The 64,463-nt window shown below is 64.0% G+C and overlaps 10 protein-coding genes across 10 annotated transcripts in view; 8 read left to right on the top strand and 2 right to left on the bottom strand.

The window, feature by feature from the left end:
• The first annotated feature begins 6,215 nt into the window (after positions 1-6,215).
• On the top strand, positions 6,216-8,547 carry LOC141466130 (membrane-spanning 4-domains subfamily A member 15-like). The gene is made up of 7 exons (XM_074149855.1): positions 6,216-6,286; positions 6,419-6,592; positions 6,891-7,010; positions 7,264-7,320; positions 7,791-7,946; positions 8,061-8,180; positions 8,324-8,547. The coding sequence occupies exons 2-7, from the start codon at positions 6,422-6,424 to the stop codon at positions 8,330-8,332; spliced, it is 633 nt and encodes a 210-aa protein (XP_074005956.1). The 5' UTR covers positions 6,216-6,286; positions 6,419-6,421; the 3' UTR covers positions 8,333-8,547.
• A 283-nt stretch (positions 8,548-8,830) lies between these two features.
• On the top strand, positions 8,831-13,442 carry CCDC86 (coiled-coil domain containing 86). The gene is made up of 4 exons (XM_074149816.1): positions 8,831-9,030; positions 9,545-9,674; positions 11,382-11,456; positions 12,702-13,442. The coding sequence occupies exons 1-4, from the start codon at positions 8,855-8,857 to the stop codon at positions 12,819-12,821; spliced, it is 501 nt and encodes a 166-aa protein (XP_074005917.1). The 5' UTR covers positions 8,831-8,854; the 3' UTR covers positions 12,822-13,442.
• Positions 13,443-15,119: 1,677 nt separating this feature from the next.
• Positions 15,120-17,210, top strand: LOC141465937 (acyl-coenzyme A amino acid N-acyltransferase 1-like). The gene is made up of 3 exons (XM_074149631.1): positions 15,120-15,582; positions 15,711-15,913; positions 16,623-17,210. The coding sequence occupies exons 1-3, from the start codon at positions 15,120-15,122 to the stop codon at positions 17,208-17,210; spliced, it is 1,254 nt and encodes a 417-aa protein (XP_074005732.1).
• Positions 17,211-18,928: 1,718 nt separating this feature from the next.
• On the top strand, positions 18,929-24,360 carry ZP1 (zona pellucida glycoprotein 1). The gene is made up of 12 exons (XM_074148698.1): positions 18,929-19,106; positions 19,390-19,511; positions 19,616-19,954; positions 20,030-21,065; positions 22,183-22,326; positions 22,445-22,629; positions 22,723-22,820; positions 23,061-23,188; positions 23,288-23,477; positions 23,584-23,734; positions 24,065-24,149; positions 24,254-24,360. Exons 1-12 carry the CDS (start codon positions 18,929-18,931, stop codon positions 24,358-24,360), a joined length of 2,763 nt encoding a protein of 920 aa, XP_074004799.1.
• Positions 24,361-24,598: 238 nt separating this feature from the next.
• PRPF19 (pre-mRNA processing factor 19) lies at positions 24,599-30,436 on the bottom strand. Its single transcript, XM_074150073.1, has 16 exons — positions 30,239-30,436; positions 29,663-29,812; positions 28,377-28,453; positions 28,151-28,292; positions 27,898-27,971; positions 27,716-27,778; positions 27,591-27,632; positions 27,418-27,492; positions 27,076-27,151; positions 26,720-26,829; positions 26,402-26,557; positions 26,236-26,305; positions 25,977-26,062; positions 25,603-25,773; positions 25,309-25,414; positions 24,599-25,145 (listed from the first exon to the last, which is right to left on the bottom strand). The coding sequence occupies exons 1-16, from the start codon at positions 30,255-30,257 to the stop codon at positions 25,048-25,050; spliced, it is 1,515 nt and encodes a 504-aa protein (XP_074006174.1). The 5' UTR covers positions 30,258-30,436; the 3' UTR covers positions 24,599-25,047.
• A 1,078-nt stretch (positions 30,437-31,514) lies between these two features.
• On the top strand, positions 31,515-33,242 carry TMEM109 (transmembrane protein 109). Its single transcript, XM_074150074.1, has 3 exons — positions 31,515-31,925; positions 32,016-32,118; positions 32,216-33,242. The coding sequence occupies exons 1-3, from the start codon at positions 31,713-31,715 to the stop codon at positions 32,587-32,589; spliced, it is 690 nt and encodes a 229-aa protein (XP_074006175.1). The 5' UTR covers positions 31,515-31,712; the 3' UTR covers positions 32,590-33,242.
• Positions 33,243-34,098: 856 nt separating this feature from the next.
• TMEM132A (transmembrane protein 132A) lies at positions 34,099-43,220 on the top strand. The gene is given in 13 exon segments (XM_074148697.1): positions 34,099-34,154; positions 34,289-34,410; positions 34,413-34,532; positions 36,251-36,465; positions 36,563-36,850; positions 36,937-37,319; positions 37,441-37,590; positions 38,711-38,903; positions 38,999-39,142; positions 39,268-39,470; positions 40,377-40,653; positions 41,776-41,967; positions 42,093-43,220. Coding segments are annotated over 13 exon segments (3,471 nt in total).
• A 1,313-nt stretch (positions 43,221-44,533) lies between these two features.
• SLC15A3 (solute carrier family 15 member 3) lies at positions 44,534-47,829 on the bottom strand. Its single transcript, XM_074148696.1, has 8 exons — positions 47,302-47,829; positions 46,474-46,763; positions 46,244-46,397; positions 46,063-46,158; positions 45,775-45,943; positions 45,107-45,265; positions 44,814-44,972; positions 44,534-44,691 (listed from the first exon to the last, which is right to left on the bottom strand). Exons 1-8 carry the CDS (start codon positions 47,827-47,829, stop codon positions 44,534-44,536), a joined length of 1,713 nt encoding a protein of 570 aa, XP_074004797.1.
• A 2,256-nt stretch (positions 47,830-50,085) lies between these two features.
• On the top strand, positions 50,086-56,107 carry CD6 (CD6 molecule). The gene is made up of 13 exons (XM_074149221.1): positions 50,086-50,143; positions 51,731-51,787; positions 52,431-52,502; positions 52,627-52,935; positions 53,040-53,339; positions 53,465-53,533; positions 53,693-53,833; positions 53,994-54,122; positions 54,218-54,319; positions 54,423-54,503; positions 54,621-54,815; positions 55,481-55,645; positions 55,790-56,107. Exons 1-13 carry the CDS (start codon positions 50,089-50,091, stop codon positions 55,885-55,887), a joined length of 1,773 nt encoding a protein of 590 aa, XP_074005322.1. The 5' UTR covers positions 50,086-50,088; the 3' UTR covers positions 55,888-56,107.
• A 4,434-nt stretch (positions 56,108-60,541) lies between these two features.
• The window catches only part of CD5 (CD5 molecule), a 6,636-nt gene continuing 2,714 nt past the window's right edge, over positions 60,542-64,463 (top strand). Inside the window, exons 1-5 of the mRNA XM_074148695.1 lie at positions 60,542-60,593; positions 61,656-61,694; positions 61,988-62,284; positions 62,390-62,452; positions 62,637-62,945. Of these exons, the coding sequence (XP_074004796.1) occupies positions 60,542-60,593; positions 61,656-61,694; positions 61,988-62,284; positions 62,390-62,452; positions 62,637-62,945 (760 nt within the window). The remainder of the gene's footprint in view (positions 60,594-61,655; positions 61,695-61,987; positions 62,285-62,389; positions 62,453-62,636; positions 62,946-64,463) is intronic.

Raw genomic sequence — 64,463 nt, 5'->3', positions numbered from 1 at the left:
ATCTACCCTACTCTACAAAGTTCTCCCCTACATCATATCCCCCACCACCACATCTAAACGGCTCTTAAACACATCCAGGGATGGTGACTCAACCCCCTCCCTGGGCAGCCCGTTCCAATGCCCGACCACTCTTTCTGTGAAAAATTCTTCCCTGATGTTCAGTCTAAACCTACCCTGCTGGAGCTTGAAGCCGTTCCCTCTCGTTCTGTCATTAATTACCTGTGAGAAGAGACCAGCACCAACCTCTCTACAGTGTCCTTTCAAGTAGCTGTAGAGAGTGAGGAGGTCTCCCCTCAGCCTCCTCTTCCTCATACTAAACTGAAATACATAATACAAAAATTAAACTGAATAATAATCCGAATTATATAATACATAATACGAATCCCTGAAATACAGACCCAAACAGCAAGTGGGAGCTCTCTCGCTCCCTCACTCCCTCGCTAACGAGGACTCTCTTGCTAATGAGGACTCTCTTGCTAATAAGGACTCTCGCTGTGTGGTGCCTGCGTCCCCCGCTTGCCTGCCTCTGCCCGGGTGCTGCTTCAGAGGTTCCCCGATCCATGAGGTATTGAGATTAAATTCGTTCTTTGCTCTTAATCCATGGTTTTGTGGTCGTTCCTGTGTCCTGCCTGCATCGGCTCACACATTTGGTGTAGTCGGCAGCTCCAGGAACACCCATGCCACGGCCGATAAAAAAGTTGGGGACTGGGGAGGCCGCTGTGGTGACTCCCCCTATTCCAGGATAGCCCGGTACGGAGCACTGGACCCCCGTGGCTACTTCCTTGGCTAAATTGGCTCCGCCGGAGGCATGGCCTGAAATAGATGACGAGGCGGTGATTACCCCCCAGAGCGTTGAAACGGCTATGCATGGCTCGCCGTGGAAAGCGGCATCGGATTCTTCTCGCAAATTAGCGGGTAGATCGGGATGGCAGTTAGCTACCGGCCTCAGAGCTCTTGACCGTGAAGTTATTGCCTTGCGTGATAAAGTGAGAGGATTGGAAAAGGAAAACAGGAGTTTGCAAGATGCAAAGGTGATTGCACAAGAAGTAATTACGGCTCAAGCAGAGCGGTGCTCTGAGATGCAAGATAACGATGTAGACCGGTTGGTAGCGTGCATTGTTAATAAACAAAGGGACAAATATGGGAAAAGTAAGCTTTCCATTTCCCAAGTTGGTGCTCTCACTACAAAAGGGTCATGGGATCCCGAGGAATGGGACAAAAATATTTGGAGTGAATCCTCGGACTCCGAGACTGAGTTTGAATTTGATCCGGGCTTAAAAAGCACTGAGGTGCTGGAAGCAAAACCCCTCGTACAAATTGGGGGGGGGGGGGAGCAGGAACGAGCAGATGGAGGGGTGCAGATCACTGGTACTTACACTCTGAAAAGAGTGAAGGGAATTTTCAGAGATCTATCGGCAAAAGAGTGGGGGGATGCCTACTGTCGTGGAGTTTGCAAGCGTGGGATAGTGGAGCTGCTTCTATCCATTTATCGGCGAGTGAAAAAGATTTTTTAAGCCCTAGAGCCATCGATGATCAGACAGAACAAGGACATGCTGAGATGCATGATGTCAGAGGTCCCGACAGGCGAGACGTTATTGCCCCGACGTCGTATCGGCGGTTGCGCGCAGCGGTTTTAGCGGCATATACAGAAGCTGTTGAATTAGCGTCGTCCCTCGGAAACTGGTGTATAACGGAGGAAGGTCTTAATTTGGTGCAGCAGATGAGGACGGCTCTTGCGTTGGTTACAGGATCCAATCCGGACAGCGTAACAGGGACAAAAAGTATCAAAATGCAGTTTTTGAGAGAAGAGCCTGCCTCACTAAACCCCGTGATTATACCAGCAGTGACAAATGCTGCGGGTACATACAATTCTTGTGGAAAAACTGGCTTCGCGCGGCCTGGATGAGCATACGATCCGCTGGGTCAAGCAATGGCTGACTGGAAGGTCCCAAAGAGCGGTGCTCAATGGATTTAAATCCAGCTGGCGGCCGGTCACGAGTGGTGTGCCTCAGGGCTCAGCGTTAGGACCATTTCTGTTTAACGTCTTTATTGATGATCTCGACAAGGACATAGGGTGTACCATCAGCAAGTTCGCAGATGACACCAAGCTAAGCAGGAGTGTTGATTCCCAGGAGGATAGGGAAGCTCTACGGAGAGACCTAGACAGATTGGATCGTTGGGCCAACATCAATGGGATGAGTTTCAACAAGGGCAAGTGCCAGGTTCTGCACTTGGGCCACAACAACCCCGAGCAGCGCTACAGGCTTGGGGAAGTGTGGCTGGAAAGCTGCCTGGAAGAAAGAGACCTGGGGGTTCTAATTGCCAAGCGGCTGAATATGAGCCGGCAGTGTGCCCAGGTGGCCAAGAAAGCCAACGGCATCCTGGCTTGTATCAGGAATAGCGTGACCAGCAGAAGTAGGGAGGTGATTGTCCCCCTGTGCTCAGCACTGGTGAGGCCACACCTGGAGTATCGTGTCCAGTTTTGGGCACCTCAATCCAAGAGAGATATGGAGGTGCTGGAGCGAGTGCAGAGGAGGGCAACGAAGCTGGGGAAGGGCCTGGAAAACAAATCCTATGGAGAGCGGTTGAAGGAGCTGGGACTGTTTAGCATGAGGAAGAGGAGGCTGAGGGGAGACCTCATCACTCTCTACAACTACTTGAAAGGACACTGTAGAGAGGTTGGTGCTGGTCTCTTCGCACAGGTAATTAATGACAGAACGAGAGGGAACGGCTTCAAGCTCCAGCAGGGTAGGTTTAGACTGAACATTAGGAAAGAATTTTTCACAGTAAGAGTGATCAGACACTGGAACAGGCTGCCCAGGGAGGTGGTGGAGTCACCATCCCTGGATGAGTTTAAGAGCCGTTTAGATGTGGTGTTGGGGGACACGGTGTAGGGGAGAACTTTGTAGAGTAGGGTAGATGGTTGGACTCGAGTATCCCAAGGGTCTCTTCCAACCTGGACGATTCTACGATTCTATGATTCTAATGTAGGCGCTCTAGCAAATAACTTTAGGGAAACCGGGGCTGTGATTTCGGGACCCCCAGTGCGGGTGGTGAGTAAAGGAGAGGCAGCAAAATGGAAAGGAGTTACAGCACGGGTGACAAGGAAACGAACGCGGAATGATTTTGTACAAGCCGGTATCGCAAAACCAGGGATAGATGGGATCGCAACATCAGAAATGTTTTCCCGGTGGCAAAAGTTAGCGTTTACGCAAAAAAGCCGACCACCCCCAGCCCCACCGCCAACTCCTCGCCCCCCCTCCGTCCCGCCTGACACCTCAGTGCAAGATGTCGCCCGGCAACAAAAGCAATGCACTTTACAAGTATATCCTCAGGGATACAAACTCAGTCCTTCCATTTGCCACCTGATGAAAGCAGCTGATTTAGCGGCGTGGTCGGGTACCGTTACTGTTTATCATTATATCGACGATCAATTGATTAGGGCAGAGTCCCAACAAGAAAGTGAAGCAGCTGCCGAATCGCTAAAAATTCATTTGCAGGACCGAGGTCGGGCAAATAATCCAAATACAGGATTATCCCAAAATCCCAAAATACAGGGCCCAAGTGCTACTCTACAAATTTTGGGAATAGTTTGGCGTGGACAGATCAGAAAAATACCAAATCAGGTACAGCAAAGGAGGCAGCCATTTCTTGTAGCAATCACAGTAAAACCAGTCACAGACCTTTGGAGGACTTTTAGGGTCTTGGAGAACTTTTGTGCCACATTTGGTCATATTAATATGCCTTTGGCAGAAATCAGCTAGGAAGAAAGTTGTCTGGCAGGGGAGCAAGCAACAACAAGAAGCCTTTGATGCCTGCAAAGATGCTGTGATCGAGCATGCACAATTCTACGCTCCTAAGCAAGGATATTCATTTGAATTTGTAACAATTCCGGATGATAGCGGTCTCCGGATTGTGGCAGACGACTGGGATGAAAAATCACAAAGAATCTGTAGGGTTTTGGTCCAAGGCATTACAAGGTTCTGCTATAAATCATAAAGCAACTTCTCCTCTTATTTTACATCCTTTGTTAATATCAGATTCTGGAGGTTTTGTATTTCAGGTGTCTTCGGTGAATGCCTGTGCCTTATCTAGAGGAGATAGCGTTGGAATTTCACTGAAATTTCACTGAATTTTTAGAGTTGGAAGGGACCATAGAGATCATCTAGTCCAACTCCCCTGCTGAAGCAGGATTGCCCAGAGCATGTCAGAGCACGTTACTCAGGGCTGCATCCAGGCGGGTCTGGAAAATCTCGAGAAGGGGACTCCACACCCTCCCTGGGCAGCCTGTTCCAGGGCTCTGGCACCCTCACCGGAAAGAAGTTTCTTCTCATATTCGAGCGGAACCTCCTATGTTCCAGCTTGTGCCCGTTGCCCCTCGTCCCGTCACTGGGAACCGCTGAAAAGAGTCTGGCTCCCTTCTCCTTCAACCCACCCTTCAGATACTTATAAGCATTGATAAGGTCTCCCCTCAGCCTTCTCTTCTCCAGGCTAAAGAGTCCCAGCTCTTTCAGCCTTTCTTCATAAGGGAGATGCTCCAATCCTTGAATCATCCTCGTTGCCCTTCGCTGGACTCTTTCCAGTAGTTCCCTATCCCTCTTGAATTGGGGAGCCCAGAACTGGATGCAGTATTCCAGTTGTGGCCTCACCAGCGCAGAGCAGAGGGGGAGAATGACTTTATGGGGGGATGCTTTATGGGGGAATGCTGTTATTGGTGTTGCAAACCCAACATGGAATTGAAGTTCAATCTGAAAAAGCACAAGCTGGCCCCAGCTCTGGAAGCCTCTGCTGAGCTCTGGAAGGGATGTGTCTCCAAACCAGGCGTCTCAGCTCCCTCTAGGGCCAAAGGAAAGGTAAAAGCACTTCCAAAAGTTGCTCCAATTGCTCTTAAAATCCTCCGTGGAGGGTCCTGCGCCCCCCCACTCCCGGCTCTGTGGTGAGAAGATCACGCAGAGACGGCTGTTGGGGTCCCTAATGGTGATGTCCGTGGCCACCAAGGTGATGGCAAGCCAGCCCTAGTTGCCTGTAGCCAAGCTCAAGATGCCAGAACCCTGTGCTTCAATATTCCTGCTCCACCAGGGAAGAGCCTCGGGCGGTGGTTGGACATTTGAAGCCCAAGGGAGGAAAAAGCCCAGGGGGGGTCCCAGAGCCACATCTGCCAGCCCCACACCCTCCCGCCCGCTCCCCCAACCAGACCAGCCCGTGTCCTGTTTGTCCCTTGTCCCCTTCTCCTGCTCATCAGCCCCACCCTGGGAACGAGGGACTCCATGCCCAGAGCTGGACCTCCCTGCGGCGCCCAGTGCTGGGGACATTACTGAGCACAGGGACAAGAGGGGACAGGACCAGCACCCATCCAATGTCCAGGAAACCTGGGGGGGTCCTTACAGGACCCCCAGCCCTCCTGGTGAGCAGATGGGGACGGGGGCCATGAAGGAAATAGCTGCTTTCTGGCAGACCTGGAGGCCGGTGGCCAGCAGAGGGAAGGAAGGGGCCTCCGAGGTTGCCCCCTTGGGAGCTCCTCGCCATGTGCGGTGGCTCCGTTCCCAGGCTGAGCTCTCATTTCCTATCGGAAACAACCGCATCTCCTTTCCCTTCGGCTCCATGCAGTGCTGCTGTGTCGTCCGTTCCCCCCCCCCCCCCCCGCCCGCCCCCGGCTGGCTCCTGCGGGTGGCCTGTCCTCAACGGGAACAGACCCCCGGGGTGGAGGCACTTGGGAAGGATGGAGAACCCCAAAGCTAATAAAAAAGGCAATAAAGGAGCTTCCCTTTATAGACTAACGGGGTTTATGTTATTTGTGCCATGTCCTGTTCCACTCCTTTTTTCTCCTGGGCTAACGAGGGCAGCCAAACGAATCGCCGAACACCTCGTTAGGACCCTGCTGTGGCTAATTGCAGAGGTGGGGCCCCAGCAAAGTGTCTGCAACTGGGGATGGAGAGGACTCGCCCAAGCCTGGGCAGAGAAGGGAGTCTCCTCCTCGGAGCATCCCAAGGGACAAGGGGGTGGCCACCTCGGGCTTGGGAAGCCCCTCTCCCTCCGCCCCCCCGCACGCAGGAGGGCGCGTGGGGGGGGGTTTGCCACCCTCTCCCCACTCCATTGGTAAAGCCGCCTCGTTGAGCAAGAGGGGACCGACGAGATTTCCATGAACAAACTTCCTGCAGGGAGCAAAGGGCGGCCGGGACCACGTCCCTGCCCGATCACCACCACCTCCTGGGGACATACGGACAGAGAAGGGACCGCTAACAGTGGCCACGGGGAGGAGGAGGAGGGCAAGCCCAGGCTGAAGGAGGTATGTGGGTGGGGGGAGAGGCATGGGACACCCTTTTAAGAGGCTGTCAGTGCTTCTTGTGTCACCGCTCGCGTGGTCACGTCCCAAGGTGCGAGCTGGCCTGGTCCTTCAGCTTCCCCTCTCTGCCCACAGGCAATGGCGGCCACCACGGTGACCGACTCTGGGGGCGTGAGGATCATCACAGAGGTCATCCCGGCCACAGACCCCCGAGCGGCCCAGCTGGCCTCCAGTTCCAGGCCACCCGCCTCCACCGTGTTGTCGTTTCAAGTCCAAGGCTTCAGAAAAGCTCAGCCCAAGGCGCTGGGGGTGAGACACGGGGTCCCCAGGAGGGTGACGGGGCACCTCAGGGACAAAACAGGGACTGAGTATCCTCAGGGATTATCCTGCTTGAGGTCCTCCTTGGTTGGGGCAGAGGTGACATTTGGGACCAGCTCTCTTGGCCAAAGGACACGGTGTAACAGTGGGATGGGATGGGACACGGCCAGCAGCAACGGTGACATCCATCCTTTGCGGGTGCTGGCAGAGAGGCAGCGCTTTGGGGCCAAGAGTGACCCAGGGCTGCTGGGGTGGGGGGGAATCCCTCTCCTCCATCCTTCCCCCCCAGACCATCCATATCTTCACTGGGATCATCCACATCTGCTTCGGGATCATCCTGACGTTGTCAGAGCACGGGACCCATTCCCTGCCTGTGGCCAGCGGGGTCCTCTTCTGGCTCGGGCTCCTGGTAAGCAGGGACGTGCTTGACCTTCACCTCCTTGTCATCCAACGAGGACAGGGGGATCTCGGTGGATTGGGGACCAGATCCCCTCGTCACCAGGGCCTCCTCTTACCCCCACATCTTCTAGGGTGCCTCTGGGGATGGAGGGGGCTCCACGTGCAGCCCCTCGTAGCCGGAGGGGCGCCAGGACTTGCGGGGACGGGTGACAGGGAGGGGGTACCTTGCTGCTGATGCCCTCCTTCCTCTGTTTTCGGAGCAGCTCCTGCTCTCGGGCTCTCTGCTGGTGGAAAGTGAGAAAAGAGATAACATCTTGCTGGTAAAGTGTCCCCCCCCCCTTTGTTGCTTCTGTGACTTGGGCTGGTGGGTCCCCTCCGCAGCCTGGATTCACCCCGCAGAATCTACGGCGAGGCACCCTCAGTGTCTCACCCTTCTCATCAACCAGAGGGTGGGGAAATCCTTCACGCTTCAGGGCCTCCACGAGACCCTTGGAGCTTGGTGGAGTCACTCTCGGATGATGGGGACAAAAGGGGACACGGAGGGTGGCTGTCCTGGGTGGCTTCTCCAGGAATATATTGTCCTGAGTTGAATAATCCAGGTCGGTGCCCCCCACCCCGGCTCAGGCAGCTCAAACAGAAACCCCGGGCAGCGTCTCCCTCGGTTCTGGGGCACCTCATGGGGGTCTCTGTCAGGGTGGGCATCCTGCTGCCACCCGCACAGCTCCTGGCGGGTGCTCTTGGTGGGCGCAAAAAGGACAGAGCTGCTGATGGGGAGGTGACCCCCACACAGGTGAAAACCTGCTGCGTGGTCAACATGGGGGTCATCCTCAGCACGCTGGTGGCCACCCTCCTCCACACCACGGCCATCACTCGCGATATCCCTGGCTGCGAGCACAACGCGCCGTACCAGCTGAGACCCGAATGGTGCTCTGACATTGAGAACAAGGTAGAGCCTCCCGGTCCTGCTCCGGCGGTGGGTCCGAGCTTCCCTGGGCGGTTGCCATCCAGGGGGGAGGGGGACGAAGGACCCGCTGGGCAACTCCCACTCTCCTCCTCGCAGATGCTGAGCAACGGGCTGGACTCCATGTTCGTCGTCTTCTGCCTCTTGGAGTTCTGCGCGGCGGTGGCGGCCCTGGCCTTCGGCTACAACGCCGTCAAGCAGCACAACTACACACGGATGGTGAGGGGGACGGGGCCCTGGGGACACCAGGGTCACCGGGGGCGCAGCATTACCCACCCCCTTCCTTCCTCTGAGGGGCCGCCCCATGGAGGTCTCTCTGCATGACCCCAAAAGCGGGGTTTCCCCCCTTTTTCCTCTCTCAGGCGCTGTAGCCATGGCCAAGCCCGCAGCCATCCCGTTAAGAACCACCGGACGCCCCTGAGGTGCTGCAGCTGAGGTGCTGCAGCCCAGCGGGGGCTCCTTGGTGCCTGATGGTGGAGCCAGATGGAGCCGAAGACCCCTCCGCTCCCCGGGCCTGGGCCTGGCCCCAGGAAGGAGACCGTTCTCTGAGGGTTTGGCCCCCAATAAAGGCCTCTCCCCCCAGCGCAGGCCACACATCTCTCCGGGACTCCGTCAGGGAGTGGGGGGCCGTCGTACCGGGTGGGATTAGGTGGGGTTGGAGGGCACCGGGAACAGGCCGCCGCGGTGATTGGCACCGGTACGGGCCTGCCCGGCACAAACATGGCGGCCTCCGCTTAGCGCCGTCGGAGAGGCGGGAAGAGCTGCCCGACACTAAAATGGCGATTCGGGGGTCGCTCGGCGGCGTCGCGCTTCCCCTCTGCGCATGCGCGCGGTGGCGCGCCGACTCGCTGACGTCATCTCCCGGCGCCGACGGGGAAGGGGCCGCGTGGAGAATGGAGGGGGAGCGCGGGGCGGGCCTGGGCCCTGAGGAGCCCAAGGGGGAGGCCCCGGCTCCGGCTCCGGTCCGGAGGCGTCGGAAAGCCGCCAAGAAGCGAAAGGAGGCGGTGGCGGCCATCCCGCGGGGCAGGCCCAAGTCGGGGCGGGTGTGGAAGGACCCCGGCAAGAAGAGGTGGGCGCCGTGGAGGGGTGCGTCAGGCCTCTGGGAGGGGTCTCCAGGGTCGGGGGGGGAGGCTCTTTGGAGGGGGCTGTGGGGGAGGTAGGGCTGTTCGGGGGTTCTTGAATTCAGGGGGGAGGCTCTGCCGGTGCTTTAGGGGGAGACAGGGCCGTTTTGGGGGTGGGCGGGCCCAGGAGGGACGTGGGGCGAGCGGGGCTGCTTTGGTGGGGGCCATGGGGGTGGTTTTTAGGGGGACTCCGGGGTTATCCATAGACTTTAGGGAGGACTCGGAGGGGACAGGGGTGTTTTGGGGGAGTCCTGAGGTGGGGGGAAGGTTTGGAGGGGATGTCGAGGGGCCGAGGCTGCTGTGGGAAGCTCTGGGCTGGGGGAGTTTCACAGGGTTATGGCCCGAGGAGTTTCTAGAGGGGGCCCCGGGCGGGGGGGGGAAGGCTGCGTAGGGTTTCTGTGGGCTGTGGGGAGCTCAGCTCTGCCTCTTCCAACTCCTGACACGGCCCGTCTGCCCGCTCAGGTTCTCACACATGATCCAGGACAAGGCCCTTCGCACCTCCTGGGCGCGGAAGATGAAGGAACGGCAGGAGAAGAAGCTCGTCCAGGACCTGGCACGGCAGTTGCAGGAGGGGAAGCAGAGAGAGCGAGAGGTAACGGGACTCGGGAGCTGGACCTTGGGCTCGGGACCCCGCAGGCAGCATCGCGCAGCCCCTCCACGCCTGCTCTCTCCATGGGGCAGCTTCCCCGGGCAGCCGGGGGCTGTGCTGGCCCTCGGTTGGAGCCACCCACTCCCTTTGCCAGGGCGACCTCAGGGCCACATTGCAAAGTCAGGGCTTGACCAGAGACTTTCCACCTCTTTCCATAGACAACTCCCCGTCTTTTGTTTGTTTGTTTTTTTGTGGGTTTTTTTTTTTTTTCTTGGTTGGAAGGGACCTTTAAGATCATTGAGTCCAAACAACAACAACAAAAAAAAAACAAACCAAAACAAAAAGCCAACACCAAAACAAAACCAAAACAAACACCCACCCACAAACAGGCACAACCCAACAGTCTCGGGCACTAGAGCATGTCCTGAAGTGCCACGTCTACATGTTTCTTAAATACCTCCAGGGATGGAGACTCCACCACCTCCCTGGGCAGGCTGTTCCAGTGCCTGACCACCCTCTCAGGAAAGTAATTCTTCCTGATATCTAATCTAATCCTCCCCTGCCCCAACTTCAGACCGTTTCCTCTGGTCCTGCCGTTATTCCCTTGGGAGAAGAGGCCAACACCCACCTCTCTACACCTTCCTTTCAGGGAGTTGTAGAGGGCAATGAGGTCCCCCCTCAGCCTCCTCTTCTCCAAACTAAACATGCCCAGTTCCCTCAGCCTCTCCTCCTATGACTTGTTCTCCAGACCCCTCACCAGCTTGGTGGCTCTCCTCTGGACACGCTCCAGCAGCTCAATGTCCTTCCTGGAGTGAGGGGCCCAGAACTGAACACAGCACTCGAGGGGAGGCCTCACCAGTGCCCAGTCCAGAGGCACCATCACTGCCCTACTCCTGCTGGCCACGCTGTTCCTGACACAGGTCAGGATGCCGTTGGCCTTCTTGGCCACCTGGGCACGCTGCTGGCTCATGTTCAGCCGGCTGGCCACCAACACCCCCAGGTCCTTTTCTGCTGGGCAGCTTTCCAGCCACTCTGCCCCCAGCCTGTAGCGCTGCCTGGGGTTGTTGTGACCGAAATGCAGGACCCGGCACTTGGCCTTATTAAACCTCATCCCATTGGCCTTGGCCCATCGATCCAACCTGTCCGGGTCCCTCTGTAGAGCCTTCCGACCCTCAAGCAGATCAACACTCCCACCTAGTTTGGTGTCATCTGCAAACTTACTGCGTGTACGCTCAATCCCCTCAGCCAGATCATCAATAAAGATATTAAACAAGACCGGCCCCAAAACTGAGTCTCTGCCCCTATCCCCGGCTTCGGGAGGAGGGGAGCTCTGTGGCAGAGCCCTGCGGGGTGCCAGCCTCACAGCGGGCACAAATCCCACCGCCTTGCCCTTCTCCCGGCCAGCGGGGAGGGGTGAATTCCCTGTCTTCCTGCCAAATCCAGGCCGCGACGGTCACTGACTCGGAATAAACTCATTCAGTCGGTTCGAGCCTCGTGTCGGGGGGTGGGAGGGGGAGGTGGGAAATCGCTGCTGCCTTGGCTTTGTGCAGCAGATTTCATGCTTGGGCAAGTGTTGCTGATGCTGCCGTAGCCGTTGCGGCTTCCCGAGCGGTGTGGGCATCAGCCACGGGGCGATACGGGTTTGGGTTTAAGGACCGGAGAGAGGAAGGGGAGGGATCCACAGGGAATGTTTTGGTGCTGCTCCCACAGGAGAAGAAGCGGCGGCGAGAGGAGAACCTGAAACGGCGGCTGGAGAACGAGCGGAAGGCGGAGATTGTCCAAGTGGTGAGTTTTGGTCCCGCTCCTGGCTGGGGGCACCGCGGTGGCCTCCAGACCCCTGGCACTGGGCTCCAGTTTGCTCCAGTTCCTCTCCCTGGCTCCTCCTTTGAAGGATACTGGGAGGACTGGGGACAACTTCTCTTTCAAGCTTGAGAAAAGCAGGGAGGGCGTCACGATGTGGTGATCAAACAAGGGAAACTGGGCATCAATGGGGCTTTCATGGGGGGAAGTCAGGGCTTTTCCATCTGGAGGAGACCTGGGAGGACCTGCACACCCACGCGGTGGTGGCAAGGACGGGGTTGTCACCTGTCCCCTCTGACACAGGAGCTGGGGGAACTTGGAGAGATTCCCAGGGAGGAGTTTTAGGATAAATACGATCAGGAAATGGATGGCTCCATGGACAGACTTTGGTTGTTGAGGAAGGAGATCCCATCCCTGGGATGGTCCTGGTGGACAACAGAGTGCCTGTGAGCCAGCAGTGTGCCCTGGTGGCCATAAAGGCCAATGGCATCCTGGGGTGCATCAGGAAGAGTGTGGCCAGCAGGTGGAGGGAGGTCATCCTCCCCCTCTGCTCTGCCCTGGGGAGGCCCCATCTGGAGCACTGGGACCAGTTCTGGGCTCCCCAGTTCCAGAAGGACAGGGAACTGCTGGAGAGGGTGCAGCAGAGGGCTACAAGGATGATGAGGGGACTAGAACATCTCTCTGATGAGGAAAGGCTGAGGGACTTGGGGCTTTTTAGTCTGGAGAAGAGAAGACTGAGGGGGGATCTGATCAACACCTATAAATACTTAAAGGGTGGGTGTCAGGAGAATGGGGCCAGTCTTTTTCCAGTGGTGCCCAGGGACAGGACAAGAGGGAACGGGCACAAACTTGACCATAAGAAGTTCCATCTCAACATGAGGAGGAACTTCTTTCCTGTGAGGGTGGCAGAGCCCTGGAAGAGGCTGCCCAGAGAGGTGGTGGAGTCTCCGTCTCTGGAGACATTCCAAACCCGCCTGGACACGTTCCTGTGGGACCTGCTCTGGGTGGACCTGCTCTGGCAGGGGGTTGGAGGAGATGATCTCCAGAGGTCCCTTCCAACCCCGTATCATTCTGGGATTCTGTGATCCCACGCCTCCGTGCGGGGGGGGCCTGGCTTCCACTGGGGCTGTGCCGGCCGTGCTCAGGGGTGGGAAACTGGGAGCTCCCCCCCCTCCCCAGCACGGTCCCTACCCCTAAACCCCCCTTTTTTTTCCTTCCCCCCCCCCCCAGATCCGGAACCCGCTGAAGCTCAAACGGGCCAAGAAGAAGCAGCTGCGGCGGGTGGAGAAGCGGGACACGCTGGCCCTGCTCCAGAAGACACCCGTGCGGCGCAAAGCGGCCACCGAGTGAGACGGGGCCACCGGTCCCGGGGTTTCTGCGGGTCCCCCTCCTCTCCAGGGACGTTTCCTCGCCTCGGCGGGCAGGAGTCGCTGCCCGGGGCCATCGGTGTTGGACAGACAGAAGGACAAAAACTGCGCCGTGACCCTCTGGAACCTGCTGCTGGATGCCAACCAACCCCCCTGCCCTGTGAAGTCAAGGGGTCTTGAAGAACAGCTTTACTTGCCCAAATCTGCTTTTTCTTCATAAAAATGAGTAGGAACTGACCCAAACTCACCTCCAACGGCTCCTTGGGGGGGGGAGCGGGGAGGACTGGTGGCTCCGGTTTGGGGCCTTCCCTCTCCCAAAGCAGAGCTCCCGTGGCCTTCCTGGGGTCACAGAGCGTGGTGGCCCCTTGCCCCCTGAGGCTCCCCTTCCTCGGGGGGGGGTCTCGTCCCCCTGGGAACGAGCCCTGGAGCCTGTCACCAAAGGGAGGGGACACGGTGCCTCCTGTCACCCTTCTCCAGGGGTGCTGGGGGCCAGGGTGGGTTTGGGAGGGGGAGGCGGTTGGAAGGAAGGGGCTTGGGATGGGAAACCCACGTGGAATTTTTTCACCTTTCCGGTTTTTCTTGCTCTATAAACGCCCCTTTCTCCATTCCTGTCGAGGGCTGCGTCTTCAGCCTGCTGGGGGCGGCCGGGGGGGGGGACACACAAGGGTGTCACTGGGTGGGCAAACACATGGCTGGGGGGGGATAAGCCCTTGCTTGCTGGGGGGGGGGGGGCACGAGCTTGTGGCTCCAGATGGGGCAGTGGCCATGGGGGGGCGCTGGCCTTGTGCCCCCCCCCCACTCTCCCCGAGCATGGGGGTGGGTTAATCACAGTCTGGGGACATCTCAGGGGTTCCAAATTTGGGGGGGGGGGGGGGTAAAGCTCCCTGTTGCCCCCACTGAGTAGAAAAATGGGAGGGGGTGTTCCTACCCACGCCGAGGGGTGAATGACCCGGCGGGAGTTATGGGGTGCAGTGGAGCCGTGGGGCGACTGCCAGCCTGGCCCGGGGAGGGGGGGTCATGGGGCACGGAGGGCTCTGCCCTGGCAACTAGCCGGGGGTTAATGATTGCCCAGGCGATAGGAGCGGGTGTGAGGCATGTAGAGCCCTGCCTTTCCCACCCACTCCCTCCCCACAACCACGGCACCACTCCCGGCTGGGTAAGAGGGGCCTTGAAGCCCATCCCCGTGGTTTCGGGGGGGGGGGTTTGTAGGGGGGTTACTTTCCTGGTGGGGGGGGTGTGTGGAGGCTGGGGGGTGGGGGGGGCGTCCATGGGTGAACTCCTACGTGAGCGAACGCAGTGTCTCCTCCCAGGGCTGGGCTGGAGCCAGGACTTTGCCGGGCTCCTTGCCCGCTGCTGTGGCCTGTGTGGCTTCCCCGCCGCACGCAGGGCAAACGGGGGCTGTAAGGGACCGGGGAGGGGTGGGGTGGGGGGCTCGTAGCCCCGGCCCCCAACTTGCCCCCAACTCCCTACTTTGGTTCCGCCCTGGGGGTGCAGAGGAGGAGTGCAGGAAGAGGGGATGGTGGGTGCTGGGGACGCCCCGGGGAGAGAAGGAAAAGGGAGTGTTCCTGCTGCTGGGCAGGTTGGGGGGGGCTTCTGGAGGGGTTTGAGGGGCTTCTGGAGGGGTTTGAGGGGCTTCTGGAAGGGTTGGAGGGCTACTGGAGGGATGAGGGGGCTTCTGGAGGGGTTTGAGGAGCTTCTGAAGGGGTTTGAGGGGCTACTGGAGGGATGAGGGGGCTTCTGGAGGGGTTTGAGGGGCTTCTGAAGGGTTTTGGGGGGCTTCTCGAGGGGTTTGAGGGGCTACTGGAGGGATGAGGGGGCTTCTGGAGGGGTTTGAGGGGCTTCTGAAGGGGTTTGGGGGGCTTCTGGAAGGGTTGGAGGGCTACTGGAGGGATGAGGGGACTGCTGGAGGGATTTGGGGGGCTACTGGAGGAGTTTGGGGGTGTGGGGGTGTTGCATGTCCTCAGGGATGGGGGGGGGACCAGGGAAGGAGGGATGCCAGGGGGGCCGGGTGGACCACAAACCCCATGGTGTGGTCACCAAGGGCTGTAGCCCTTCGTTAGGATCCTTGGGGACACCTCAGGGGATGCCCCCAAATGTGTGTGGGGGGGGGAAGAGCTCCCGGTTGCCCCCACTGAGTAGGAACTGGGTGGGGGGTTCCCACCTCAGGGGGGCTGCCAGCCCATGGTGGGCCACCAAACAGCGCACCCCCCCTTCCCTGGTCAGGGTGACCATGGGAAGCTCAAGGATGGGGGTGATGCTCATCTCCATCCCCAGGTGCACCATGGTGGAGGTGAAGGTGACACCCCAGTCCTCGCTGGCCGACCGGCCGGTGCAGGTGCAGGTGCGGGGACTGTCCCCCTCCCAGCTCGTCACCCTGCGGGTGTCACTGACGGACGAACACGGCGAGTGCTTCCAGTCCCGCACCTTCTTCCGTGCCGATGCCGGGGGCGAGGTGGACCCCGGGCGTCACCCCGCCCTGGGGGGCAGCTACGCCGGGGTCTGGCCCATGGGGATCTTCTGGTTCCTGCAGCCTGACACCCTCTTCCGACGGCTGGTCAAGAGGGACGTGGCCGGCAGCCCCTTCCTCGTCCGTCTGGAGGTCTTCGATGGCGTCCGCCTGGTCACCGGGCCACAGGACCAGCCGCTGGCCTCCTGCGAGGCCGAGCGGTGGTACGTGGGTCCCGGCGTCCAGAGGGTGCCCATCCGGGAGGGCAGGGTCCGCGGGGCCCTCTTCTTGCCACCCGGTGAGAAACGGGGTGCGGGAAACCCCCAAGTTGCCCAGTTTTGTCCCATCAAGGACACCCTGGGACGTGGGATGGCACCGGTGGCTCCTCTCCACCATCGGTGTGATGGTCTCTCTGGTTGCCCACAGGACCGGGACCCTTCCCGGGGGTGATTGACCTCTTTGGGGGTGCTGGTGGCCTCATTGAGTTTCGAGCTGGGCTACTGGCCAGCCGGGGCTTCGCGGTGCTGGCACTGGCCTTCTTCGCCTACGATGACTTGCCCCGCACCCTGGCCCAACTCGACCTGGAGTATTTCGAGGAGGCGGCCGAGCTGCTCCTCCGGCACCCCAAGGTGAGTCCTGCAGAGCGATGGGTGGCCTCCCGTGAGCAAGGGTGGTCCTGGTGACAGAGAACGTCCCAGTGACCAGGGATGTCCTAGTGACTGGGGACATCCTGATAAGCAAGATGTCCAGGTGACTGGGGACATCCCAGTGACCAGGGATGTCCTGGTGACCAGGGACGTCCAGTTGAGCAGGACGTCCTGGTGATGTCCCAGTAAGCAGAATGTCCTGGTGACCAGACATGCCCCAGTAAGTGGGTTGTCCTTACCCGGGCAACCCACCAGGTTGTCCACCACATCCTGGTGACCAGGGATGTCCTGGCAAGCAAGGGATGCCCTGGTGACCAGGGATGTCCCAGTGAACTCATGACCATGGACGCCCTGGTGATGTCCCAGTAAGCAGGATGTCCTGGTGACCAGGGATGCCTTGGTGAGCAGGAATGCACTGGTGACTGGGGGACATCCCAGTGAGTAGGATATCCTAGTGACTGGGGACATCCTAATGAGCATGATGTCCTGGTGACCAGGGATGTCCCAGTAAATGGGTTGTCCGGGTGACATCCCAGTGAGTGGGATGTTGTGGTGATCAGGGATGTCCCCATGAGCTGGATGTCCTGGTGACCAGGGATGTCCTGGTGATCTGGGGTTGTCCCGGTGACTGAGGACATCCCGGTGACATCCCAGCAGTGCTGCCAGCTGGCTCCGTTTCCCCCCACTGCAGGTACGAGGCCCTGGCCTGGGTGTCGTCGGCGTCTCCAAAGGAGCAGAGGTGGCCCTGGCCATGGCCACCTTCCTCCCACAGGTGGTGGCCACGGTGTGGATCAACGGCACGGCCTTCCTTCACGGCAACCCTCTGGTCTACAAGGACCTCCGCATCCCCCCCATCCCTTACTACACCGAGCGCGTCATCTTCACGGAGGTGGGGGCCATGGACAACTCGGCCATCTTCGCCGACCCCCGGGACCCCACCTACAGCTCCTCGGCCATCCCGGTGGAGAAGATCCGAGGGAAGGTCCTCTTCGTGGTGGGGGAGGCCGACCGTAGCTTCAACAGCAAGCTCTTCGCCGAGTTGGCCATGGCACGGATGCCACCGGAGAGCGGTCGCCTCCTCTCCTACCCCGGGGCCGGGCACTTGATCGAACCCCCCGGTTCTCCGCTTTGTAGCATCTCCAGCATCCGAGGAACCCCCCGGCCCGTGGTGTGGGGGGGTGAAGCCCAAGCCCACGCCAAAGCCCAGGACCACTCGTGGCAGGAGATCGTCCAGTTCTTGGAGTTTCACTTGGGTCCCGCCGCCATCATGAAGCTGTGATGGCTGCGGGAAGGTCGGGGTGGGAGGGGGGGGGGCGGGAGAAAGGGGTCGGGGGGTACCCCCCGGGTTTGTCACCCCACTCAATAAAGTCAACTCTGCACTGGCGCTGCCTGAACTTATGGGGTGGGGACACCAGGTCCTGGCGATGACACACGGGAGGACCCCTATATATATATATATATATATAAAAGTAGATGTAGAGGCACAGCCAGGGTTTGGGGGGGGGGGGGGGAACGGGACTGTGGGGGTGTCGCTGTAGCTGATACCATTCCTTTAATGAGCTCATTAAGGTTTTGCGGGGGGGAGGGGGTCCACACACCCTGTCACCATGAGCCCAGGTTGGGTGCTGGGAGCTGGGGGTGGGTTTTCTCCTGGGAACTCGGAGGTCAGCGGTTCCCACGGGGGAGGAGGGTTTTAAACCACCACCCCCACCCCCCCCGCCCCCCCAAAAAAAAAAAAAGCACCGAGGTTGGTGCCTGGGCTGGGGCAGAGGGTGGCAACCGGGCACGTTCACACCCGGTACAGGGTGCAAGAACTGGCCGTGACCGTCACATCGGCCACGTGGGAGGGGGCAGGGGGTGACTCAGATTAGTCTACAATAAAGATAAGACCCAGAAAGGAAATTTCGGGGGGAGGGGGAAGGGGGGGGGGGGCAGAGGGAACCCACAGAAACGCTGCGCTCAGCAGCCTCCCGAGGAGGACCAAGGTCCTTCCTCCCCATCCTGGGGGGGGACGGGGGCGGGGAGGAGGGGGGGGGGGGTGGTGAAACTCGGCTTTGGCTTTTTGTTGCCCACCCGGGCATTGCTTGGCCACGCCGAGTCCCCGGTCACCTTCCTGCGGGGACACCCGGGGGGGGGGGGGGGAAGAGCCCCCTCCACGGCACGGCTGGTGGGACCTTCACCCAGCAGCACCCACCAGGCAGGAGAGCGGGGTGCCGGGGAGCACCCCAGGGTAGAGGAAGGTGATGGATGGGACGAGGGGGTGGCCTGGGGACACCCCCCTCACACCCCCCCGGCCCCATGCAATCTCGATTCCCCGTTCACAGGAAGGGTTTCTCCTCGTCTCCGTGGGACAAAGTGCTCTCGGAAGGGCTTTCGGGTCCCCTGGTGGCACTGCCGGGGGGGGCATGCGGCCACCAAGGGGACAATTCCCCAATTCCCAACCCCCAGACCTCACTGGGATCGTGCCACCGTGCTCCCCCAGTCCTTCCACAGGCTCCCAGTCCCTCCCCAGGCTCCCAGTCCCATGGCTGCCCTGGCAGCGTGGTGGCCCATCGGGGAGCCAGATGCCACCGTTGTCGTCCCGTCCTCCCCCCCCAACTCCGGTTTGTGGCTGTGTGGCAAGGGGGTGGGGAAGGTGGGCATCCTCCCGCCCGGATGACGTGGTCCAGTGGGGCATCCCGGCCAGTGCCACCTCCAGGGACTGTCTCTCCCACCGTGGGACAAAGTGTTTCTTCAAAGAGCTTTCGGTTCCTGCCCGGTCACCCCGGCACGGCCACGGGAGGTGACCACCACGGGGGCAAGCGAGGTCGCCGGTGGCAGGGGAGCGAGGAGCCCTGGACAGAAATTGTCCCCTCGTCCCCGGCACGGCCCCCCCACGGGTCATCTGTTTCCACCCCCCCCGCCCACCTGCCCCCCCGGTGACCGGGTATAAATCGGTGGCCCCGGCGCCGACCCCACGGAGAGCCCCGTGCCGCGGCATCGCTCGCCACCACGGCCATGGGAGGGAGTTTCTCCTTCCTCCTCCTCCTCTTCCTCCTCCTCCTCCTCCTTCTCTTGCACCCGGGGCCGGGAGCCGCCGTCTCGCTCCTGCGGTACCGTTACGACTGTGGGGACTATGGCATGCAGCTGCTGGCGTACCCCTCCCGCGGCCGCACCGTCCGCTTCAAAGTCATGGGTGAGTGTAAGGGCGGGGGGGGGGGGGGGGGGGGGAGGTGAGTATGAGGACACCCCCCCCACACCACCCCTCCCCCCCCCCTTGGTGTCTCCTTGGGGGTGACACGTACCAAATCTCCCCGGGGTTACCCCCCCCCAAATCCATCCATCCATCCCTGATGGGATGGGCATGAGCTTTGGGTGGTGGGGTTCTGAGCATCACGGCACCCGGTTGTGTCACCTCACCCCCACCCCCACCCTCCCTCCTCCCCGTGCCCACGGCGGGGGGGTGTGTGTGTCCCCAGATGAATTTGGCACCCGCTTTGAGGTGGCCAACTGCTCCATCTGCCTCCACTGGCTCAACACCGGGACGGACGGCGCCATCATCTTCTCCTCTGGCTACGAAGGCTGCCATGTTCTGGTGAAGGTGAGGGTCCCGTCCCACCCATGGTGACCCCCGGCACCGGTGGGGCTGGGGTGAGGGGGGGGGGGAGGTTGTGTGTGTGACCGTCCCTCCCTGCCACCTCACAGGAGGACCGCTACGTCCTGAGGGTGCAGCTGGAGGAGATGCTTCTCAGCGGGGTCCCGGTTGCCTCCTACGAAGTCAACATGACCTGCCCGCAGCCTGGGGACTACGAGATCCTCACGGATGGCAACCTGGGCACCAAGCACCAAGCTGGCCAAGGCAACAGCGTCCACCAGAGCCAAGCTGATGTCCTTGTCCCCCTGGCCCAGCCTGGCCTCCTGCAGCACGTGTCCCAGTCCACCCTCACCATCTCGGGACCCCAACTCTCTCCCCAAGCCCACTCGGAGCAGGTTCACCCTGTGGCCCAGACCCAGCCCGTCCTGGTGCACCCCCAACCCAGCCTGGTTCGCCCAGGTCTTCAGTCCCAGCATGGCCAGGGTCTCCAGGTGCTTCAGTCCCAGCATGGCCAGGGTCTCCAGGGTCTTCAGCCCCAGCCAGGGATGGTTCGTCCCCTCACCCAACCCCAACAGGGTTTAATACGTCCAGGGATGCAACCACCAGCCCAGCCTGGGCTCCGTCACCCAGGGGGTCAGACCCAAAATCAACCTGGTATGGTGCATCCTGGAGCTCAAAACCAACCAGGTCTTCGTCTACCAGGGGTTCAAACCCCAAACCAACCAGGGTTGGTGCATCCCGGAGCTCAAAACCAACCAGGTCGTCTTCGTCCAGGGCTCCAGACCCAAAACCAGCCTGGAATGGTGCACTCTGGGGGTCAAAACCAACCAGGTCGTCTTCTTCCAGGGGTTCAGACCCAAAACCAACCAGGGCTCCATCACCCAGGACTTCAGACCCAAAACCAGCCCGGGACGGTGCACTCCGGGGGTCAAAACCAACTAGGACATATTCGTCCAGGGATTCAGACCCCAAACCAGCCTGGAATGGTGCATCCTGGAGCTCAAAACCGACCAGGGCATCTTCGTCCAGGGCTCCAGACCCAAAACCAGCCTGGAATGGTGCATCCTGGTGGTCAAAACCAACCAGGACATATTCGTCCAGGGTTCCAGATCCCAAACCAGCCTGGGCTGGTGCACCCCGGTGTCCACGCTGGTGCCCAGACTCAAGCAGGCTTCATCCGCGCAGAAGCTCAATCCCAAAACCAGGCGGGCTCAGCCGGCTCCAGCCTCCAGCCCCATTCCCAAGCTGGGCTACTCCGCCCTGGGCTCCAGAGCCAAACTGGGCTGGCTCACTCCGGCTCCCAGTCCAGCTCGGTGCGCCCAGCTTTCCAAAGCCAAGCCGGGTTGGTACATGCCACCCATTCCCGACCGGGTTTGGGACATCCAGGACTCCAGTCCCGACCGGGTTTGGTCCGTCCTGGACTTCAGGCTCAGCTCCAGTCGGGGCTGGTGCGTCCGGGGCTGCAGCCCCAAGCTCAGCCCGGCTTGTTGCATCCCGGTCTTCAATCCCAAGCCAGTTTGCTGCAATCCACGGCTCTCTTCTACCCCTCGGCAGGGGCAGGTAAGTCACCGGGGGGGGTGGGGGGGACACGGAGGGGTGAAAGCAGGGGTGGGTCCTCCCTGTCCCTGGAAAAGCGGGTGAGAGACATGAGGGGATGCTCGGGGTGGGCAGGAGGATGCTTTGGCAGGGGGATGCTCGGGTGGGCAGGACAGGGGGATGGTGAGGGGCAGGAGGATGCTCAGGTGGGATGCTGAGGGACAGGGGGATGCTTGGGTGGGCAGGGCAGGGGGATTCTGAGGGGCAGGAGGATGCTGAGGGGCCAGGGATGCTCGGGGGGATGCTTGGGGGGATGCTCGGGGGGACAGGGGGATGCTTGGGTGGGCAGGGCAGGGGGATGCTGAGGGGCAGAGGGATGCTCGGGTGGGCAGGTCAGGAGGATGCTGAAGGGCAAGAGGATGCTGAGGGGCCAGGGATGCTGAGGGGCAGGGGGATGCTCGGGGGGGATGCTCAGGAAGATGCTGAAGGGCAGGGGGATGCTTGGGGGGACGCTGAGGGGCAGGAGGATGCTCAAGCAAGCAGGGCAGGAGGATGCTTTGGCGGGTGGGATGCTTGGGCGGATGCTCAGGGGTGGGGGAATGCTGAGGGGCAGGGGGATGCTCGGGTGGGCAGGAGAAAGCTCAGGTGGGATGCTGAGGGGGATGCTGAGGGGCAAGGGGATGCTGAGGGGCAGCAGGATCCTTTGGCGGGTGGGCAGGTCAGGGGGATGCTCTGGGGGATGCTGAGGGGCAGGAGGATGCTCAGGTGGGATGCTGAGGGACAGGGGGATGCTGAGGGACAGGGGGATGCTGAGGGGCCAGGGATGCTCGGGGGGGGGATGCTCAGGGGGATGCTGAAGGGCAGGGGGATGCTGAGGGGCCAGGGATGCTGAGGGGCCAGGGATGCTCGGGGGGGATGCTCGGGGGGGATGCTGAGGGGCAGGGGGATGCTTGGGGGGACGCTGAGGGGCAGGAGGATGCTCAAGTAAGCAGGGCAGGGGGATGCTGAAGGGCAGGAGGATGCTTTGGGGGGTGGGATGCTCAGGGGGGTGCTCGGGGGGACGCCGAGGGGCAGGGTGAGGCAGGTCAGGGGGATGCCAAGGGGGATGGCTGAGGGCAGCGTCCCCTCTCTGTCACCCCAGGCACCCAGCTGACGCGGGAGCAGTGCCAGGTGGCGGTGGGGAGGATGCCCTGCGTGGCCCCCCCGGGCCGGGAGGCATGCCTGCAGGCGGGCTGCTGCTACGATGACATGGACCGCACGGCGCCCTGCTATTACGGCAACACGGGTAGGACGCTGGGAGGGGTCCCCCGGGAACACCCCGCGCCCTCGGCCGGCACTCGTCTTGGGGGCTGGAGGTCCCCCCCCGCCTTGGCTGATGGGGACGGGTCCCCTCCTTGCCACAGCCACCGTGCAGTGCCTGTTGGAGGGGCACTTCGTCCTGGTGGTGCCACGGGGACTGGCCACCCAACCCTACAACCTGGACAGCGTGCGCTTGGCCAGTAGCCAGCCGGGCTGCGAGCCGGTCAGGGTGACCGAGACCTTCGTCATGTTCCGTTTCCCCGTCACGGAATGCGGCACCACCGTCCAGGTAAGGATGGGACCCACCCCCACCCCCCCCCCCCGCCTCCCGAGCCGCTCAGAGTGATGATGGGGGACCCTGATGTGTCCCCACCCCCCCCAGGTGATCGAGGACCGGCTGATCTATGAGAACCAGCTGATCTCCACCATCGACGTCCAGGGGTCCCACCGCGGCTCCATCACACGTGACAGCACCTACATGTAAGGTGTAGGTGGCCAAGGAAGGGGGGGGGGGGGGCAAAACCGGGACACCCCCTCAACAAAGCCCATCCTGCTCCCCCCTCTGCCTGCAGCACCCCCTTGACCAGCTCCCCCCCCACTTCCTTGGCCACCAGTGCTTGGTGGTGGGACTGGGGAACTCCACAGCAGGTCCCCCTCCTTGAGCTGGGGGGAGGGCTGAAGGATATGGGGGGGCCTCCAGCTCTGCTCTGCTCCCCCCAGCCTCCAAGCTCGCTGCATCTACAACGCCAGCGACCTCCTGCCGCTCCGCATGGAGGTGGCTGCACCCCCTTCTTCCACCCCCATGGCCATGTTTGGGCCACTCGGGCTCCAACTGCGCATCGCCACCGGTGAGGAGCCCCATCCATTGTCCCCCCCCCGCCTCCAACCCCGTCCTCTCCGTCACCCCCCCCCCCCCCACCCCGCTGAGCCTCTCGCCCTTCCCGCAGATGAGACCTACAGTTCCTATCACCCCGACGGCGACTATCCCTTGGTGAGGGTCCTGAGGGACCCCATCTACGTGGAGGTTCGTCTCCTGCAGAAGACGGACCCCAACTTGGTGCTGGTCCTGCACCACTGCTGGGCCTCCCCCAGCACCGACGCCGCAGCCGAGCCCCAGTGGCCCATCCTGGTGGACGGGTGAGCAGAATTGAGGGGGGGGGGGGACAGAAAGATGGAGAGGAGGAAGAGGAGGAGGAGGAGAGGGGTCACCAGCACCAACCGAGGGTCCTTCTCGCACGTCCAGGTGCCCCTTCGCAGGGGACAACTACAGGACCCAGCTTGTCCCCATGGGACCGGCCTCGCCACAGTTGCCCTTCCCGAGTCACTACCAGCGTTTCGTCATCTCCACCTTCACCTTCGTGGAGCCCCCCACCATGGCGGTGCTGGAGGGAGAGGTGAGGCGGGGGGGGGGGGGAAGTACAGCCACCCTGGTGGTCCCCCCTGAGCCCCCCAACGTTGGCAACCCCCCATCCCAACCCCCCCAAACCCACCCCAGCACCTTTCCTGAGCAACCCCCCAGCTGACTATGGTCACTGCCCCCCATGTTGCTCCACACCCTGGACCCACAACCACAGTGGGGAGCCCACACTGCTTTGGGGGGGGGTGGGGTGGGTGGGTGTTCCTTGGGGCTTGAAGGACCTTCCTCGGGGGTCCCCAGCACCTTTGGGGACCCCAGCATCAGCCACTGATGCTGGCCCCCCCCACCTCCACCCCGTGGCTTCCAGGTGTACATCTCATGCAGCGCCTCGGTGTGTCACCTCTCGCAGCCCGAGCCCTGCCGTCCCTCGTGCCAGCTGGGAGTGCCATCACGTAAGTCTGGGTGCCACCAGCCCCCTCGGGCAGGTGGCCACGGCAAGGGGAGACCTCTGTCACCCCCGAGGCTTTCCAAGCCAACCCCCCTGCCCCTCCGGCAGGAGCCCGTCGGTCTCTGGGGGACGGGAGGAGGGCAGAAGCCCTAGGCATGGTGACATCCCGGGGACTCATTGTCTTGCCGAAGGTCCCCAAGCTGCAGAGAGGCTGAGCCCGAAGGCGGTGGGTGAGTGTGTGTGTCCCCCCCAAGTTTCAAAATTTCACCTTCAGCCCAGCTCTAATTAACTCTCCTCCTCCTCATCTTCCTCCCACGCAGCTCCTGCCACCACCCAGGCGCTGCCTGACATTTTGGGGCAAACTGGAAAAATAAAGCCATGCTCAAGGCGGGGGCTGTGGGGGTGCTTTGTCTTGGGGGGGGGGGAACGATGGGGACAGGAAAGAGGAGGGGTCCCTGAATAGTTCTTTATTTCCATAATGAAACTAGATTAATTGCTTACAAAACCTTCACGGCCCTTCCCTCCCTTCCACGCCTTCCCGGCCGCAATCCCGGCCCCAAACATCCCACGGGGGGGTGGGAGCCTTTTGTTGCATTCAAGTTACAAGCAAAAAACAGAATCTAAAGCAACCCCCCCCCCGCCCCCCTCAAAAAAAATAAAAATAAAAAAAGAGAGACACACACGAAAACCAGAAAAGAAGAAAACTAAACCAACAAATCCACAAAGAGAGGGGAAGGCGACATCCAATTTCCCCCCGCCCCTGTTCTGCAGGGGAACCCGGAGAATTAACGAACCACTGGTTTCCCTCCCTCCCCACCCCGATACCCTCCCCCCTTCCCCCCGCCTCCCCCAAAAAAGCCCCAGCGCGGCGGCGACCCCACCTCTTGGCGGGGCAGGGGGGGCTACAGGCTGTAAAATTTGAGGCTCCGGTCCATGCCCGTTGAGGCAATGAACTTGGCGTGGTGGCCAAAGGCCACTCCGGTGGTGAGACCGCTGTGCTCTGGGGGAGGGAAAAACAACCGGGGGGTTAACGGCATCGAGCGGAATTAAACCCCGGAGACCCAGGAGAGCGTTTCCTCTCCGCGGGAAGGGACCTAAAGGCCTTCTCCACCCCCCTAAATGTGCCCCCGCCCCCCCCCCCCCCCAACACCCCAGTTCCTCACCTGTGAAGTGGAGGATTTCCGTCCACTGCTTGCAGATGTAGATCTGGACGTCAGTCCCCCCCAGGGCCAAGTAGGTGCCGCTCTGGTCAAAGATGAGAGACTTCACCTGCGGAGGAAAAGGAGAAAGAAGCCTCAAAACAAGCTCAGGAAGCTCTAGGCGGGGGCAGCAATTTCCCATCAGCCCCCCCCCCCCCAAAGAGGAAGAGCACAGCGGGGATGGTGGGCACAGGGAGAGAAGACCGCCCAGCCATCGAGGAGGGGGGTGGGGGGGTGGAAAAAGGGACAGTGACACACCTCGAAGTTATTATCCAGCTGCAGCGTCTTGAAATTCTTGAGTTTACGCAAATCCCAGAGCTTGACGGAGGAGTCGTCGGCCGCCGTGGCCAGGTAGTAGCCGTTCTCGGAGAAGGCGATGCTGGTGATGGGGCCGGAGTGTCCCGGGAAGTTGGCCACGTTGGTGCGTTCCTGGGAAACGAGGAGGTTAGAAACAGGCTGTATTTTTGGAGGGAAAAAAAAAAAAAAAAAACAAACCCTCCAAAAGAGATTCCCCAAAACCCCACTCCAGGAGAAACGGGCACGGCGCCTCGGATGGAACACTGCTGGGCGCTAAACCAAACTCATTCCCACCGTAACGTCCCCTCCCTCAACACCCCTAGGGTCATCCCTACCTTCAGATCCCAGATCTTGATCTGAGAATCCATCGTTCCTGTTCCAAAAATGAGCCCGTCCGGGTGGAACTGGGCGCAGGTGAGAGCTGAGGAGACACAGTAGGAGATTCAGAGGGTTGGAGAGACTTTCCGATGCCCACTACCCCCCCCCCCCCGCCCCAAAACAAGTTCTTGTGATCTCCAGGGGGAAAAAATCCCTTCTCCACAGGCTCACAACAACCCCCCCCCGGGGTTGGGAATACTCAGATATAAACCTTACCGCAGCCAGAGCTCTCATCTGTCACCTTGGTGAGGACACGGCCTGTCTGGATATCGGAGAAAGCCCAGTACTGGAAGAGAGGAACAGGGTGTTGAGTAGAGAGAGATGAGAAGCTGGGGGTTAAGGGGGGTGGTGGTGGCGTCTGTGGGGCAGGAAAGGGTCTCACCTGGTCATCAGAAGAGCTGAGGAGGTAATCGCCTGTGGCGTGGAGGCTCAGCCCCGTCACGGAGCCCTCGTGGGCACGCACGACCTGCACGCACGAGGCGTTGGGCACAGACCAGATGCGGATAGTAGCATCGGGAGAAGCTGAGAACACCAAATCCTACACGAGGAGGAAAGTTAACGATTAAAAATAAGTCACCTCTCCATCTCAGAGAGCTCCCAACGGGCAAGAACTGGTCCCATCACCAGAAGAGGGCCCAGGAAACCCGATCTGGGGCAACCTGGCTGGGAGGGAAGAGGCCAAACGTGGGCCTGAGTGCACCTGAGAGGGGTGGAAGACGACACTGGTGACCTTCTTGGTGTGTCCCTTGAGCGTCGCCAGGATCTGCTCCGAGCTCTTGTCAAAGACGATGACATTTTTATCAGCCCCACCTGGAAAAACAAAGCAGGAAGGGGTGAGAGAAGGGAGTCTGTGGCCAAACAAGCCCAAGTCCATCCACCTTTTCTGGGGACCACCATGTCCCCAGCTTTGCCAGAAGGTGAGAAGATTCGTCATACCCCTTGTCCCACCTCTGTCCCCCAAAAGTAGAGAGTAAGGGACCCTCCTCCTGCGTAGCCCCTCCCAGGTAACCCTCCTGGAACACCAGAGTCCCCAGTAAGTGGAGGAGGCTCCCTTACCGGTGAGGATCTTGTTGGTGTCAGAAGGACAGAGGTCCAAGGCGAGGATCCCCGGGATGCTGGCGCTGTGCAGCCCCTGCACGAGGTGGGAGGACACCAGATTAACACCACAAGGGAGAAGACACCCCCAAAATGGAAACGAAAGGCTCTTAAGGGAGGCCCAGGGTGTTTCATCCCATCGGGAGAAGCCTGGGCCACATCTAATCCAGCACAGGCCCCCTGCTGGCTGTGGCACAGAGTGTCACAACCCTCTTCCTCGCTCTGCCCAGCAGCAGATTTGTCACCTATCGATGCTGCACGACGGGGGAGTTTACGACCCCCTGCCCATATCACGGCACTCACCACGTGCGAGGCGACCTGCCGGTATTTGCTGAGTTCCTCCGGCTTCACCAGCTCCTCCGGAACAGTCTTTCCTCTCTGCAAAAGGAAAACAGCGCGGAGATAAACGTCAGCCTCTCGGGGCACGGCACGTCCCGGCTGTTGTGGCATCTTCGGAGCGAAACGGGGCCACTTACCTTCTTACGCTCCGTGGTGAGCACCGTGGCCTTGTCTTGAAGCTGAAGAACAAGAGAAGGGTGGTCACGGTTGGAGAAAAGCCACCGCCGAAGGTTGTGGCAGAGTCAAGTGGAAGATCTCTTACCTTCTGGATGATCTCGGGGGTCATGCCCGCAAGCTCTCCCAGATCCATGGACTCCCCAGCTCCCTGCGGGGAACGGAGAAAGGGGCTGGTTACACCCAGAAGGGGAACGGAAGGGAGGTGAGCGGAGATTGGCAGGGGGGAAACAAGGGGAAAAAGCACCCAGAGGGGCAGCGGGGACTCACCGCCACGTTTGGCTGGGCAGATGGCACCGTCTGGGGCACGATGAGACCGGCCTGTGGCTTCAGAGTCGCCAGAGCTGCGGTGGCAGAGAAAGGATTTGAGTTTAAAATGTGTTGAAAGAGAAAGGAGATGGCGTTCCAGGACAACAATCGCCACCAAGACTACTTGTTGTTTGTTGCTGCTGCTCGCTCCTCCCCAGCTCCCTCTCCCCGAGACCCACAGTCTCCACCCCACCCCGTGTCACCCCAAAGTCACCTTCTCTGGCGGCAGTGACCTCCTTGGTGAGGCGAGCGATGACACGGCAGGCGGCATCGTGCTGGTAGAGCGCGTGGGACAGTTCCTGGCGCGTCGTCTGGAGCTGCTGGCGGAGGGTGAAGCTGTGCAGCATGACGGCATCCTAACGGGAGGAAAAAGAGTCAGGCAGGGAAAGGCGGCGGGTCCCAGCACCCAGCTCCGTTCCCAGTCACAACCCAGTACTCACCCACTCATCCTGCAGAGCTTTCAGGATGGCTGGGATGCTCGTGGCAGACGGAGGTTTGGGACGGATGGGATGGGCGACTGTCAACGAGAGAGGATGAACACATCAACCGTGTCCCCAACACCCCTATGGATCCATTTAGACAGGCGCACCAACACCTTTACACTCCCCCCACTCCAACAACCTGACCGCTGCAGCTCAGCTTTCTGACCACAGCAAGCTGATGGTTTCCCTCCTCTGGCTACGAGGGAGACCATCGTGGATTTATCAGAGAACCATAAAATGATTTGGGTTGGAAGGGACCTTAAAATATCATCCAGTTCCAGGATGGAGGGGGACACCTCCCACCAGACCAGGTTGCTCCAAGCCCCCTCCAACCTGGCCTTGAACCCCTCCAGGGATGGGGCAGCCACAGCTTCTCTGGGCAACCTGGGCCAGGCTCTCACCACCCTCACAGCAAAGAAGTTCTTCCCCACATCTCATCTCAATCTCCCCTCTGTCAGTGTCAGACCCTTCCCCCTCCTCCTAGGGCTCCCCTCCCTGATCCAGAGTCCCTCCCCAGCTTTCCTGGAGCCCCTTGAGGGACTGGAAGGGGCTCCAAGGTCTCCCCGGAGCCTTCTCTTCTCCAGGCTGAACCCCCCAACTCTCTCAGCCTGTCCTCACAGCAGAGGGGCTCCAGCCCTCCCAGCATCTCCGTGGCCTCCTCTGGCCCCGCTCCAACAGCTCCATGTCCTTCCGCTGTTGGTGGCTCCAGAGCTGGAGGCAGCACTGGGGTGGGGGGGTCTCCCCAGAGCGGAGCAGAGGGGCAGAATCCCCCCCCCAGCCCTGCTGGCCACGCTGCTGGGGATGCAGCCCAGGATGTGGGGGGCTTTCTGGGCTACCAGCGCACGTTGCCAGCTCGTGTTGAGCGTCTCATCCACCAACACCCCCAAGTCCTTCTCCTCAGGGCTGCTCTCCAGCCATTCTTCTGCCCAGCTTGGATCTGTGCTTGGGATTGTCCTGACCCATGTGTAGGACTTTACACCTTGTTGAACTCCATGAGGTTCATCTCTCAAGCCTGTCCAGGTCCCTTGGGGTGGCACTGTCCATGTCACCGACAAAGATGTCGGTCCCAACACCAATCCTTGAAGAACTCCACTCAGGAGAACATCATGGATTTCCCTCAGGAAACCCATTCTCAGGGTGCTACCCCTCCGGGGGCCCTCACAGCTCCCCCCAGACCGACCACGGTGACCACGGGCTTCCCCCCGGGGGAGAACCGGCACAACCCCCTTGTCCCATCCCGCCACCTTTGATGTCGATGAGCTGCTCCTCAGAGAGGGGCTGGTTGTTGACGGGGTCGGTGCCATTCTCGGCGATGTACTTCTCGATCAGCCGCCGCTCGTAGACGTGGTTGGAGACCGGGGAGACGCAGGGGTGCTCGGGCACCTCGTTGGAGACTGTGGAGGGGAGATTGGGGGTTACGGCACCATCACCTTCCCACCGAGCACCAGGTAACCCCCTTAACGGCAGCCACCCAGCCCGGTAACCCCCTTAACGGCAGCCTCCCAGGCCGGTAACCCCCTTAACGGCAGCCTCCCAGGCCGGTAACCCCCTTAACGGTAGCCTCCCAGGCCGGTAACCCCCTTAACGGTGGCCTCCCAGCCCGGTAACCACCTTAACGGCGGCCACCCACCCCGGTAAACTCCCACACCAATAAACCCCCCCCCCCATTCCCGGTAACTCCACTACCCCGTGATCCCACCACTTGGTAACACACACACCCCCCCCCCCCCAACCCCGCTATCCCCCTCCCGGTAACCCCCAAGCCCGGTATCCCCCTCACGGTAACCCCCCGGGGCCTTCTCCGCGGCCTCCGCACTCACTAGAGCAGATGAGGGCCATGGCGGACGCGGGGCAGCCGCCGCTCTCCGATCGCGGCCCGCTCCGGTTCCGGTAACGGTTCCGGTGCTGGTTCTGGTTCTGGTTCTGGTTCCGGTTCCGGCCGGCGCGCGCGGCCGCCGCGGCGTCCCCAACGGCTCACGCGGGCCCCGCCGGAAACGGAAACGCTCCCGGCCTGCCCCGCGCCAGCGCGCGACCCCCGCCCCCACCGGCAACGGCGCCTCCCGGCATGCCCCGCGCGCCGCCACTGGGGAGGGGTTTGGGGGGGGGGGCGGGAGGAGTGGAGAGAGAGAGAGAGAGAGAGAGAGGGCGGCGTTACCATAGCGACCGTGTCCCGGCATGCAACGGGGGGCGAGAGGCGCCTGGCGGACTACAGCTCCCGTCGTGCCCCGCGGCGGAGGTGAGGGCCGAGCGCGCGCTCCCGCCCGCCTCCGCAGCGCCCCCCTGCGGCGGCGGCGGTGAGCGCCGCCCCACCGTGTGTGGGGGGGTGGTATTGGGGGGGGGGGGGTAACCGGGGTGAACCGGGAGGGAGGGTCCGGGGTGACCGGGGAGAGGTTCCTGAGGTGTGGGGGGGTGGGCGCATGGGGGAAGATAGACGGGGTGGGGGGGCCCGGGGGTGGTACCGGTCGGGGGGGGGATCCCGGGGGATATTGGGGGTACCGGGGGGTGTCTCGGGGTGAGCCAGGGAGGGGACGGATAGGGTGAGGTCCCGGGGGGGCCACCCATGGGGAGGGGGGGGATAGAGGGGGTGGGGGTACCGGGGGTAGGGGTGCCCCGGTGTTTGGGGGTACCGGGGGGCGGTACCGGGAGGATTGGAGGTACCGAGGGGGGGAGGTCCCGGGGTGACCCGGGGGGGGACGGACACAGACAGGGTGGGGGGATCCACGGGGGGCTAGATGGGGTGGGGGGTCCCGGGGGTACTGGGGGGCGGTACTGGGGGGGATTGGGGGTACCGGGGAGGAGGGTACCGGGGGGAGACGGGGGGGGGGGTGTACCCAAGGGGGGATAGACGGGGGGGGGACGGGACAGGACGGACGACCTGACGTTTGGGGGTCCCGGGGGAATTGGGGCTACTGGGTGGGAGGTCCTGGAGGGATTGGGGGTCCCGGGAGGTTGGGGGGAACCAGTGGTGGGGGGTCCCGGGGGTGGGGGGGTCCTGGGGGAACCAGGTGTCGTGTCCCCCCCCCCCCCATTCCCATGCCCTTGGTCAGGGCAGGCGCCACCTCCCGCTGACACCCGTCCTAAATATAGCTGGGGGACACCGGGGGGGGGACACACACACACAGAGGCCCGCTGCGGGGCCACGGCCCTCCCAGAGCCCAAAGTGGGGCGGGGGGGGGGGGGGGAGGGGGGGAACGGACACCCCGCTGTCCCCAGACCCACCCCACCCCTCCACCCACCCCCCCAAAATCCTGGTGTCACCCCACTGTCCCCACAGAGACAGGGCCGTGCTCCAAGATGGGGGGCGAGTTGGGGCGCGGGGCGCTGCTGGCCCTCCTGCTGTGGGTCCCCCTCCTGGGGGGGGCGTCGGGGGACGGGGCGAAGGACGAGAAGGACGATGGCGTTGGGGGGGCCACCGCCGGCGATGACCTGCTGTCGCGGCTGGGACGAGCCGCCTGGGTGGCCACCGAGAGCTGGTTGGGCCCCCAGCCCCTGCGGCTGGTGGCCGAGGTAAGTTGCCAGCCCTCCCCTCCGCGCACCCCCAAATGTTGTGTCCCCCCCCCCAGCCCGTGTCCCCTTCAGCCCCGTTTGTCCCCACAGAGCCTCTCTGCCACCCTCTGGGTGTTGGCCTCGGGGATCTCGGTGGCCCTGACCACGCTCTGCGGGATCCTGGGCGACCTCCTGGCCACCACTGGCCACAGCGGTGAGCTCTGGGGAAGGTGGGGGGGGGGACACGACACAGGTTTGTCACCCATCCCCGGTGCCACCACGGCGGTTGGTGACACCGGCCTCCCTCCCAGGTGACCGGCTGGTTCGCGCGATGGCTCTGAGTCCCGCCGAGGTTCAACGGGTCCTGCTGTGGGGGTTGGTGGCCTTGGTGGCCTCTTGGCTACTGAGCCGGCTGCTGGGGCTACTGTTCCCCCTGCTGCGGTGGGTGAAGCTCTGCTGTTTCCTGGCCGCCTTCCTTCATGTCGCGACATGTCGGGAGAGTCCCACCACCCAGGCGGGGCTTCTGCTGGGGCTCTGGCTGCTCTACGCCCTGCTGGGGGGGTGGCTAGCGCCCCCCCACGGCACTAGCCCCCAGCTAGAGGCCTCCCTGCGCAGCCTGGAGTGGAAGGTGGAGGAGCTGCGGCGGCGGCAGAGGTGGGGGGGTCCCCGAAACCGGGAGGAGTGACACCCCCCCCCCCACTTTGTCCTCGGGAAGGGGTTTGGGGGGGGGGGGGGACAGCACTGTCCCCAGCGCACCCCCTCAGCTTGGCTCTGTGTGTCCCCCCCCCACCCCAGCATGTGTCCTCCCTGCTGAGACCCCCCCCTTCCCAACACGGTTCTCCTTGGGGCCCCCTTCTCCCTTTACCCCCCCACCGCGGGGGGGGGTGTGTGACACCAGCCCTGAGCCCCCCCCCATCTTGGGAGTGTGTGTGTGTCCCCCCTCAATGCAGCACCCCCAAAGCTGGGGACCTGCTCACGGTGCCTTCACGCAAGCCAAAAGTGCCTTCCCCTGGGGGGGGGGGCCCTCCTATGTGTCCCCCCCCCCCCCAACCCCGGCCCCAAATCCAAGCCTCCCACGGGGCTGGGGGGGAGACCACCCTGACCCCCCCCGGTTTGGGGAACCCACACAGGGGGGGATCCCCCTCCCCACCCAGGTCATCGCCCCCAGCCCAAAGTGGGGGTTCTCCTCATGGGGGGAGGGGGACATACAGCCCCCCCCCCCGTGTCCTGTCCGTCCGTCCTTCCCCCCCCCCCCCCCCCGCTGTCAATTTTGGGATTTAAAGCTGCTTTTTGAACTGTTTTGATATATGGGTTGGAATAAAAACGGTTTTATCCTGCCCCGGTTTGGCTGCGCCCCCCCCCACCCCGGGGGAAGGGGTACGGCTGCAGGGGGGGCTCCCCGCAGGAGGGGGGGGGGGGGGGGTCTGTGGAGGGGGGGGGTGGTGGTTTTTGGGGTGCAGGGGGGTTGCCCTGCACTTGCCCCTCGTCCTCTTGTTTGCCCAGCGCTGAGTGCCTGGGGCGGGGGGGTTGATCCGTGCCAGGATCCGTCCCCTTCTCCGTGTCCCCGTTGTCCTCCAGCCGTCCTGGCTGCTGGGTGTCCCCCCCCACACCCCCCCTAGCCACCTCCGATCCCTCCCAGTCCCTCCCAGTGCCTCCCAGTTACCCTGACTGGGGTGGGAGAGGGGAGGATGGACAGCAGAGCCCCCTCCCGGGGGTGTCTCCGTGGGGATGGGGATGGGGATGGGGATGGGAATGGGGATGGGGATGGAAATGGGATGGGAGGGGATGGGATGAGGATGGAGATGGGATACGGGTGGGATGAGGATGGGGATGGGATGGGGATGGGGATGGAAATGGGATGGGAGGGGATGGGATGAGGATGGAGATGGGATAGGGATGGGATGGGATGGGATGAGGATGGGGATGGGGTGGGAATGAGGATGGGATGGGGATGGGATGGGGATGAGGATGTGGAGCAAGGATGGGGATGGAGAGCAGGAGCAGGGATGGGGAGTGGGATGGGGAATGGGAATGGGGAGCAGGGGTGGGCATAGGGGTGGGATGGAGATGGGAAGTGGGATGGGAAGCAGGGGGGGTGGAGATGGGGATTGAGAGGGGGGAGCAAGGATGGGGCTGGGGAATGGGGTGGGGATGAGGAGTGGGGTGGGGATGGGGACAGGAATGGGGAACCGGGATGGGGAACGGGGATGGGGACGGGGACGGGGATGGGGAACGAGGATGGGAACAAGGGTGGGAAACAGGGACATGGAACGGGGATGGGGACGGGGATGGGGAGTGGGAGGGGATGGGGGCGGGAATGGGATGAGCACGGGGATGGGGAAGCAGGGCTAGGGAATGGGATGGGGATGAGGGGTTGGGATCAGGAACGGGGCTGGAGCGGTGCCCGGAGCTGGGCAAGGCCGGTGTTTAGGACCCGGCGGGACGAGGCGGCGCCGGTGCCGGTCCCGCCCCGGCCCCATTGTCTGGGCGCGGAGGCGGAGGGACGGGAGCGGCGGCGCCGGGAGCACGGACGCGCCGCGGAGCCCTCCCCGGCCATGGCTCCCGCACCGGCACCGGCACCGGCGACCCGGCTGGCGCTGCTGGTCGCCGCCCTGCTCTGCGCTTCAGGTGAGTGCGGCGGCACCGGCACCGGCACCGGCACCAGCCCCGAGCCGGGGTCCGCACCCCATGGCGGGGGGGGGGGATCCCCGCATGCCGCCGCGATCCGCTCCCGCCGGGCTGCCGGGATCCGGGACCGACTTCTCCCCCCCCCCCCCCCCCCCCCTCGCATTTCGGGATCGCCGGGATCCGCTCCCCCGGGGCGATCCCGAGGGGATCCGCTCCCCCGCCGCCGCCTGGGAGCCCCCGCGATCCCGAGGGGATCGCCCAAGGAAGGTGGGATCCGCTGTGATCTTTGGGGGGATCTCCCTCCCCGTCCAAACGGGATCCCCGCAGCCCGGGGGGGATCCGCTCCCCCCGACCCACGGGAATCCGTGATCTGCCTCGGTCCTCTCCCCCCCCCCCCCCCCCTCCCCGCTCACCGGATCCCCCGCCATCTGCCCCCTCCCGCGCCCACGGGGAGTGGGATCTGTCCCTGGATCCGCGGGTACCGGGCGTCCCGGCGGGATCTGCCCCCTCCCGTGGCCCACGGGGAGCTGGGGATCGAGTGGGATCTGTCCCTGGATCCGTGGCTACCGGGCGTTCTGGTGGGATCTGCCCCTTCCCATGCTCACGGGGAGTGGGATCTGTTCCTGGATCCGTGGCTACCGGCTGTCCCGGCAGGATCTGCCCCCCTCTCATGCCCACGGGGATCGAGTGGGATCTGTCTCTGGATCCATGGGGACCAGGTGTCCCGACGGGATCTGCCCCCTCCCGTGCCCACAGGGAGCTGGGAGCTGAGTGGGATCTGTCCCTGGATCTCTGTGGGTACCGGGTGTCCCGGCAGGATCTGCCCCCTCCCATGCCCATGGGGATTGAGTGGGATCTGTTCCTGGATCCCTGGGTATTGGGTGTTCCGGTGGGATCTGTCCCTGGATCTCTGGGTACTGGGCATCCCGGCAGGATCTGCCCCCCTCTCATGCCCATAGGGATTGAGTGGGATCTGTCTCTGGATCCTGTCTCTGGATCCATGGGGACCATGTGTCCCGGCAGGATCTGCCCCCTCCCATGCCTACAGGGAGCTGGGAACTGAGTGGGATCTGTCCCTGGATCCGTGGGTACCAGGTGTCCCGGCAGGATCTGCCCCCTCCCATGCCCATGAGGAGCTGGGGATCGAGGGGGATCTGTCCCTGGATCCATGGGGACCGGGTGTCTTGGTGGGATCTGCCCCCTCCCATGCCCACAGGGATTGAGTGGGATCTGTGGGTATTGGGTGTTCCGGTGGGATCTGTCCCTGGATCCGTGGGTACCGGGTGTCTTGGTGGGATCTGCCCCCTCCCATACCCACGGGGATAGAATGGGATCTATCCCTGGATCCGTGGCTACCAGGTGTCCCGGCGGGATTATGCTGGCCCCCCCCAATACTGACCCTGGCACCAGTGGGGTGCCACGCCGCCCCCCAGCACCCACTCCTGGGGGCTGCAGTGGTGCAGCACGACGCAAGTGACAACCTCCAGGGGTGCGGGGTCACTCTGTCCCCGAGGGGGTGGCCGGGGGGGGGGGGGGGGGGGGGGCGTGCTGTGCCATGCCACGGCAGCGCCAAAGCCGATTTTCTCCCCCCCGGCCCCTGGCACCAAGCTCCAACCTTAAACATGGAGGTGGGTGTAGAGACACACACACACACACCCCCCCCCCAACTTGCCAACCCGTGACCCCCGAGGTGGGTGACCCAGCCCCTTTTCTCGCAGTGAGGGGTGACGGGGACCCCCCCGAGCCCGTCTACCTGCCGGCGGACCTGGAGGTGCTGGGGGTGCCCGAATATTACCGGCTGCAACGGGCAGACCAGGACCTGCCCCCCAACTCCTCCCTACACACCCGCACCGAGACCTACCTCCTGCTGCCCCACGGCTCCGCCGCGCAGCCCCTCCTCCAGGCCACCTACCCCCCCTTCAGCACCCGGCAGGTAAAATGTCCCCCCACCACCACCCCGTCACCCTCCCCCTCCACCCGCCACCCTGGGGCAGCCAGACCCCCTTGCCACCATCCCTGTGTCTTTACAGGAGGTGCCCACGGAGACCCCCCCCGGGAGGGAGGGCTCGGCGTGGGCCATCCGTGCCGTGTCCCTCGAGAGCGCAGTGTCCCCAGCCGAGCCCGTCGCCCGCGTCCTTTTCCATCTGCAAGGTCCCGACTGGCTGCCCGGGCAGCGGGACCCCCCACGGGATAGGGACCCCCCCGGGGAGCGGGACCCCCCTGGCCAGCGGGACCCCCCCGGGGAGCGGGACCTTCCCTGCGTCGCCCTCCATGCCCACCACCGCGGCCGGGTGGCCCGTGGGACATGTCGCCTACAGGTCAGTGCCACCCATCAGAGGAGGGGGGAGTGGGTGTCACTCTCTTGGCCCCCCCCCAAGCTGAAGCCCCGCTCTCCCCCCTCCAGGCACCCTTGGGCGCCTGCGTGGTGGAGCTGGAGATCCCCCCGCGCTGGTTCTCCTCCGTGTCCCCCACCCCGCGGAGCCGCCGCCGGGTGGCCGACCCCCCCGGTCACCCCGAGCCCCCTGAGCCGGCCGAGCTGCACTACGGCGTGGTGGCACCGGGGGACTGTGGCCGTAGCGGGGGTCGGGAGCGGAGCCGGGGTGGGGAGACACCCCGATACCTGGGCACCTTGGAGCTTCGGGCGGCCGAGCCGGCTCGGTGGCAGGAGGTACGGCTGGATGACAAAGTCCTGCTACGGGTCCCCGATGTCACCTTGCGCCCGGGCCAGCGCTTCACCGTCACCCTCGCCCTGCGGCACAACTTCACCGCCGACCAGTTGACGCTGCGGTGAGACCCCCAGGGTGGGCAAGGGGACCCCCCCCACGGAGGGACCGAGAGACCCCTCCAGAGGGTGGTGGGTGCCGGGAGGGGGACATTGTGTGACGGGGCGGGGGGGGTCCGATGGCAGGATCAAAGCCAAGAAGGGGCTGCAGGTGGTGGCCGCCCGTCCCGGGTCCCCCAGTGCCTGGACCACCCACCTGGAGCGCACCCGGGGTCCCAAGCACTCCACGGCCGTGGTGACCTGTCGGCGCAGCGGGGACAACCGCGGTGGCTGGAGGTAGGGAGCAGCGTGGCACCCCGGGGACCCCGGTGTGGGAGGGGGCTTCTGCATGGGGGACCTGCGGGTGACACTGCTCCCATGCCAGTATGGCCCAGTTAGAGCAGGGGGACCTGCGTGTGGTACCACTCCCATCCCAATATAGCCCAGTTTGGCCCAGGGGGACCTGTTTGTAATGCTCCCGTCCCAGTATGATCCAGTTAGAGCCAGGGGAAACTGTGTTTTGCACCGCTCCCATCCCAGTATGGCTCAGAGGGACCTGTGGGTTACGCTGCTCCCACCCCAGTATGGCCCAGTTGGAGCAGGGGGACCTCTACATTGCACTGCTCCCATCCCAGTATGGCCCAGTTGGAGCAGGGGGACCTGTGGGTCGCACCATTCCCATCCCAGTATGGCTCAGGGGGACCTGTGGGTTACACTGCTCCCATCCCAGTATGGCCCAGTTAGAGCAGGGGGACCTATACATTGTACCATTCCCATCCCAGTATGGCCCAGTTAGAGCAGGGGGACCTATACATTGTACCATTCCCATCCCAGTATGGCCCAGTTGGAGCAGGGTAACCTGTAGATTGCACCATTCCCATCCCAGTATGACCAAAGGGACCTGCACCTTGCACCCCTCCCATCCCAGTATGGCCCAGTTGGAGAAGGGGGACCTATAGATTGCACCATTCCCATCCCAGTATGACAAAGGGGACCTGTACCTTGCACCCCTCCCATCCCAGTATGGCCCAGTTGGAGAAGGGGGACCTATAGATTGCACCATTCCCATCCCAGTATGACAAAGGGGACCTGTACCTTGCACCAGTCCCATCCCAGTATGGCCCAATTGGAGCAGGGTGATCTGTACATTGCCCTGCTCCCATCCCAGTATGGCCCAGTTGGAGCAGGGTGATCTGTACATTGCCCTGCTCCCATCCCAGTATGACCCAGTCGGAGCAGGATAACCTCTAGATTGCACCATTCCCATCCCAGTATGACCAAAGGGACCTGTACCTTGCACCGCTCCCATCCCAGTATGACCCAGCAGGGGGGAGGAGGGGGGTGGGGGGGTGGCTGGTGAGGGGGGGGGGGGGGGGTGTGACACGAGGTGGCCCCCAACCCCTCTGCGGTGACCCAGGGTGGCCGACTCGGCCGCGTTCCTGCACCTGGAGCTGGGGGTGGAGAACGGGACGGGGGGGCTGGCGCCGGCGCGGCCCCTCACCTGGCAGGTGGAGTATCCCGGCCAGGACCCCGACGCCCAGAAGGACAAACTGGTTTGGGAGATCCAGGTGGCGGAACGGGACATCCGTGCCCTCGTCCCCTTAGTGCAGGTGGGTGACCACCCAGCCCAGCCCCCAACCCAGTGCTGGGGGGGGGGGGGGGGGCCCACATGCTCACCCCCCCACCCCCCTATTCTGCCTCATAGGAGCTGGAGATCCTAAACACGGCCCCTCTCACGGGGGTCCCCCGCACCGTCCCAGTTAAACTGGTGGCCGTGGAGGCGGGGGGCGGCGTGGCCGAGCTCACCGAGCCCCCGGGCTGCGAGTCGGCCGACAAGCAAGTGCTGCAGGTGAGCGTCCCCCCCCGTCGGTGTCCCCCCCCCCCACCACTTCATCTCCCCTCCCCATCCTGCCCCCTTACCCCTCTGCCTGCCCCCTTCTCCCCCCCCCCCCCCCCCCCCCCCCATCCCCATAGGTCTCGGATGCCTGCGACGCGGTGTTTGTGGGGGGCAAGGAGAGCCGGGGGGCGCGGGGGGCACGGGTGGATTTCTGGTCCCGGCGGCTGCACGCCTCGCTGCGCTTCACCGTCTGGGCCCCGCTGCTGCCCCTGCGCGTCCAGCTGGGGGACACCACGCTGGAGCAAGTGAGGGGCTGGCGTCTGCCCGGTGGCCCCGAGAGGTGAGTTTGGGGCACCCCCTGCCATCACACACACAGCCCCCCCCCCCCCCCCCCCAACTGGGGCAGCAAGTCCCACCGCGCTTGTGACACGTACGGCTGCCCTGCTGAGCCCCGATGCACTCGTGACACGTGTACCCGCCCGGCTGAGCCCCATGGGGCTTGGGGTGCACACCCCTGCCCTGCTGAGCCCCCACGCGCTCGTGACGTGTCCCTGCCCCGCTGAGCCCCATGACACCCATGAGATGCACCCATGCCCCGCTGAGCCCCCCCACACTTGTGACATGTGTCCCTGCCCCACTGAGGCCCATGATGCTGCACAGCCCTGTCCTGCTGAGCCCCCACACACTCATGACACATGTCCCTGCCCCACTGACCCCCATGACACCCACAAGATGTAGCCCTGCCCCGCTGAGCCCCCACGTACTCGTGACATGTCCCTGCCTCTGCTGAGCCCCCACACGCTCGTGACACGTGTCCCTGCCCCACTGAGCCCCATGGCACCCATGAGATGCAGCCCTGCCCTGCTGAGCCCCCACGCATTCGTGACGTGTCCCTGCCCCACTGAGCCCCGTGGCACCCATGAGATGCAGCCCTGCCCTGCTGAGCCCTGTGGCACTCGTGACACATGTGCCTGCCCATCTGAGGCTCATGGTGCTTGGGGTGCGCACCCCTGCCCTGCTGAGCCCCCACGCACTCGTGACATGTCTCCCTGCCCCACTGAGCCCCGTGGCACCCATGAGATGTAGCCCTGCCCCGCTGAGCCCCCACGCACTTGTGACATGTCCCTGCCCCGCTGAGCACCCCCGGCACTCGTGACACGTCCCCCCCCTGCCCCGGTGGCACACACCCCAGCAGCCCCTCGGGGCCGGTGACACGGGTGTCCCTGCCACCCCCCCACCCCCCCAGCCCCCCGGCAGAGGCGGAGGAGCCCGGGGAGGAGGGGGAGCGGCGGGCGCGGGGCTGCCGCCCCCAGTACCAACGGACGACGCTGAGGGTCCTGGCCCACTTCGTGGCCCACCCCCTGGATGGTGGCCGTCACCTCACCTACTTGCCCGGCCCGGATTGGCTTCTGGATGTCACCCACCTGGTGGCCAGCAGGACCCGGGTGCAGGACCCCCGCGTGGCATCGCTGGAGGGGGGCACCGTGGTGGTCGGCCGGGAGCCCGGGGTCACGTCCGTGGAGGTAGGGTTGGGGGGGGGGGCTCACCTTTTTGAGGGGGGATGCAGGGGGTGGAGGGTGGGGGTCCTGGGGGGAGAGGGGAGCTGGGGGGGTGCAGGGGGGTCCTGGGGGCAGAGGGAGGGAGATGTGGGGCTGGAGGGGGTCCTGGGGGGCAGAGGGGAGATGTGGGGTGCAGGGGGGTCCTGGGGGCAGAGGGAGGGAGATGTGGGGCTGGAGGGGGTCCTGGGGGACAGAGGGGAGATGTGGGGTGCAGGGGGGTTCTGGGGGGACGGGGAGGGGCTGGAGAGATGGAGGGAGGAGGCTGGAGGGGGTCCCTGAGGGGAGAGGGGGGGGGAATGTGGGGCTGGAGGGGGATCCTGGGGGCAGAGGGAGGGAGATGGGGGTCTGGAGGGGGTCCTGGGGGGCAGAGGGGAACTGTGGGGTGCAAGGGCGTCCTGGGGGGAGTCGGGGGGGTGTAGGGGCTGGAGAGATGGAGGGAGGAGGCTGGGGAGGTCCCTGGGGGGAGAGGGGGGGGAGATGGGGGGGCTGGAGGGGGTCCTGGGGGGAGAGGGGGGGGAGCTGGGGGGGCTGGAGGGGGTCCTGGGGGGCAGAGGGGAGCTGGGGGGTGCAAGGGGCTGGAGGGGGATCCTGGGGGGGAGCTGGGGAGGCGCAGAGGGTGGAGAGATGGAGGGAGGAGGCTTGGGGGGAGGTCCTGGGGGGAGATGGGGGGGGGGGGGAGATGTGGGGCTGGAGGAGGGTCCTGGGGGGAGATGGGGGGTCTGGAGGGAGGGAGACGGGGGGGGTTGAAGGGGGTTCCTGGGGGGAGAGGGGACCTGGAAGTGCTGGAGGGAGGGAGATGGGGGACTGGGGGTGGGGGGGTTGGGGGGAGAGAGAGGGAGATGGGGGGCTGGAGGGAGACCCTGGGGGGGAGAGGGGACCTGGGGGGTGCAGGGGGGGGCTGGGGGGAGAGGGGACCTGGGGGGTGCTGGAGGGAGGGAACTGGGGGGCTGGGGGGGCCAGGGCAGGGGGGGCAAAGGATGGAAGCCGTGAAGTCTGGGGGGGGGGGGGGACATGTCACGAGGTGGGGGGGTGTGTGTGTGTGTGTCCCCACCCCCCCGTGTCCCCACCTTCCCCCTGTGCCCCCAGGTCCGGTCCCCGCTCTCGGACTCCATCCTGGGGGAGCAGATGCTGGTGGTGTCGGAGGAGAAGGTGACGGTGACGGAGCTACGAGCCCAGGTGGTGGCCGAGCTGGCCCTGGGGCTACGGCCAGAGCCCGGCCACCCGGGGGTGGTCACCGCCACCGCCTTGGGGACGGCCACCCTGCGTCACCCCAAGCAGGTGAGAGGGGGTGGCGGCGGAGGGGGGGGGGGACACCCCCCCCCCCCCCCCCCACACACATCGTGGATGTGCCAAGGTGGCCGGTGTCCCCCCTCCGGTGACATCCTGGCCATCATCCCTGGCAGGAGGCCACCTTGTCCGTCTGGCTAGCCTTTTCCGACCGCACGCTGGCCCCGCTGGAGCTCTACGGCTGGCAGGAGGTGGCCTTGACCGTCACCTCCCTGGACCCCTCTGTGGCCACCGTGGGGGGCTCGCCCGCTGTCCCCACCGCTCGCCCGTGGCTGGTGGCCGAGGGACCGGGGCGGGGGGCTCTGCTGCAGCTCAGCCTTCACCCCCCCGACGCCTGTCGTCGGGGCCGCCACCGGGCAGCCGCGCTGGCCACCGGGGCCGCTTGGCTGGAGGTGGGGACCGGCCAACGTGTCCCCACCCCTGGTAGCCCCCGGGGTGGCCGTCCCCGGCCCAGCTTGCCCTTCCCGCGGGCCGAGGGGGCCATGTCCGGGGAGGCGGTGACGGCGGCCAGCGAGCCCCGGCGGAGGGAGCCCGCCGGCGTGGGACCTGCCTCCACCAAGCTCCAGGGGTTGGGGGGTTCTTCCTCGGAGGAGGAAGAGGAGGAAGAGGAGGAAGGCTACGGCCACGGCCGCGCCGGTGGGGAGGAAGAGGAGGAGGAGGATGAGATGGTGAAGGCTCCCGAGGGGGTGAGCGACCTGGAGATCGGCATGTACGTCCTGCTGGGGGTCTTCTGCCTCGCCATCTTCATCTTCCTCCTCAACTGCATCTTCTTCGTCCTGCGCTACCAGCAGAAGGAGCTGCCGGATTCCGGGGGGGCCCCTTCGGCCCCCCAACCCCATAACTGGGTCTGGTTGGGCACCGACCAGGAAGAGCTGAGCCGGCAACTGGACCGCCGGCAGCCCGAGCCACCGGCCCCCCCCGAACCGGCCACCGAGGCCGGGCGCTGCTGTTGTGGGGTACCCCCCGGTTCCGAAAGCGGGGGTCCCACCGGCACCCCCACCCCCGGGGCTCCCTTACCCCGCAAGGAAGGGGGGGGGACGCTGGGGGGTGGCCGGAGGAAGCGGGTGGAATTTGTCACCTTCGCCCCCGCCCGGGTCCCCGAGGAGCCCCCCCAGCCCGCCCCCAACGTCCAGTCCATCCTGGTGGCCAGCGAGGATGACATCCGCTGGGTGTGCGAGGACATGGGGCTGCGGGACCCCGAGGAGCTCAGGAGCTACATGGAGAGGATTCGGGGCAGCTCCTGACCCCCGGCCCCCCCCCCCCCCACACCACCACCCCTCCAGTAAGGGACCATCCTCCTCCCCACGCCACCCTTGGGAGGGGGACACGGGACGTGTCACCCCCATCCCCTGCCTGCAGTGGGTTGTGCTGCTCTTAGGGACCACTGCTCATCCCCTCCTGGTGGCCCAAGCCCTGCCCCAGCGGGGCCACCCATGGACTGGCCCCAGATGCCCGAGGAGGAGGTGGGGGGGACACACACACACACACGCTCAGAGTATCCCCCTCCTGGGGGTCCTCGGTGGCACTAGGAGGGGGGGGGAGAATCCGGGGGAAGGGGGGGGGGGGGGGGGGAAGCGTGCCCTTACTGCTTTGGGTTCTCATTGCGCCATTGTGTTCATAGTGATGATGATGATGATGATGATGGAGTCCTGTGGTCTGATCCCGGGGAGGGTCTCCTTGTCGTGTCCCCCCCCCCCCCTCTTCCCCCACGCATCCGTTTTGTACAACTGGCATTTTCTACCTGTAACGCCCCCCCCCCCCCCGGGAAGGGGCCGCCGCGAGGTGAGGGGCTGTTATTTATGGAAGATTTTTAATTCTGACGTTGTTACAAAAATAAAATATTTAAAAATTAAAAAAACAGACAGGCGGCACCCCTCCCTTCCCCCACCCCCCACGGGTCTGTCGTCCCGTCCCCCCCCCCCCCCCCGCCGGGTCACCATCATGTCACCGTCCCCCGGGGGGAAAGATGGAGGTGACGGTGGGGACGGGCTCTGCCAGGCACGGCTGGGCTCCCCGGGGTGTGGGGGGGGGGGATTAGCGGGGGGGGGACGGAAAAGTGGCCTTGACGTTGGTTCCACGTGGGGAGCCAGTCACGGGAAGGGCTCGGGGACAATCCTGGCCCTGGCCCAGCCGGGGTGACCTTGGGGACAGGGACCTCCTTCCTCCCTGTCCTGCCATGGGGCTGTTGCCTTCCTCCTCCTCAGCCCCTCCAGCCCCAGGGAGCAGCCTGTCCTAGGTGTCCCCCACCCCACCGTGGCTGGTCCCCAGTGTCGTCCCCGATATCCCCATCGAAATGTCCTTCCTGCAATGGCCACCACAGGTCCCTTTATTCAGGGGTGCCGTGGGGGTTTCCACCCCTCCAGTCACCCCCAGTCCGTCCCAGTGATCCCGAGACACCCCCACATCACCCTGGGTGACAGCAGGTGACCCCCAGAGAAAAAACCCAGAGATGTGGTGACCGCTCTGGCTACCTGGCGCTCCTGTCCCCACTCTGGACCAGCATCCCTGTCCCCCGGGGAAAGGGGGCTGACACCCTGTCACCCCCGGTGGCACCACATCAGTCTTCCTCCGGTTCCGTGCAGAGGTGGGGGACACCTGGCCACGGTGGCTGGCTCCGGTAGCGCCTGGATATCCAGGTGACAAGCAGGCAAGTGACCGACTGGACCCCGGCCAGCAGGAAGAAGTAGTCGTCCATGCGGCAACTCTTGATGCTCCCTGCGGGAGGGAGGGTGGTCAGAGCCCGGGGGGTGGCCCTCAAGACACCCCGCCATGTCCTACACCCTGTCCCCACCACCCCAAGCGGGAGGTGACACTGTTGTCCCCGTGCCGGTGCTCACCGTAGCCCTCCGGGCAGCGCATCCACCCATGGGTGGGCAGGGAGAGGAGGGTCAGTAGCCCCCACCCCAGCAGCGAGCCCACCCCGGTGATGAAGAAGAAGAGACCCATGATGGCTCCTTTCATGGACTTGGGGGCCTCGGCATAGGCGAACTCCAGGCCTGCGGGAAAGCGGAGAAACCACGGGGAAAGGTTGGAACTTTTGGGGTCCCTCCACCAAACTTCCCCAGCCGCGGAGGGGAGGGGGAGCTGCGGAGGATGCCCCCGGTGCCAGGGGGAGGTGGGCACCGCTCACCGGGGATGCTGGTAAAGAGCTCGCTGATGCCCATGAGCAGGTACTGGGGGACCTGCCACCAGATGGGCAGGGTGACAGCCGGGTAGCGGTCCCTGCCGATGAGCTGCAGCACCGTCTGGTTGCGGAGCACGTACTGCAGCCGCTGATGCTCCAGGATGCCTGTGGGGTGTGGGAAGGGGGGGCTGAGCCCCCCCAAATCCCTGCCCGTGGCAGCATCCCACCCCCAGCATCCCATCCCAGCATCCCCATCCCAGCGTCCCACCCCACCCTCCCATCCCAGCATCCCCATCCCATTGTCCCATCCCAACATCCCCACCTCAGCGTCCCCACCCCACCATCCCCATCCCATTGTCCCATCCCAACATCCCCACCTCAGCGTCCCCACCCCACCATCCCCATCCCATTTTCCCACCCCACCATCCCCACCCCACCATCCCCATCCCATTGTCCCATCCCAACATCCCCACCCCATTTTCCCATCCCAGCATCCCCACCCCATTTTCCCATCCCAGCATCCCCACCCCATTTTCCCATCCCAGCATCCCCACCCCACCATCCCCACCCCATTGTCCCATCCCAACATCCCCACCCCACCGTCCCCTCCCAGCGTCCCCACCCCATCATCCCACTCCAGCATCCCCACCCCAGTGTCACCACCCGTGTCCTACCCGCTGCAAGGATGGAGGCGAGGCTGAAGAACATGCCCATGGCCATCTGCTTGAGTGCCGAGGGCAGCAGCCCCCTCCTGGCTAGGAAGGGGTCGATGAGGTGGTCCTTCAGGGGCACCAAGGCCAGCAAGACCACCATGTTGGCCAGGAGTAGCCAAGCATCTGGGAACTGGGGGGGCAAAGGCCAGTCAAGCCCCAGCCCTTGCTGAGGAGCTCAGCATCCCATGGGATGTTCCCACCCCAGGCCTTATCCAACTGGTCCACGCGGCCACCAGCCCCATCCCTCACCGTGTAGCCCTGGAGGGTGTTGGTGTGGTCCTGACCATGCTGGAAGATACTGGGGATGTGGAGGTGTAGACCTTGCAGGTAGAACGTCGATTGCATCTGAAAGGCAGCGGGATGGTGGCTCCTGGTGGCCCTGCCACCACCAATGGTCCCCACCTGGTGCAGAGCCCCTCCCACACCTCACCTGGAAGTAGACCATCCAGTAAGGGATGAAGGTCAGCATCACCGGCAGGATCCGGGCCAGCACCTGGAAGTTGGCAAGGTCCTCCTCGGGGGAAGGAGCTCCAGGCTGGGCTCCGCTGGTGGGGACAGGGTCCCCAGGATCCCACCGGCTCGTCCTGGGGAGAGCGACGGTGTGGGAAAGACCAGGGTTGGATGGCTCAGCACCCCACAGACCACCCCCCCCCTTCTCACCTGGTCCCAGTGCCCCCCAGACAGGTGCAACCACAGCTCTGCAGGGCCAGCTTGATCACGGCAGAGACCTGGCTGCCCGTGGGGGGCTTGGTGACAAAGGTGGGGGTGGCCAGGAGGAAGATGAGGAGGGCCAAGGCCAGACAGGCGACAGGGATGAGGTAACCGGCCAGAAAGCTGATGTTCTGCTGGACAAAGGCCACCACCAGCAGGGATAAGATGGCCCCCAAGTTGATGCTCCAGTAGAACCAGTTGAAAAAGCGTCGTGTGGCGTCACCTCCCCGGTCCCTCACCTGCCAGCATGGAGGGATGTGACTTTCAGTCCTGGCACAGCACTGAATGCTGGGCTTCTGCTTCATCCCCTGTCCCACCACCCTCCCATCTCCCCCGTGTCCCATCCCACCACCTTCCTGCATCCCCCATGTCCCATCCCACCACCTTTCCACATCCCCTGTGTCCCATCCCACCACCTTCCCGCATCCCCCACGCCCCATCCCACCACCTTCCCGCATCCCCCACGCCCCATCCCACCACCTTCCCGCATCCCCCACGCCCCATCCCACCACCTTCCCGCATCCCCCGTGTCCCATCCCACCACCTTTCCACATCCCCCGTGTCCCATCCCACCACCTTCCCACGCCCCATCCCACCCCTCACCTCCTGGCTTCCCTGCCTCCTTCCCCCAGCAAGGACATTCCAAGGGTCTCCAAGGGTTCAGAGGTGGTCTATGGGGGTGCAACCACATCTCCTCCACCCCCATGGGAGATGGGGAAGGGAGCCCCTACAGCTCCATGGCCGGTTGGGAAGGGGCAGAAGGAGGAGGATGCTCACCTGGTCAGCACTGAAGGGGGTGAGGTTGGCTCTGATGGAGCTGACGCCCAACGCCAAGACCAGGAGGCCGGTGTAGATGGTGGGGGCACAGTACTGCTGGGGGGGCTGTCCCTGACACGTCCCACCGTGGTGCCAAGAGCAGTTTCGGATGGTGCCAGCCGGCAGCTGCCCACACACCGAGAGGCGCCCGTCCAGAGTGGCGGTGACGGGCAGCAGGGACGCGGCCAGCAGGTACAGCAAGAAGCTGGTGGCCACCGTGGCGTAGCGGCCCAGGTAGACATCAGCCAACCAGCCACCCACGGGCGAGAGGAGGTAGGAAGCCCCCAGGAAGAGCAGGCAGGCGCAGGATGCCTGGGTGCCCCCCCAGCCGAAGGTGCTGCTGCTGAGGTAGAGCACCAAGTTGGCCGTGATGCCGAAGAACGCTGCCCTCTCCAGCCCTTCCACCACCAGCAGGGCCACGCACGCCACCCCACGTCCCTTGAGGGGTGTCCCCCCCAGCAAGGGACTCCGCTCCCCGCCGTCCCCCATGCCCCGGGAGCACCGTGGTTCTGGTCGTTGGCTCCGCTGCCCTTCACCACTTCAAGTGGGGGGTCCCCATCCCACCACGGCCCCTTCTCACGGTCCCCCTTGGTCCCTCTCCGAGTTGTCCCCGGGGTTGGGCGTCCTCGGCTCCTGTCCCTCCCCGGCTCCCAGTTCCCCATTCCTGCATCATATGACGGGCTCAGAAACGAAAATTCCCCGTCAGCCAACGCGGCTTCTCCTTTCTGGGGGCTTTCCCCGTGTGTGTGTGTCCCCCCTCGCCCTCGGTCTGGGGGCTTCACTTCCCCCCCCCCACCCCAGCAAAGCCCTGCTGGGTCCCCAGCACCAAAGCCCCTCGCTGAGGCTGGGGTGTCCCCCTGCTCTGGGGGTGTCGGAGCCCCCCAGGGTGTCGTGCACCCCCCCAGAGCCCCCCCTAGGGTCAGTAGCCGAGCTCAGGGCTACCACACCGTTCCTCCCCCCCCCCCCAAAATCCCTGACCCCCAAGAACGCAGGGGTTTGTTTTGCAGCCTGATTTCCTAAGGAAATGGGGCTGGGGGGGGGTGGGGGGGGGGCGGAGGGGGCGGGGGGGGGCTCTTTGCCTCTCGCTCTCTGATATTTTCCACCGGACTCAGCAACGAGACAGAGAGCGCAAAGCTTTTTGCTTTCCGTAAGTTTGAAATGATAGAAAAATGAAATAAAATGGTATAAAAAATAAAATAAAATAAAATAAAATAAAATAAAATAAAATAAAATAAAATAAAATAAAATAAAATAAAATAAAATAAAATAAAATATTAGCAGCTGAGAAAGGAAGGAAGCCGGTGTTCCCCTCAAAACCATGGGACTTTCCAGCCCCTTACAACATCTTCCAGTTCCTCCAAGCCCTCGCACACACCCCCAGCCCAAAAAAGCCCCTCTGCCCCCCCCCCCCCATCCCCCCCCACACCCCGAGACAGGGGAAGGGGCCAAAAGCAGTGCTGCCCTGTCTGCCCCACGGCCCTTGACGTCCCCATGGCCCCCAGCAGCCCCACAGCCTCTGGTAGCCCCATGGCCCCCAGCATCCCCATGGTCCCCAGCAGCCCCACAGCCTCTGGTAGCCCCATGGCCCCCAGCAGCCCCATGGTCATCCAGCAGCCCCACAGCCCCCAGCATCTCCACGGTCCCCAGCATCTCCACGGTCCCCGGCATCCCCATGGTCATCCAGCATCCTCAAGGTCCCCAGCACCCCCACAGCCCCCAGCCTCCCCAGTGCCCCCAGCATCTCCATGGTTCCCAGCATCCCCATGGTCATCCCATGTCTTTGCAGCCATCCAGCATCCTCACAGCCCCCAGCATCTCCACAGTCCCCAGCATCCTCACAGTCCCCAGCATCCCCACGACCCCCAGCATCCCCATGATCCTCCAACATCCCCACAACCATCCAGCAGCCCCACCCGGCAGAGGGAGAAGCTCTCCAGGACAGGGGGGTTGATGACCTTGGTGATGACCAGCAGCTGAGCAAGGAAAGAACCTTAAATCCCTATTTGCAGCTGTGGGGGCTGACCCAGCACAGCCCAGTTTGTTCGTCACACCCACCTACCTGCTGCTGACCTCCCTCCTGCCAGGGCTTGGCACCAGGGGAGCTGGGTGACACGTCTTCAGGGTCCCCAGGGGACGTGCAGGGTGTGAGGGACCCTCTGGCAGGCAGCACCCAAAGGTGCTGGCCATGTCACACCTTCCCGTGGCCTCGTAAGGGTCCTCCTGGTCACCTCAGCCCCAGAAAATGGGGCAGAAGGAGGGAGCCCCGTGCCCGGCTCCATCACCCCATGGATGTCCCAGAGCTTGGGACCCACCGGCCATGCTGTCACCAGCACTTGGTGACACGGTGACACACAGGGACCTGCAAGTCGTGGCTCCCACGAGATCCATGTCCACCCACCTGAGGGTGACCTGGGGTGGGACCACCATGTCCCCGAGGGACGCCACAGGAGCGTGGCGTGGTCCCCGAGCAGAATCTGACTCCCCCCACTTCCCTCCTCAACCACCAGCCTGCAGGATGGAGCCACCCCATCGTGCTCCCCCGCCCCACGGCACGGAGGTGGCTTCCTGAAGCCTCTGACCACAAGCCGGAAGCCGAGAGTGCGTGAGCGGCAGGCAGGGCGCGGGGCCACATCCCAACCATGTCCCCGAGACGCTGAGAGAGGTGGCAGGAGGACAGAGGACCACCCGACATCACCACCCCCCCGGCTCCCCGACCGCCATGGGGCTGCCCCACGGCCGCTGAGCAGGATGGAGGGGCTCTGCCTGCTCTTGGTGGCTCTCTCCGCCACCGCGCCCAAACAAGGTAGGTCAATGTCCCTTCCCGTCCCTCTCCATGTGCCAGGACACTGGGGTGATGGCTCTGCTGGTTTTGGGGTACCTGTCACCTCCCCGGGCTGGGTCCTGCTGGGGCGGGATGTCACAGGTGGTGGTTGGGCCCAGCTCTTCTCCTTCTCCAGGTGCTCAGCACAGCTGGTGCCACCTCTGTCCCTCCTTGACACCCGGTGGGACCAAGGGAAAGGTGTCCCTGCTTGGGGGCTGGTGGCTCTGGGGACCCTAACAGGGCTGTTGGGGCCAGTCCGTCCACCAGGTCCCAGCCCTATGGGGCAGGGAGATGCTCTGCTGGTTTTGGCAGGACCAAAACCCATCCTGTCTGCTCATGTCACCAGTGTGGCTTTTGGGGAACCCATCCCATCTGCTCGTGTCACCAGTGTCGCCCCGGGATGGCTTTTGGGGAATCCATCCCATCTGATCATATCACCAGCATCACCCCAGGATGACTTTGGGGGAACCCATCCCATCTGCTCCTGTCACCAGCATCACCCTGGACGGCTTTTGGGGAACCCATCCCATCTGCCTGTGTCACCAGTGTCACCCTGGGGCAGTTTTGGGGGACCTGTCCCTTCTGCTCGTGTCACCAGCACCACCCCAGGGTGGCTTTTGGGGAACTCATCCCATCTCCTCATGTCACCAGCATCACCCCAGGGTGGCTTTTGGGGAACTCATCCCATCTCCTCATGTCACCAGCATCACCCCAGGACATTATTTGGGGACAATGCCACCTGCTCCCCCCAAACCAGTGGGGTTTAGGAGGGTTTCACACCCGAAATGGCTGCCAGAAGGCAGCCTCGACGCCTCCGATCAACCGGGGAACGGTCGCTATCGCCCTTATTTCCGCTAACGGCTCCTCCACCGCGATGCTGCCGACCCTGGGACCCCCCCATGTCCCCCCCTATTCCCTCCCCACGTCCCCCTCTCCCACCCTCATCCCCTTTCCTATTTGCCTTTAATATTTTGAACGTTCAGGTGGTGGCCACCCATGGAGGCCAGCAGCTCCCCAGGGGACACCCACCCACCCAACGCACCCCACCAGCCGTGTCCCGTCCCCCCCCCCCCCAAATATCTATAGACACCTCTCGACGGGGAAATATGGGGTGCTCTCTCAGCACGGTGCAAAAAAAAAAATAATGCCCTTTTTTGGTCAGAAATCATTATTGCAATGATCGCATCATGGTGCCCCGTGCAGCCGGGGTAGAGAAAAAGCCACAATTCCGGTGACGATGACAGCAAAGGCACCTCATCTCACCTCTGGGGGGGGGGGGAGGGGTAAATTCTTCACCCCTAAACGAGCCAAATGGTGCATTTTTTTTTTTGGGGGGGGGTGACAACCGTGGGAGCCCCGGTGTCGGAGCAAAGGGATGGGGGAGAGGGCACGGGGAGGGTGGGATTTTGGTGGCCCGAAATGATGTCGTGCCCTTGGGGTGACCATGGGGAGGGGAAAAAACCCCTCAAATGCCACCATGCTGGCCCTGAATCGTGGGGGGAGGGGGGGGGCATATTGGGGGTGCAGGTGGGGGGGGTACAGGCAGCACCAGACCCTCTCTGTTGGCAGGGGCAGCGGTGGCACCCCGGATTCAGGACGGCACCCCCCGCTCCAGCGTTCCCACGGGTGAGTGGTGCCCCGATATCCCCGTATTTAGGGCCAAATTCTGCTCCCCCCATCCCACGAGCAGACCCCACGGTGGGATTCGGCCCCAGGGCACGTTTGTGTGTGTCCCCCCCCGCCAGGGGCTGACGTGAGGACACGGGGACTGACTTTTAGGGGGCGCAAGAAGAGCCGCCCATTTTGTGACAGCCCGAGGATGCCATTTTGGCCACCTTTCCCCGCATCAGCATCATTTTCCGGGGGGTGCACCCTCTCCAGCTGCCCCCCCACCCCATCCCACCCTCCCCATGGCTTGTGCCGGGGGTGCCACCAGAGCCATGTGCCACCAGTTTGCCATCTGCGAGCTACCGAGCTCCCAGCAGCCGGTCCGTCTGCTCCTCGCCGCGTCCCCCCCCATCTTGCCAAAAGAGCCGGGAATGAGCCAAAAAAAGGGGGGGTTGCCCCCTCCCTCCCCGGTACCCACAGACCTCACTCCTGCTTTCTCCTTGGTGGCTGCCAGCGCTCTCTGGGGGTTCTGGGTGTCCATCTGTCCTGTGGCCATCAGCCCCGTCTTCCCACCGTGCCACCTCCTGCCCTGCTCGGGGGGTTCAGCCCCACATGGGGGGGTCCCGGTGGGCTCATACCCCCTTGTCCCTTCCTCCTGCAGTCCCCATGGAGCTGACGGGACCCCCCAGCACCTCGGCGGGCAGCGTGGCTGGAAACACCTCGGTGGCACCAGGTGAGAGCCAGGAACCTCCTTGGACCCCCATTTTGGTAGGGAAGGGGGAGAGCCTGGGGGTGGCGGTGGCAATGGGGGACAGTCCCAGGGCCACCACTACCCCCTGCCCCTCCATCTCCTCCAGGTCCCACCGCGGTGAGGCTGGTGGGTGGCCGGAGCCGGTGCGAGGGCCGGGTGGAGATGGAAGAGGGGGGTTCCTGGGGCACGGTGTGTGACGACGATTGGGACGTGGCCGACGGGGACGTGGTTTGCCAGCAACTGGGCTGCGGCCGTGCCGTGAGGGTCCACGGCGAGGCCACCTTCGGCCGGGGCAGCGGTCCCATCCTCCGGGACGAGGTGGGCTGCGAGGGACACGAGGACCATCTCTGGGACTGCCCGGCCATGACGGAGCACGACTGTAGCCACAAGGAAGACGCCGGCGTGGTGTGCTCAGGTGGGGCTAGCGTTTGCCGGGGCCGGTAGCCACCGGGCAGGGGTTTTTGGCTCCAGGATCAGGTAGAACATCCCCCCCCACCATCTTCCCTTTTTTTCCCCTAGAACACCAGGAATGGCAGCTCTCTGGTGGCCAGGACGGTTGTGCCGGTCGGGTGGAGGTCTTTTTCCGCGGCACGTGGAGCACGGTGTGCGACAACACGTGGTACAGCACGGAGGCCAGGGTGCTGTGCCGCAGCCTGGGCTGCGGCGAGCCCCTCCGGCAACTCTTCTTCCACCACACGTTGCCCGGCAGGATGCTCTACCAGTGCGAGAGCCTGCAGCCCTCGCTGGCCCACTGCCGGTGGGCTTACAATAAATCGGCTCCTTGCCACCAGTCCCGGGCTGCCGGCGTGGTCTGCAATGGTAATGGGACACCCCCCCGCCTCCTCCATGGGTGTTGGGGGGGCTTTGCGTCCCCTGCAGATGAGCTGTAACCTGCTTTCTTCTGTCCCCCTACCCCTTCTCCATCCCCGTCCCCCTCCTGCCAGGCTCCCAGGGCTTGCAGACACCCACCCTGATGGCCACGGTGCCACCGAGCAACGTCACCGTCCTGAGCGGTGAGTGTCCTACAGAGCCTCAGCCGTGACACCTGGGTCTTGGGATGGTGGGGGGGTGAAGGGGGGGACAGGGGGGTGCAGGGAGCACCCAACTCACCCCCTTTCACCTGGAGGAAGGATGTCCTGGGTGTCACGAGCTGTGTCCGTTCTCTGTCTCAGCCGAGGAGGGCTCCCCGGCGGCGGGGGGACAGTCCCCCCTGTACATGCCCCTCTTCATCCTCTGCCTGGTGCTGACGGCGCTCATCCTGCTCACCGTGCTGGCCTTCACCGCCGCCCTGCTGAGGGTGAGGAAGATGAGCGGTAAGGAAGCTGCCCCCGGCGGGGGCATGGGGGGGCTCTGGCAATGGAGGGGGTGACACTGGTGGCCCAGCCAGGGCCACCCCACTCCCTGGGCTGCAGGATTGGGGCCGACTGTGCCATGGAGCAGTTGAGAGGGTGTAACCCCCCCTTGTCCCCACAGCCCATGCCGTGTCCTCCCCCGGGCTGGCTGGGCCGGTCCTGATGACCCACAGCATCCAGAGCCCCGATGTGCCCTCCGGGACCTCCAACGACTACAGGGAGATGCCCACCAGCCTTCCCAAAGGACCAGGTAGGTCTGGCGGGTCAGTGGGCCACCCCGGGGGGCTGTGGGGCAGTGGGTCCCGGTTGGTGGTGATGGCTGCCCTGTCCCCTTTCGTCCCCTAGACCCACCGGTCACAGACCTTCCCAGCGCCAAGGACTCCGACTCCGACTACGAACACTACGATTTCAGCAGGAAGCCACCCGTGGCCCTCTCCACCTTCTATAGTGAGCATCCCACTGGCCCTGGGGACCCCTGGGACCCCCATCACCCTGTCCTGGGCTGTCCCAGGGTGCCCTGGCTGATGTCCCCTCCTTGCCCTCCCCACAGACTCCATGCGCCAGCATCCCGGGAACCAGTCGCTCCCGCTGATGCCCAACCAGGATGGGATGGAGCCGTTCCCTGCAAGGGGTATGACACCAGGGGTGGCCGTCCTTCTGTCCTGTACCACTGCCCATCCTGCCCGCGGGTGGGCGAGGGGGCCAGCCTTGCACCCCCGGGGGCTAATGTTAGCCCTCTGCCCCGCAGTGCCGGCCAGGCTGGGCCCCCCATCCCGCGGCAGGGCGAGCAGCTCTTCCACCTCCTCCTCTTCCTCCACTGAGCCCTACTGCAACAACAGCACGGCCCCCCCGCACGCCTGGGTCTGCCCCCCGCCCTCTGCCGATGGCACCCACCCGCACGCAGCACCCACCACCCACGGCTACAACAACTACCCCGGCACAGGTGGGCATCACCGGTGGGCTCTGGGGTCCCAGGGACCGGGGCAGGGATGGGGACAGCCCAGGGGATGGGAGCAGGGATGGGGGTAGAGGGACCTCAAGGATGGGAGCAAGGGATGGAGAGACCCCAAGGATGGGAGCAGGGATGGAGAGACCCCAAGGATGGGAGCAAGGGATGGAGAGACCCCAAGGATGGGAGCAAGGGATGGAGAGACCCCAAGGATGGGAGCAGGGATGGGGGTAGATGGGGACCTCAAGGATGGGAGCAAGGGATAGAGAGACCCCAAGGATGGGAACAGGGATGGGAAAGCCCTGGGGATGGGAGCAGGGATGGAGAGACCCCCAAGGACAGGAGCAAGGGATAGAGAGACCCCAAGGATGGGAGCAGGGACGGGGACAGCCCTGGAGACAGGAGCAAGGGATGGAGAGACCTTGGGGATGGGAGCAGGAATGGGGACAGCTCTGGGACAGAATGGGGGTAAGAGGACCCCAAAGATGGGAGCAGGGAATAGCAAGGACAGCCCTGGAGGGGGAGAGCAGGGATGGAGAAACCCTGGGGATGGGAGCAGGGATGGGGACAACCCCAGGGAGGGAGGGAATGGGAGCAGGGGACCGCAGGGGCTGGGTACAGGGATGGAAGGTGCCATTGAGAGTCCCCGTTTCCCCCAGCTCCCCCAGCAGCGCCATGCCTGCCCACCCCAGTGCTCTCCCATCCCTGGGCACCCGTGTCTCCGGCAGAGCCCCATCCCGATGACAGCTCCAGCACCTCCTCGGGGGAGTGGTACGAGAACCTGCAGGACGAGGAGCCACAAGGGGACCCGTCCTCACACCCCGGTGAGGACCCTTCATTGGCAGGGCAGGATCAGGGTGGCACAGGGAGGGGGGGACGGGAGAGGGGAGGCATCAGGGCTCCTCTGTCCCCACAGCATCCTCCTCCCGCTCCCTGCCCACCTCCCTGATGGCGTCTCCCCCTTTCAGGCTGGCCAGGTCCCTCCTGTCCCTCGGGGGGACACGCACAGGATCCCGACTCCTCCGAGGGCAGCGATTACGATGACATCCAGGGCTCTGCCTACTGAGGCTGCCCGACGTCCACGGACAGAGGGACGTGGCAGGGGGGGACCTGGCACCGCGTGTGGCCGAGGACAAGCCATCCCACTGCCAACATCTCTGAACTTTCCCAGCCACCTCCTCCGTGCCGGGGTGGGGGGGGACAGGTCCCGGTGTCACCCAGGGGACGCTCGGCACGGGTGAGCTCTGCCGGGCCACATGCTGCGATTAAAAGCTTTTCCCAGCAGGTCACCATCTCCCTCGGCCATAGGGGGTGGCAGGTCACCAGCCCCGCCAGGAGGCTGGGCCACCAAGCGCTCCCACAGGGCAACAAGGTATAAGTGACACAAAGATGTCCCCTTCTGCCATCCTCTGCCTGGCTGGTGACAGTGAGCAGCATCGCCTGCAGGACTTGGCTACCAGGTGATGTCCTCCCCCCTTGCCCACAGAGCTGTCCCCAAGGGCAGGAACAGCCGGACCCCCTGTCCCCAGCCCCGGGTAGCAGGGAGGGGGGGAGGCAGGGCCTGATCCGGCCCCACAGCACCAGAGATCCCCAGGGTTGGGGGTGGCAATTGGTCCCCGGGGGTGGCAATCAATCCCCGGGGGTGGCCCCGCAGGGAGGCAGGTGGTGGGGACATGGGGTGACAGTGTCCCACAGCCAGAGACCCCCCTCCCCGAGCTTTCCCGCACCCCCCTGGACCACTCTCCTCCCCATCCCGGGGACACGCTGGCCACCGTGCCCAGAAACCCTGGTTGGGGTGGGGGGGGCTCAAGGGATGCTGGCAGGGAAGGCACTGGGGTCCCATCCCAACCACACTGGATGGTGCTGGGGGGGTCCCGGACCCTTCTCACCCCAACCTGGGGTTAGGGAACAGACACCAAGCAGGGACAAAAAGGGGGACAAAAATGAGACAAAAATGGGAGAGTAATAGCCAGCTTCCAGCCCAGGGGGGGGATTTGTGCCCCTCACCCAGAGCTCAGGGGGTGGGCTACACCCCCCCCGAGGGAGGGATAACCCCCTCCAGCATCCCCCGTGCTGGGGTACCCCACAGTCCTCCAGAGCGAAGCAGCGTCACTCTGGGACAGGGACACTGGTGGGCTGGGGGGGGGTTCACCCAGCCAAGCCAGACACAGCACCCAGCCATCCCCCCTTGGGGCTGGGGACCCCCCCCCCTGCCCCGGGGAGGTGGGGGTGAGGGGGGGGGGGGGCTTCCCTGGCTCTTTCCAACAAACCCCGTGGCACATCTGCCACCCCGGCACCCGCCGGTGGCTTTCCATCTCCCCCCCCCCCCCCGCCCCGGGGCACGACGAGGTGGAGCCACGGCAGAGGTTGGGGTTCAGACCCACCCCCGTGGAAAATTTGCCCCCCCCCCCTTCTTAGCCTTCCTCCCCCCCCCCCCCCCCCACCACATCCTTCAGCTGTTTACCGAGGCGAGAGGCTCCGGCAGCCCCGAACAAAAGGGGCCGCGGCCGCAACAACGGAGGAAACACCAAAATAGCAACAAAGCCCCAGACAAAAAAGAAAAAAAAAGGGGGGAAAAGAGCGAGAGCGAGGAGTCGGCTGCTGCCAGCACGGCAGGACCGGGGGTGGGCACGGGGGGTGCCCCCCAGCCACGCTCGCAGCTCCCCGTGCCAGGGGGGAGGCGGTGGCATCTTTGCCAGGGCTGCTGGTGGCACCACTTGGACCACGGCGTGGTCCCACAGCCACCTGAGGGATGCTGATGCCCCTGGGGTACCAACTCCCACAGGGGGTACCAATTCCTGGGGGGTACCGATGCCCCGAGGGGCACCGATGCTCCCACGGGGGGATAACCCAGTCCCCGTTGGGACACGGGGCGAAGGATCCACGTGTCACCCCCAGCCAGGAGACAGGTACATCGGTGCCAACCCTTTATTCGAGGTGACAGGCGCTGGGAAATGCCTCTTCCATCGTCGTTAGGATAACGGCGGCGTGATGACAGCCGGAAAAAAACCATCCCTGCTCCCACCAAAGGCAGCTCCTGCCTCTTCAAAGGCTTCTTGTCAGCACGTCCTCCCCCCCCCCCCCCGCCGCCCGGCTCCCCCCGCTCCGGCCCCTCCGGAAAGATATTATAATCATCCTTATCTGTTGGAGCCTGTGGAGGATGCTGAGCGGACTCGCGTTGCCGGCGGCAAGCAGGGATGCTCTAACCGAGCCGTGGCACAAATCCTGCTCCGTGGCATCTCTGGAGCCTCCAGAGCCAGCCCCAGGCTCGGAGGGGAGGCCTGGACCCACATCTGTGGGGCTCAGGCACCCTGGGTTAACAAGGAGGAGGTGGACCTTTCCTAGAGGTGAAGCATCCCGGGATGCTGGGGGACGAATCGCTGACCTCAGCTCGATTTGGGGTGAGAGGGGCTCGGCTCCCCCCACCCCATGGACCCCTGGGGCAGCCCCAGCTCAGTCCCATGGGAAGCGTCTGGGTCTTGCACCCCTTTCCCAGGGCATTGCCAAGGCTGTGCCAGCCCAGAGCCCATGGGTGGGTGGGTGGGGGGCAGCACCAGGACACCCCACCACTCCAGCTCCAGGGGACACCCCGGCAGGGCTCGCTCCCATCACGGCCTGGTCTTGGGGGGCAGCAGGACCCTCAGTTCCCTGGGGTCCCCCTGGTAGGGCTTGCTCCCTCTGGTCTTGGGGGCCATCAGGATCCCCAGCTCCCCAGGGGACACCCCAGCAGGGCTTGTTCCCATCACAGCCTAGTCTTGGGGGTCCAGCAGGATCCCCAGCTCCCCAAGGGACACCCCATGAGGGCTCACTGCCACCACAGCCTAGTCTTGGGGGGCAGCAGGACCCTCGGTTCCCTGGGGGACTCCCTGGCAGGGCTTGTTCCCCCTGGTCTTGGGGGGCCATCAGGACCCCCAGCTCCCTAGGGGACACCCCGGCAGGGCTTGTTCCCATCATAGCCTGGTCTTGGGGGGCAGCAGGACCCTCAGTTCCCTGAGGGACACCCCGGCAGGGCTTGTTCCCATCATAGCCTGGTCTTGGGGGGACAGCAGGACCCCCCGGATGACTGGGAGAGGATGGGAACCAGTGGGGGCTGTGATGCCCTGCAATGGTGGGGGGCTCAGCACTGCCCAGCACAGGCAGGGGCAGGCAGGGCCCCCCCTCTCTGCCTGGAAAAGGGGATGTGGAGGCTCCCAAAGGAGCCAGGAGGGCGTTGCCGAGCTGGGTCCCCTCCAGGGATGCCAGGGCCTGGCTGGAAATGGCATCCTCACGCTGCTGGCATCACCTGGCATCTCTCTCCGCCCGCGCCTGGCAGCCCACGGCCGCCTGCCACCCACTGCACTCCAACGAGCTTCCTCTTGTGTCATGGAAAATCTTCACCCCGGAGAGAGATTTGGGGCAGGAAACTCCCAGGGGAGCCGAGTCCCCATTCCGGGGCTGAGGACCGGAGCATCCCGCGGCTCTGGGCAGCAGCATGGAGTGGGTGGTGGCACCGGGAGGGGACAGGAGCCCCCCAAACCTCTCTGAGCTGCCCAGTTCCCCCAGTACCGCTCCCCAGGCACCAGCCGGGTGCTCTCCTTCCAGCAGAAATGCCACCGGGTGAATGGAAAACAGCTGCCTTCGTTAGCATGCATGACCTGGATTTGGAGGAATTAATTAGGGCACAATCAATTAACGCCTCTCCCTGCCCCAGACCATCACCGCCTGTGCCCCCACACGCCCTTGCCAGGGATGTACAATGTCCCGGGGGTGCCAGCCACCGGGAGAAGCCGGGATAATGCCCGGATGAAACCTCCCAATCCCTGTCCCGTGGGGCCACCACGGGTGCCGCCGTGGCCTGTGGGGCACGTGGTGGCTTGGTGTGGCTTGGCATGGCACGGCGCGGTGTGGCTTGGCACGATGTGGCATGGCATGGAGGTCCTTCGCAGGAGCCGGTGGCACGGCCAGCGCCCGGCACGGCACATTTCCTGCCCCCCGGTGCCACTCGCCTCGACCGGTGACCACAGGCAGTGGCGAGGGGTGGTGGTGGCAGAGCCGAAATAAGCCGGCGAGGAGGAGGAGGGAAGCAAAGGAAGGCTATTTTTTGGCAGGGGACAGCGTTAGGTGACAGCGGGCAGCCAGGGTGGGATCCGGCCCCCGTGGGGGCTTGGACTGTTGGGTTTAGTGGCCGTCACCAGTTTTCCCCACTGGAATCCAGCTCCGAGCTGCTGCCGGTGCTGGGGTTTCCTTTGGTGAACGCCACCAGCTCCAACAACCCAGAACCCCCCCCCCCCCCGAATTCGTGTCCCCACCCCCCCACCCCCAGTTCTCCTTTCGGTGCCAACTCTGGGCTCTCACTTGCCCGCCCTGTCTTCCAGCCACCAGCAGCTTTGTGGGGCCCCCGCCAGCAGCGGGTATATTCACCCTCCCTCTGCGCTCACACCCTCTGCAGAGATGGGGGGGATGCCGGGATGGGGGCCGAACCCCCCCACCCCACCACCACCACCTTTCTCTCCCCTTTTGCTCTTGCTCTGGTGCTCGGCAGGACCTGGGGAGGCAGCTGCCAAGCTCGAGACTTCAAACGAGCGAGTAGACGTGACGCAGAAAACCACAGAGGGAGGAAAAACAGCCTGTTCCTGCCCGTCCCCCCCCTCGCCTGCCTTCCCCAGGCCGGGTAGCAGAGGCGGCGGTGCCCCCCCCGGCATCCTCCGGCTCAGCCACCCAGGAGGTGGCCGGCCGTGGCCATGGCAGCCTGCTTGCCCGCCCTGCGCCTGCTGCTCTTGGTGGGGACGTGGGGTGAGTACGGCGGGGGGAGTCGGGGTGGGGATCGGGGGGGGCTGCTTTATCGGGGTGCACCCACCGTGCTGGCAGCTCCGGTGCCAGGGATGCCCAGGGATCCCTGAAATCCTATGGTGGAGTCCTCCATCTTTCCCGCTGCCAGGTATATTTTGGGGGGGGGGGGGGCTCAGCCCCGTGTCCTTGGGTGCCAAGGGTTCCCATGTGCCCACCCTGGGCAAGCCCCAAGCACGGGGGCTCGGGCCAGGTGGGGGGACAGGGGCTGGTGACCAGTGACGGGGCCACCGAGCTCACACAGCGAGCGAGGAGAACACAGGCACCCCTCATCCGGGGCCACGGGGAGTCTGGTCCCCCCAGCTCTGGGGGTCCCCGAGATGCTCGTCACACCCCAGGAGTGAGCTGGGGGGCAGCCAGCTGTCCCCCCATCCTCATTCCCTGCTGTGCCCAACCGTCCCTTGATCCCCGTGGCACGGCCGCAGGCACCGCTCCGGCTCACAGCGGTGATGGCGGCACCATCCACCACTGCTTGGCCCTACCTTCCCACCATTAATGGTGTTGGCTCGTTAGTGGTAATTAGCAGGTGCCCTTGTCTGCCTTCTTTCAGCCATAATTACCCACCAGCCTGGCAGGGAATGCTACGGCCAGTTGCATGGGGTCGTTAGGATTTATTTTAATTAAAGGCGTGAGGAGGAGGAGGAGGAGGGAGAACAAATTCACCCAGAAAGCCCTAAAATGTTCTTCTATTGCCAAGGAAAAAGCCAGCACGACCCAGCCTCCTCCTCCGGTCCCCGAGGCCAGCTTGGGGCTCTGTCCCCACCCCTGAGCTTTGGGGACAGAGGTGTCCCCATCCCTACAGAGCCACCGCCATCACCAGCCCCTTTCCACCAGCAGCCTGGTGAAAGGCTGACCCGAGCCTCCAAAAATCACCTTTTTCCGCCCAAAATAAGTGGCGAAAGGCCAAGAGCCACGAGCCGCTGCCCGAGCCTGGGGGGGTCCTGCCTCCCCCCGGGGCAAGGAGCCGGACTGACACCTTGTGTCCCCCCCCTCCCTTCTCTCTTGCAGCCTTCCCCAGCCACGGAGGAGCCACCCTGATCCCTGAAGGTGAGCGTGCCTGGGGGCAAAGCCTTGGGGATGGCATCGTGGCTTCGTTAGCGGCTCCTTCGTTAGCGTGGCCGGCAGCCGGGTGTCCCAGCTCAGCCCCCCAGCACCCCGTTTCCTTCCTGCCCCACTTTGCCAGTCGTGGGGGGCACGCTGGTGCCCGGCTGCGGCGGCGACGATGAGCCGGCGAGGGCTTTTTTTTTTGGGTTTGGTTTTTTTTTCGGGTGGAAAAAGGTGCTGCGAAGAGAAGGAAAAACCCCTAAACCCCTGTGTTTCCCCCCCCCCCCCCCCCCAAGAACCCAGCCTGCAGCTCAGCGGGGGTGGCTGCCGCTGCGCCGGGATGCTGGAGGTGAAGTGGAAAGGCCGGTGGAGCCGCGTTTGCCGGGACAGCCTGAGCGAAACCAGCAGGGAGGGCATCTGCCGGCAGCTGGGCTGCGGCCCCCCCACGGCCGAGCCCCTCCGGTTCATCTTCCTCACCGGCGGGAAGGAGCCGCGCACGTGGCAGCTGCGGTGCCAATGGCCGGTGGCCACCTTGGCGGGGTGCCGCTGGACGCCGGCAAACTGCACGGAGCACGCCGTCCTCGCCTGCGGCGGTGAGCCTGGACCCCCCCCCCACCATCCTCAGGGTCTTTTGTGGCCACCCCCCCCCATCCTCAGGGTCTTTTCACCCCAACGCGGCCCCTCTTTTCTCATTTCAGAGCCAGTGAAAACCACCCCCGAGCCCCCGCCGCCTCCCCCGGCCACCAGCCCGGAGCCCACCGGTAAGAGCCCCCCGTCCCGTGCGAGGTAGCCACGTCTCGTTCATAGCGTTTGCCCCACATCAATGGGGCAATTAAGCTTCAGAGGTGGAAAGCTCGGGGGCTTTCTGCTCAAAAACGGAAAGAAATGACACCCCGGTGTGTAACTAGATGGTTTTTTTTACCCCCGCTTTGTCTCCCTCGCCAGGACCCCCCAGGCTGCGGCTGGTGGACGGGGAATTCGGCTGCTCGGGCTTCGTGCAGCTGCACAAGGAAGGGCTGTGGGGGGCCGTGGGGGGCAGCCTGGGGGTCTCACCGGGGCTGGCCACCCGCATCTGCCAAGATCTGCGCTGCGGCACCGTCGTCGACAGCCGTGGCTACGCCGTGCCGGAGCCGGGAAGCCACTTGCCGGTGCGGTGGGAGGTGATGGAACCCTGTGAGGACCATGTGCTCTTCGACTGCTTCAACAGGACCAGCGCCCGGCGAGGGAGAACGCCCGCCTTCATCATCTGCTCCGGTGAGACTCCCCCCCCTCCTCCCGGCCCCCGGCACCTTCCCTGGACCCCTCGCCAACCAGCTGGGCTACCCCGATGTGCCCCGGGGCCACGGGACGCTTTTCCCACCGAGAGACCCCCGGGGAGGTGGGGGCATCGCTGGGCTGGATGGCCGGCTACGGGCTGGCCGGGTGGCTGAAGCCCCGAGCGGGGTGACAGCCCTGTCCCCGTCCCCGTCCTCCCACTCCTGCTCTTCCTCCCCGGGGTGCGAAGGCAAAACAGGAAATCTCTCCCGGGGGCGCTGGGTTCCTGGCAGCGGCACCCCCAGCCCCGAGGCTTCGAAGGCAGCAGCGCTGCAGGGAGGAAAAGCCCCGGGGAGGGAGAGCGGGGCACAGCCAGCGCCGTGGCAGCACCCCGAAACCCAACGTGGGGCTGCGGGGTGTCCTGGCAGGGCCCACACCCCACTCGTCCACACCTCTCGGGTGTTTGCTGAGACCATCTCCCCATCACGACCATCTTCCTTCCCCAAGCATCTTCCTTCCCCAACCATCTCCCCGCCGTGGCCATCTCCCCGCCGTGACCATCGCCCCTTCACGACCATTTCCCTGCCCCAAGCATCTTCCTTCCACAAGCATCTCCCCGCCGTGACCATCTCCCTGCCACCAGCATCTCCCCGTCACGACCATCTTCCTTCCCCAAGCATCTCCCCACCGTGACCCTCTCCCCGCCGTGACCATCTCCCTGCCCCAAGCATCTTCCTTCCACAAGCATCTCCCTGCCATGACCATCTCCCTGCCCTCAGCATCTCCCCGCCGCAACCATTTCCCCGCCGTGACCATGTCTCCATTGCAACCATGTCCCCTGCTGCAACCATCTCCCTGTCACGACCATCTCTCTGCCGTGAGCATCTCCCCAACACGAGCATCTCCCTGCCCCAAGCATCTCCCCACCGTGATCATCTATCTCCCCTGCTGCGACCATCTCCCTGCCGTGAGAGTCTCCCCCACTGCGAGCATCTCTCTGCTGTGACCCTCCCCACCATCAGCATCTCCCTGCCGTGACCTTCTCCCTGCCGTGACCTTCTCCCTGCCACCAGCATCTCCCTGTCACGACCTTCTCCCTGCTGTGACCATCTCCCCTGCCGCCAGAATCTCCCCTGCCGTGACCATCTCCCTGCTGTGACCCTCCCCACCATGAGCATCTCCTCATCACAAGCATCTCCCTGCCGTGACCTTCTCCCTGCCGTGACCTTCTCCCTGCCATGACCTTCTCCCTGCCGTGACCCTCCCCACCATGAGCATCTCCCCGCCGTGATCTTCTCCCCGCCGTGACCTTCTCCCTGCCACCAGCATCTCCCCTGCCGTGACCATCTCCCTGCTGTGACCCTCCCCACCATGAGCATCTCCCTGCCACCAGCATCTCCCTGCCACCAGCATCTCCCCGCCACCAGCATCTCCCCGTCACGACCATCTCCCCGCCATGACCTTCTCCCTGCTGCCAGCATCTCCCTGCCGTGACCATCATCTCCCTGCTGCAAACAT

This window comes from Numenius arquata, chromosome 6 (assembly GCF_964106895.1).
Source record: "Numenius arquata chromosome 6, bNumArq3.hap1.1, whole genome shotgun sequence".
In the NCBI taxonomy this organism is placed as follows: Eukaryota; Metazoa; Chordata; class Aves; order Charadriiformes; family Scolopacidae; genus Numenius; species Numenius arquata.
The sequence above is the reverse complement of the archived record's forward strand: the minus strand, read 5'-3'. Positions and strand labels throughout refer to the sequence as shown.

Coding starts and splice junctions, on each gene's coding strand:
- ZP1 (XM_074148698.1), top strand. CDS start 18,929: ATGGGAGGGAGTTTCTCCTTCCTCCTCCTCCTCTTCCTCCTCCTCCTC. Junction 21,066..22,182: donor CTACCCCTCGGCAGGGGCAG/GTAAGTCACCGG, acceptor CTGTCACCCCAG/GCACCCAGCTGACGCGGGAG. Junction 23,735..24,064: donor TGGCGGTGCTGGAGGGAGAG/GTGAGGCGGGGG, acceptor CGTGGCTTCCAG/GTGTACATCTCATGCAGCGC.
- LOC141465937 (XM_074149631.1), top strand. CDS start 15,120: ATGGTGGAGGTGAAGGTGACACCCCAGTCCTCGCTGGCCGACCGGCCG. Junction 15,583..15,710: donor GGCCCTCTTCTTGCCACCCG/GTGAGAAACGGG, acceptor GGTTGCCCACAG/GACCGGGACCCTTCCCGGGG. Junction 15,914..16,622: donor TGCTCCTCCGGCACCCCAAG/GTGAGTCCTGCA, acceptor CCCCCACTGCAG/GTACGAGGCCCTGGCCTGGG.
- PRPF19 (XM_074150073.1), bottom strand. Junction 26,830..27,075: donor CACCAACAAGATCCTCACCG/GTAAGGGAGCCT, acceptor TTGTTTTTCCAG/GTGGGGCTGATAAAAATGTC. Junction 25,774..25,976: donor TCAAGATCTGGGATCTGAAG/GTAGGGATGACC, acceptor CTCGTTTCCCAG/GAACGCACCAACGTGGCCAA.
- LOC141466130 (XM_074149855.1), top strand. CDS start 6,422: ATGGCGGCCACCACGGTGACCGACTCTGGGGGCGTGAGGATCATCACA. Junction 7,321..7,790: donor AAAGAGATAACATCTTGCTG/GTAAAGTGTCCC, acceptor ACCCCCACACAG/GTGAAAACCTGCTGCGTGGT. Junction 7,947..8,060: donor GCTCTGACATTGAGAACAAG/GTAGAGCCTCCC, acceptor TCCTCCTCGCAG/ATGCTGAGCAACGGGCTGGA.
- SLC15A3 (XM_074148696.1), bottom strand. CDS start 47,829: ATGGGGGACGGCGGGGAGCGGAGTCCCTTGCTGGGGGGGACACCCCTC. Junction 46,159..46,243: donor ACTGGATGGTCTACTTCCAG/GTGAGGTGTGGG, acceptor GCTGCCTTTCAG/ATGCAATCGACGTTCTACCT. Junction 45,944..46,062: donor ACACCCTCCAGGGCTACACG/GTGAGGGATGGG, acceptor TTGCCCCCCCAG/TTCCCAGATGCTTGGCTACT.
- TMEM109 (XM_074150074.1), top strand. CDS start 31,713: ATGGGGGGCGAGTTGGGGCGCGGGGCGCTGCTGGCCCTCCTGCTGTGG. Junction 31,926..32,015: donor CCCTGCGGCTGGTGGCCGAG/GTAAGTTGCCAG, acceptor TTGTCCCCACAG/AGCCTCTCTGCCACCCTCTG. Junction 32,119..32,215: donor GGCCACCACTGGCCACAGCG/GTGAGCTCTGGG, acceptor CCTCCCTCCCAG/GTGACCGGCTGGTTCGCGCG.
- CCDC86 (XM_074149816.1), top strand. CDS start 8,855: ATGGAGGGGGAGCGCGGGGCGGGCCTGGGCCCTGAGGAGCCCAAGGGG. Junction 9,031..9,544: donor AAGGACCCCGGCAAGAAGAG/GTGGGCGCCGTG, acceptor CTGCCCGCTCAG/GTTCTCACACATGATCCAGG. Junction 9,675..11,381: donor GGAAGCAGAGAGAGCGAGAG/GTAACGGGACTC, acceptor CTGCTCCCACAG/GAGAAGAAGCGGCGGCGAGA.
- CD6 (XM_074149221.1), top strand. CDS start 50,089: ATGGAGGGGCTCTGCCTGCTCTTGGTGGCTCTCTCCGCCACCGCGCCC. Junction 54,504..54,620: donor GGAGCCGTTCCCTGCAAGGG/GTATGACACCAG, acceptor TCTGCCCCGCAG/TGCCGGCCAGGCTGGGCCCC. Junction 55,646..55,789: donor GGACCCGTCCTCACACCCCG/GTGAGGACCCTT, acceptor TCCCCCTTTCAG/GCTGGCCAGGTCCCTCCTGT.